The sequence below is a fragment of the Ochlerotatus camptorhynchus genome, unplaced genomic scaffold (genome assembly GCF_037179485.1).
Source record: "Ochlerotatus camptorhynchus isolate MF236.1 unplaced genomic scaffold, CSIRO-AGI_Acam_v1.1 ptg000043l, whole genome shotgun sequence".
Taxonomy (NCBI): domain Eukaryota; kingdom Metazoa; phylum Arthropoda; class Insecta; order Diptera; family Culicidae; genus Ochlerotatus; species Ochlerotatus camptorhynchus.
The window spans coordinates 171,452-243,540 of NW_027040534.1; the positions used below are offsets into that span (position 1 = coordinate 171,452).

The 72,089-nt window shown below is 40.2% G+C and overlaps 2 protein-coding genes and 1 pseudogene across 2 annotated transcripts; 1 reads left to right on the forward strand and 2 right to left on the reverse strand.

Annotated features, from left to right (window-relative positions):
* Positions 1-14,222: 14,222 nt before the first annotated feature.
* C1GalTA (Glycoprotein-N-acetylgalactosamine 3-beta-galactosyltransferase 1) lies at positions 14,223-46,591 on the reverse strand. The gene is made up of 7 exons (XM_065237579.1): positions 46,363-46,591; positions 23,363-24,226; positions 15,539-15,937; positions 15,340-15,478; positions 15,046-15,266; positions 14,830-14,987; positions 14,223-14,771 (listed from the first exon to the last, which is right to left on the reverse strand). The coding sequence occupies exons 2-7, from the start codon at positions 23,379-23,381 to the stop codon at positions 14,517-14,519; spliced, it is 1,191 nt and encodes a 396-aa protein (XP_065093651.1). The 5' UTR covers positions 23,382-24,226; positions 46,363-46,591; the 3' UTR covers positions 14,223-14,516.
* Positions 46,592-49,329: 2,738 nt separating this feature from the next.
* Etl1 lies at positions 49,330-70,584 on the forward strand. The gene is made up of 8 exons (XM_065237528.1): positions 49,330-49,773; positions 50,328-51,793; positions 51,859-51,999; positions 52,627-52,784; positions 69,240-69,387; positions 69,448-69,762; positions 69,831-70,014; positions 70,082-70,584. The coding sequence occupies exons 1-8, from the start codon at positions 49,701-49,703 to the stop codon at positions 70,213-70,215; spliced, it is 2,619 nt and encodes an 872-aa protein (XP_065093600.1). The 5' UTR covers positions 49,330-49,700; the 3' UTR covers positions 70,216-70,584.
* Positions 55,147-55,258, reverse strand: LOC135714318 (U4 spliceosomal RNA; annotated as a pseudogene).
* Positions 70,585-72,089: the final 1,505 nt, after the last annotated feature.

A 72,089-nucleotide genomic window follows, 5' to 3' on the forward strand; every position in this document is an offset into this window, starting at 1 on the left:
ATCCAATCTACGAAGTATATCATAACAGCGCTAACGCTAACGCTAACGCTAACGCTAGAATTGGTACTCAGTACGAAAACCAAGATCGACGGAAAACAAATCAAGGAAAAAAAACTTGTTGGAATGACAAAGGGGCTCTTCAAATGATGGGCATGTGGAGAATTTGTTTTCATAGTATTGGTTCATCTTCAATCGAATGATATGAAAAATAACAGCACTGATTAGAACAACAAAACTCCAAAGAACTGCAGTACTCATGTTTGAAAAATCACCTTTTTTATTCTGATTTTGTTTTCATTTTATGACAAGCTGCGTTTACTATGCAAAAAATAACTAGAACAACAAACTCCAAAGAACTGTTCATGTTTGAATGAAGGAAAAATCCATAAAAATTGCTCAAACTTTTTTTTTATGAAATTTCGCTCAAAAATTGGAAATCTTTTCTCAAGTATTCGACCAAACGGCATTCTGCCAAACGACCCATTCGGTCAAACGGCATTCGACCAAATTGCCGGACACCATCTTGGGAGTCCAAATTTTTCTTTTGAGTGATTGAATTATATTTAATGTTAGCCTGAGCTTTCCTGAAGTGATTCAACTAACTTTGAATGTAGATTCCACTTTCTTAGACCCCTTCCCCGTTCTTGTTAGATTCACATCCTTTGAAAAGTAGGCTGAGATTTTAAAGAATGAACCTTCGTGTGTTCCTACCTAATGGTACATTTTTTTTAAGCAAGCACAATTGTTGAGAAAACTGGGTTTACATTCTCAAAAGTACGTATGTTTATAGAAATTTAGGTTTCTTGATCAGGCAAGTTGGATTTTGGCTCCGTCCTTTGAAAAACAAGCTTGGATTTTATAGAATAGACCTTTGTGAGTTCATACGTGATGATAAATTTTTTGAAGCCAGGTTGGATTTCGATGCACAATTTTTAGAAAACTGCGTTTAAATTCTCAAAAGTGTGTATTTTTATAGAAATTAGGGTTTCTTGTTCAGCCAAGTTGAATTTCGATTCCTTGCTTTGAAAAATAGGTAAGGATTTTACAGAATTGCTGAATCCATTCGTATTTTCATAGAAATTTTCGGTTCTGCCAAATTGCATTTCGGCTCATATATTTGAATAATAAGCTTATATTTTATTGAATAGACCTTACTGAATCCGTACGTACAGGACGAATTGTTTAACATTCACAAAAGTACGTATTTTCATAGAAATTTTAATTTTCTGCTCTGCCGAACTAGATTTCGGCTCCTATCTTTGAAAAATAGGCTTGTATTTTATAAAATGGGCCTTGCTGAATCCAAACGTTCAACCTTCACCGGGTTTGTAACGCGAAAAGTATTTTTTTTTAGAAATTTAGTTTTTCTTTTCTGTTAAGTTGGATTTTGATACCGTCCTTTGAAAATTATGCCTGGATTTTATAGAAGGGACCTTCCTGAATTCATACGAGATGATTATTTTTTTAAGCACACACAAAGCCAGGTTTAAATTGAAAAAAGTACGTTTTTTTGTTATTATTTGGTTTTGGCGCCTTGCTGAATCCATACGTCTAGGTAAATTTTTTGAAGCACGCACAATTGTTGAGAAAACTGGGTTTAAATTCACAAAGTAGGTATTTTCATATCAATTTGGGGTTCCTGTTCTGCCATGTTGTATTTGAATAAGGAGGAAATATCAAAAACAGAACGTGTTTTAAAAAAGAACAATTACGTTTGTGGTATTCCACTTGATGCTTTACTCGGAATTTATCAAAATCCTAGAATCAGTTGTTTTGATCCTATTCATTCACATTATTACCAATGTTCTTGCTTGAAAGGATACAAAAACTTATGCGTGAAATGTCCTGTTGATAACCCGAGTGTTACACATAATAAAGTCAACATTTGTGACTCTTGTTATGCATTAGGGTCAAAAATCACAGATTCAAAGAAGTATAAAGCTAAAGCGAAGGCTAGGAAGAAGTAATGTAAACGTTTGAAATATACGGTTTTGATGTGATGTAAAACGAATTTGGAATGTTTTTTTTTATACGAATTCATGATTATGAGATTTTGGAGATCAAGATCATCAACATGTTAATATAAATCTCATCTCATTTTTTCAACAAAGCAGATGTATTGTAAAGCAATTCTGCTCAAAAAATTATATGATTATCTCTAAACGGTTGTTTTTGGACGCCTTTTTTCTTTATGGCAGATATGAGGTTTGAGTTGGGATTTTTCTATAACTAGAAAAAAACGGAAAATGAAAAATTCGAATTGAATGGACACCCTGAATATGGAAGAGAATAATGAATATTAAGAAGCTTGAACAAATCAAGCTCAACATTGCATTAGGTCCTAAGTAACATTGACAGATTCTTTGTCGACTGTCTCTTTGTATCCCCACGGCCATGTAAAGACATTCCTAGGTAATTTCAGCACATAGATCGATAAAAGAAGCTTTTATCCAGCATTTAATACGACAAACACAACAAGAACCGGTAATATGCTCAAATTTATTTATTACACCATCTTCGACTTAGTCGTACAGACTGAATAACTTATAATTAAACATAAACCTTATCTTTAATCCTATTACTAAACACATTTTTAGACAAATTCAAATCGAACTCATCGCTAACGTCATTGAATATTCGAAGACACGAGTCGAATGGATTATTATGGCCGTAGTTTGTCCTATGATAAGGAACCGCTAGGAGTGGCGAGTGGCGGAAGCGTCTGAGTGGAGCATTCAGTGGAATCTGTTCGAGAAGTGCACGACAATCGATGGATCCTTTGATGAGGTCAAAGACAAACAAGCGTTGCATGTTGACTCGCCTGGCAGAAAGAGGTTCGAGTTTAAACAGCTGGCATCGCTGCGCACCAACGGACAGTAGAGTGTTTTTAGAGCATATACATCGGTGAAGTCAGAAGCGTGTTACAAGTTCCCCGGTAGCGGTAGAGCAGAACTACCGTAGGGCCAACAAAACACAAACACTAATCGGCATTTGCTCCAACCAAAGCAAAAGAGTGTCGAATAACAGTTTAACATTTATTCATTCGCACCCATTCTCCCCCATTCCTACTCCTGATTCCTACTTCCTCGTCTTCCTCTCTCTATCCTTCGTACTTTTCCGGCAACCTTGTGCCTCCTATCATCTTTCCAACTATGTCAATTTTTCTTCTTATGAGTACTCACTTTGCCGGTCGGGTGCACCCTTACCGTCGCACAAACGCCGTCTCGATGATGCGGCTATTCGCACGTCTGTTCGGCTCCACACGCACAACACACCTGCGCTCCTGCCGTCGCTCTGGGTGGGGATTCACTCCTCAAAACACCGTCGATCATATCAACGTAAGTGCTCGCGGGTTCGTTTCCCTCCACGTTGGACGTCGCTTCCGTCGAGACCACTAGTTGCTAGCGGCGTGCCCCGTCGCTTCGATGTCGCAAGCACTCCGAGGAGAATAAACCTCGCCTGAGGGTTCCGCAGGTGATGCGGGCTTCGACACTGACCACGTGTCACGATCACGAGACAATCCGATCCAATGAGGTGCTGAAAGTATGGAACAAAAGCCTTCTTTTGAAGGCTTCGTCTTTCGATGCCACGATCCACCGCGGCCGGGCGCTGTCCGAGCGATCGGATCTCGTGCTGCTGATAGTCGTCAATTCTCCACGTGCACCTGTGGTTATGGTACTTTAATTATGGTTATTTTATGTACCGAAATTATGGTACCTCTTCTCGCTGCCGGTATGTACGCTTTGTGTGGCGAAAATCTTTTGATTGCCGCGCCGTTTCCAAGTGGGCCGTTTGCAGATCTCTTCGTTTCGGATCTTTTGAACACTGCCGCAATCTTCCGATATCCGTCGGATCGAAAGGCGGTCGTTTTGGCACCACTCACCGCCGAAATTGCAGCCCGCGCGCCGACGAAGAACAATTTTCACCACGCACTCTACTCGCACTCGCGACAACCAAAGAAACGAATATTTTCGGGTTCTTTTCCGACCCACGCTCTTTTGCGTGCTGTTTGCACGGGAATCTTTTCACTTCTGCCTTTCGCTGTGTTCGACGGATCCGGTACAGGCTGATGTGGATGTGTGTGTGCGTGCGGAAGCACAGTCAGCAGACTCAATACTGAATCATTATTCGTCAAAACAATTTGCGTTGCTCGTTCCTTGTCAAGCGATGTGACCTCTGCAGCATCTTTTGTTTATGCACGTTCGAATGTGTTTAAGCAGAAATTGTGTAAAATTACTCGTTTTTACCAAACACAGGAAAAAATTACAACCTAAATCTAAAACGTAACACAACTCTACCGTAGCGGAAGAATTTTTATGAATCGGTGATCAAACGATTCATAAAAAATTCAAAACTCATCCCTCAGGATGTTGGTCAGAGACTTCAACGGTCAACAAAACTCTTGAGCAGACCTCAAGTTACAAAATTCAACTAAATCGAAACATAAAACGTACGCAAGCCTCGGCTGCTTGCCAGATCTTAATCTCCCATCACTATCTGAACTGCCTAATCTAAATGCTTACAACCGCCAGCTGCTTCTGGCAGAACTACTTCGACCTTCCAAATCGTCTCTGACCTTGTCCTTGTCCAAGCTTCCACAAATCCGTGCCCACTACGGCGAACATTCAAACGGATTCTAGCCTATTGATATAGCAATAATAGGCTCAATCTCACACAAAACGAAAAGAAGCTTAGATATTAATGATTGGCTTAACATATTAATATTTACAAGGACTAAAATGGTTTGTATTGGTTTATGCGGTGCATCTGAGAAAAGTTGCATTTCCACGACTAAATCGTCATGAGCACAGAGTAAGGGGTTTTACCGCGCCCCGAATCGCGTTGCTTTGGGATGGAAATTTCATGACGATCCCCAGAGATTTTAACCTTTGGGAACGCATTCGAGTTAACTGGACACGCTTGAGGAAGTACGTGAGCACCAATCCAGTCTTGGATGTGTTGTGCCGGGTTTTGTGTTTTCTTGCTTGGTAGCTGGCGTAGCTCATAGCTCTGTTGTCAGTGGTTAGTGGTTGTAGTTGGTGATGAGCTGGTTTGTCCCGATCGGCGAACGGCTTGACCACTTGGTGTGTTTTGGTGTGAGGTCTCCTCTTCCTGGTTGGCAGTTGTTTTGCGGACATAGCTTAATGATATGCACAGTTTGTCACGTCTGGCAACGGCATGTCAGCGCGAAGCATAAACATGGTCAGTTTCTCTCGCCCTGACTAACGGCCTGCCCGGTTGGGCTTCTCCTTCCTCCGTATTGCTGTAACGACTTCGGTTGGCCGCGGAGCCTGGTGGTTTGCGCAGTTTGTCACGTCTGGCAACGGCATGTCAGCGCGAAGCTTGAACATGGTCAGTTTCTCTCGCCCTGACTAACGGCCTGCCCGGTTGGGCTTCTCCTTCCTCCGTCTTGCTGTAACGACTTCGGTTGGCCGCGGAGCCTGGTGGTTTGCGCAGTTTGTCACGTCTGGCAACGGCATGTCAGCGCGAAGCTTGAACATGGTCAGTTTCTCTCGCCCTGACTAACGGCCCGCCCGGTTGGGCTCCCTTCAGTCCGCGTCACCGAGACCCCCATCGGATGCATGCCAGACTGATGATACGCACCAACTCCCTGCAGTCCGTTTCCAGCCTGTCAGGGTACGATTTCTCCCGTATCGTGAACGGCTCGCGCGGTTGCGCTAAGATCCGTAGCATTGCACATCATCAAAGACTCATCAAATCGTGCTTATCAAGGTGGAGAGGTAGTTAATTACGTTTTTGCTCATCACACCTGACGGACGTTGTCCTTCCACCCGTTAGACGGTGTTTTCGAGGCTTTCGCTCTTCGTTGACAGGCATTGCCTGTGGACATAGCTGTTACAATCCGATTTAGTCGGCCTTGATATCCTTCGCATGGTACCTTCCTTTCTTGCCGCTCAAAACGTCCTCCAAAACGTACAAGTTCGTTCCCAGGATCTCCTTCACGACTGCTGGAACGAATTTCGGTTCGAGCTTGCTGTTTATTTGATCTGCCTTCGACGACAGCACGAATGATCGCCGCCAGACTAGGTCTCCCACCTTGAATGCGAATACTCTTGATCGAAGGTTGTACCGTTGCTTCGTCCTCTCGTGGTTGTTCTTGATACGCTGGATGATGAGCTGCTGTATTCGGCGAATCGCTGATAGACGCAAGTCCTGTGCCACCTTCGGATCCTCCGGCGTATTCAAGTCTTGCTGTGTGTAGAGATCCGTGTGTAGTAGTAGGTTCCTCCCGAAGTTTGCTTCATGCGGACTCACTCCTGTCGCCTCGTGCTTGGCCGAGTTAATCGCAGCGGTGATGGCCGATAAGTTCTCGTCCCATTCTCGATGATCTCCCTCCAACAACGACTGGATACAAGTGACTATGACGCGGTTCACTCGCTCCGCATTGTTGACTTGCGGGCAGTAGAATGCGGTTTTCATGGCTTATTTTGTGCCGTGCCAGCCATGATTTGAACAGCATCGACTCGAACTGCTTTCCGTTGTCGGACAGTATTATCCTTGGACGCGAGAACTTCAGGCAAATCTCCTTCTCCAGGAACTCCACCATCTTCTGCGAATCCGCCGTGCGCATCGGCTGGACGATCACGTACTTGCTGACCCAATCCACCACCACAAGTAGCACCGTGTTTCCTCGCTTGGAGCGTGTGAGCGGCCCGACGAAGTCCACCGATATCATCTCCCACGGAATTTTCGCCGGTTTCGGGTTACCCATCTGCGGCATCATTCTTGTACCCGGAGCCTTGCACGCCTTACACGTAGCACAGTTCTTCACGTAATCGTTGATTTCCTGTTGCATCCGCGGCCAGTAGTAGTGCGCCTGCAACTTGTGCCAAGTCTTGTAGAAGCCTAGATGAGCAGCGGCTGGTTCGTCGTGGAATCTGCGGATCAACTGTATTCTATCCTGCTTCGGAACAACCTGCTTCCACTTGTGGAACACTGCTCCTACTTCGTCCTTGCAGCGACAGTTCTTGAACAGGACATCATTCGCTATCCGAAAATCTGGAAACTGGTCACCGTCGTTCTTCACTTTTTCGATCAGCTTCGTGTACCATGGATCCTCTATCTTTTCTGCGGTAAACACTGCTTCCGCTACCGTCCTCGACAAAGCATCAGGAACTACGTTGATCGAGCCTTTTCGGTACCGGATCTTGAAATCGAACGCATTCAGCCTCAACAGCCATCTGCTCATCAGCGCTGTCGGATTCTTCATGGACTTCAGATAACTGAGCGCCACATGATCGCAAGCACGACGAACTTGACTCCTTCTACGTAGCCTCTGAACTTTTCGATCGCCCTGATCACCGCCAGGCATTCCCGCTCCGTGACCGAGTACTTTCTCTCCGATGCTGACAGCTTTTGCGAGAAGTAGCTGATGGGATGCTATGGCGAACGGCTTACCGTAGTCGGGCATCGCTAACACCGGGGCTGATACCAGGGCTGCCTTCAGCTTGAGGAATGCTTCTTCCGCTGCCGGAGTCCACCGGAACTTCGTCTTCGTTCTTGTTAGATCAGTCAGTGGAGTTGCGAGCTGCGAGAATCCTGCGATGAATCGCCGATACCAGTTACAGACACCCAGAAAGCGTTGTACTTCCTTCCTGGTCGAAGGTGTTGGGAACTGCACGATCGCTTCGATTTTTCCGTCGTCCACGCGCTATCCTTGTTCATCAATCACATAGCCGAGGTACTTCATCCGCTTCCTGCAGAACATTGACTTCTCCGACGATATCGTCAGATCCGCTTGCCGTAGTCGCCGAGCCACTTCTTCGAGCAGGGCGATGTGCTCTTCGAAGGTTTCTGAGCAGATGATGATGTCATCCAGGTAGTGAAAGACCTGCGGTTCCATGTCTGCGAAGATGTGCGTCATCAGCCGTGCCAAGGCTTGACTGGCCGTGCACAATCCAAAAGGCACCACCTTGAATTGAAAGTGGCCTCTGGATGGAACGGTGAACGCCGTTAGCGGCCTTGATTTTGAGTGAAGCGGAAGCTGCCAGAAAGCATCCTTGAGGTCTATCGACGAGATGAATTTACTGCTTCGGAGGTTGTTAGTTATCGATGCGATCTGCGGAATCGGATAACCCCCGTTCACCATGATCGAGTTGAGGTGACGGGCATCTAAGCAGACGCGGTACTGACCGGTCTTCTTCTTGACGGCTACTAATGGGTTGTTCCACGGCGAGAATTGAGCTTCTTCGATGACGTCCAGTGCAATCATCCGATCGATTTCTCGATTGACCTCCTGGAGAACGTACGGTGACATAGGGTAGTGCCGTTGCTTCCTTGGTGTGGCGTCTCCTACTTCGATTCGATGTTCGTACATGGTCGTGCGTCCCAGCTTGCCATCCTGCGCCTTCGGGAACTTCGCTATAGTTCTCTCTAAGTGCCTTCTCTGCTCTGCCGACAGCTCCTTCATCTCTTGGTCTTCACTCCGTTCCTCTTTGTTTTCTACTTCGACCGAGCAGCAAACAGCCTTAACTCCGAATTTGTCTGGGATTGATGGCACCATCAGAACTGGGAGAACTTCGTTTCGGTTGTTGTACACTATGGGGAGGTAGACGAATTCGCTGATACTATGCCGTGTTCCGTCCGCTGTCTTGATTCCTCCTTTCACGTTTCCTTTCTGCAACCCATAATCCTCTGCAAGCTGGGTTCGTTTACCGCCGAGCAGCGAGCAGTTGGCTCCGCTGTCTAGCAGTGCAGTTAACTCTTTTCCTAATACCGATATTACAGCGTGCGGTCGATTGTCACTTCCGGGGTTGATGATTATTGAGTTGAGGTTCTTGAACTCTGGGATTTCTGAGGGTTGTTTGAGAGTATGCGGAGAGCTGCTTCCCTCTATTGCATGTTCCCCGCCGTGTAGTTTACCGCATCTGAGCGGCAAGTGAAGCAACTGCGCAGCGAATATCCTTTCCGTCCACAGCGGTAGCAGAATAACACCGCCTGCGGCTTAGGACAGTCCATGAATCTGTGTCCTTCTTCGTCGCAGTTCCAGCAGATCATTACCAACCGTTGGTGGTTTGCCGCCGATTGTTGCTGATCACTTTGCTGCTCCACTCGATCTGATCGGTCTTGTTGTTGCGGTTCGCTCCTCCTGCGTGTTTCGCCGGTTGATTCCCCTGTCTGCTGCTGATTCCAACGCTGTGGTTGCCAACCCTGCGTGCTCTGCTGGTGGTCCACCTGTTGCTGCATTCGCGGTATTGGTTGTGGCGCGTTCTGCGGGCGTAGTTGTTGCTGAGCAGACGCCGATGGCATGCTGGTGTATTGTTGACGTGGTTGCTGCAGCTGATCAGGTCCCGAATGGTTAGATCTACCGCCAAATCGAGGCTGCCGCTGGTTTTGCGCTGCTTCGTTCGGCCTAGAGCTCTTCCTTTCGAAGTTCATTTTAAGAGCGTTCACTTGCTCAACGAGCTCATCGAGCTTGTACTGCCAGTTGTCTTCCTCCGGATCTGCTGACGCTTCTTCTTCCTGAATTCCTACGACTTCTACTGCGTGCACCCTGTTGAAGCGATGCGGATGTTGCTGTGGTATTTGCACTGGCCTGCTGCTGGCCGCAGGTGTCGCAAAGTTCGGCTCTAGTAGCGCATTATGTGGAATTGGGATGCGACGCTGCCTGTTCAATAGCATCCTCGTTTCGTCGTAGCTGGTACAAATCTCTACCATTTCTCGTAACGATCGAGGCCTTGCTGCTGTAACAATCGCTGCATAGTCCGCGTTCATATTCTTCTTCACTATGAAACACTTCTCTTCTTCCGGAACTGGCGGCTCTACGAACCGGAAAAGTGCAGAGATGTCCCGGTAATATTTTGCAAACGACTCGCCGGCTCCTTGGAATCGAAATGTTGCTTCCAGACGAAGAATTTGGGAGTATCCACTTGGCAGGAATTCTCTCCGTATCTCCCGTTTGAACGCATTCCATGTCGGTAGCAATTGCTGTGAAGTAGCTCTCGCATACCAGTCAAGAGAGTCCTCCTGTAACAGGTGCTTGATGGAGATCAGCAGTGTCTCGTCGGTCATGCCCTCTGACCTGGCGAACGTCTCAACGCGATCCAAGAAAATGTTGAGCGATGTTGTATCCTTTTCTCCTCTAAATTTGAATGGCCAATTATGTACCGCCTTCAGCATCCTTCTCTCGTCCTCCCGCCTTGCTGGAGCTGGTTGTCTTTCTTGGCGAAGCAGACGAGCCAGTAGCTCGTCACGAATCCTGTGGTGCTCTTCCCTGGCTTGCGCTTCTCGGGCTCGTGCATCCCTTGTTTGCGCTTCTCGTGCTTCTTCTTCTCGAGTTCGTGCTTCTCTATACTGCCGCTCCCTCGCTCGAGCTTCCCTTGCTTCTGTATCTCTGGCTCGCAGCTCTCTAGCTCGTGCCTCCCTAGTCTCGTATTCGTCATTGACGTCGTATGGTGGAGGTGGTGAACCATGACGACGATCCGGTGATAATCTTAGGCCGCTCCTGATGCTTCGACGATCTTCATGTGAGTTTGACAATAACAAACTTTGACCCCGTCCTCCTGAGAACGAAACCAGTCGTGGCGTCGATGACCCTGACGGTGGTAGTTCGTCCTGTTGTCCAGCGTGTTCCCCCGAATTCGCCGAATTGTTTCCTCCTCCAACAGCGCCTTGCTCTTGATCAATGGTCCTCCTTCTCGTACCGGTTGCGTTTGCCTGTTGGTTCACATTAACTTCACTTGGTTGTACACCATCACCACAGGATCTCAACACACTGACAACTTTATTGAACAACACATTCATGTGTACCGTTATCAACGTGTGAGTGTCTTTCAATTCCACCGGGGGATTAATTAAGCGTAACCGACTTCGATAGTGAGACAGTCGCGAACAAAGTTGACTGAGACCGTTTATGTCTCTTGTATTGACGGCTGTTTCGGTGAGCAAGTGAAATTGTTCAACTTGCTCTTGACAAACTTCAATATTAGCTTGAGCACTCATCACATGCTCAGAGCTAGTTGGCATGTTGTCTCTCGAGGACTCTTCTTGCAAGAGTGCCTTGAGGCGAAGCACCTTGCCTCGGTGCGTAGTGGGTCCCAAGTTGACAACATGACGTAGAGCCAACTCGTAATCTATTTCCTCATTACTCAATTGCGTATAATCCATCTCGAAATCTAGTGCGATAAGGCTAAAAACAAATAATCCTATCAAGGATACTCAAGCACAAACCAAAAACTCAATACACAAACCAAAAACTTCCGCTTACGGTAATTTAAATGTGGATTTTCAGTTGGGCGCCAGTGTTACAAGTTCCCCGGTAGCGGTAGAGCAGAACTACCGTAGGGCCAACAAAACACAAACACTAATCGGCATTTGCTCCAACCAAAGCAAAAGAGTGTCGAATAACAGTTTAACATTTATTCATTCGCACCCATTCTCCCCCATTCCTACTCCTGATTCCTACTTCCTCGTCTTCCTCTCTCTATCCTTCGTACTTTTCCGGCAACCTTGTGCCTCCTATCATCTTTCCAACTATGTCAATTTTTCTTCTTATGAGTACTCACTTTGCCGGTCAGGTGCACCCTTACCGTCACACAAACGCCGTCTCGATGATGCTGCTATTCGCTCGTCTGTTCGGCTCCACACGCACAACACACCTGCGCTCCTGCCGTCGCTCTGGGTGGGGATTCACTCCTCAAAACACCGTCGATCATATCAACGTAAGTGCTCGCGGGTTCGTTTCCCTCCACGTTGGACGTCGCTTCCGTCGAGACCACTAGTTGCTAGCGGCGTGCCCCGTCGCTTCGATGTCGCAAGCACTCCGAGGAGAATAAACCTCGCCTGAGGGTTCCGCAGGTGATGCGGGCTTCGACACTGACCACGTGTCACGATCACGAGACAATCCGATCCAATGAGGTGCTGAAAGTATGGAACAAAAGCCTTCTTTTGAAGGCTTCGTCTTTCGATGCCACGATCCACCGCGGCCGGGCGCTGTCCGAGCGATCGGATCTCGTGCTGCTGATAGTCGTCAATTCTCCACGTGCACCTGTGGTTATGGTACTTTAATTATGGTTATTTTATGTACCGAAATTATGGTACCTCTTCTCGCTGCCGGTATGTACGCTTTGTGTGGCGAAAATCTTTTGATTGCCGCGCCGTTTCCAAGTGGGCCGTTTGCAGATCTCTTCGTTTCGGATCTTTTGAACACTGCCGCAATCTTCCGATATCCGTCGGATCGAAAGGCGGTCGTTTTGGCACCACTCACCGCCGAAATTGCAGCCCGCGCGCCGACGAAGAACAATTTTCACCACGCACTCTACTCGCACTCGCGACAACCAAAGAAACGAATATTTTCGGGTTCTTTTCCGACCCACGCTCTTTTGCGTGCTGTTTGCACGGGAATCTTTTCACTTCTGCCTTTTGCTGTGTTCGACGGATCCGGTACAGGCTCATGTGGATGTGTGTGTGCGTGCGGAAGCACAGTCAGCAGACTCAATGCTGAATCATTATTCGTCAAAACAATTTGCGTTGCTCGTTCCTTGTCAAGCGATGTGACCTCTGCAGCATCTTTTGTTTATGCACGTTCGAATGTGTTTAAGCAGCAATTGTGTAAAATTACTCGTTTTTACCAAACACAGGAAAAAATTACAACCCAAATCTAAAACGTAACAAGCGTGTCGACGGATGAATCCTAATACCGAAAAAGCTTTGGCTGATATAATCCCTACATGATCGTTAAACCTCAGCTTTGAATCGATGGTGACTCCCAGATCGCAGATCGAATTTACCCGTTCGAGTGTCTCTGCGTCCATATAGTACTGATGGTGAGTTTGACAGATACAGCGAGTGAAAGATATTATCTTGCACTTCTTGCTGTTAACGCGCATGCCGTTGTCACCGCAACAGGTAAACATGACGTTTATATCCTCCTGCAAAGCGTCACAGTCTAAAGACGAGGCAATGATGCGATACACTTTGAGATCATCGGCAAAGGAAAGTTTGAATGATGAAAGTAGTATGCACAGGTCGTTAATAAAAATGTTAAAAATAAGAGGACCGAGAACGCTACCTTGCGGTACACCAGACATGATGTTGAATGAATGGGATCGTGCAGAGTTAACAACCACATAAGCATTTCGATTCGATAAGTACGACAAAAGCCACTCTGTTATCCAATCTGGGAATCCTATGTGCCTCATTTTATCAGTGACTAGAATGTGCGGTACAGTATCGAACGCTTTAGCAAAATCAATATACACCGCGTCTACTTGCGTTCTTGGTTCAATTTCACGAGACAGTTTGGTGACGTAACACATCAGATTTGTTGTTGTAGACCAATGTTTCATGAACCCGTGCTGGCACTCCGAGATAATCGAGGAAGAGGCATTATACAAGACCTTGTGGACCAACTTTTCCAAAACCTTGCAGCAAAGTTTAGACACCCCACGATAATTATCCACGCGATTACAGCTGCCAGATTTATGGATTGGTACTATCGATGCCGTTTTCCACGCAGTTGGAAAAGTCCTGTCCTGCAGCGAACGGTTGAACAATCGAGCGATTGGAGACTAGTTACTAGTGTGGACGAACATTTTTTCAATAACAGTGGACGAATGCCGTCTGTCTCAGGCCCTTTGTTCGTTTCTACATCGTTAAGAGATTTTTGAATTTCCTCTGAAGAAAACTGGAGAACAGAAAGCGTGATGTTATGTGCAGTAATATGGGCAAAGCTGTCATGTCGAAGTACAGGTGACACATTAGTGAACACACTCTCGAAGAACGTCGCAAACAGGTCAGCAGCTTCAGCGTTGGTGCAAGCATGAGTTCCGTCGTAATGAACGTTACATGGAATCCGGGTGGAAGATTTCTGTTTCCTAAAAAAATCCCAGAAAGAAGCAGGGTATTGTTTCACACAAGATTCAATTCCCGATACATAGTTTCTACATGACGAGAAAAGAAGTTCCTTGTACGACGTTTCCACTTCGCGGAGGTTAACTTTGTCTTAAATTATTAGCGAAAGAGAAAGTCGACGAAGAGAATCCGTCAATGTTACTTAGAACCTAATGTAATGTTCAGCTTGAAATGCTGACTATTTAATTCAAGATGGACAATCAAGAGACGCTCGGAAGTTATGGATCACTTGCGCTACCATGGGAATGAGAATGTTAAGCACCTACTGAGGCAACCACCATCCTGGGATATTAACTTCAACATGGACCGATGTCATCAATACTACAGTACAGTTCCTTTACTTCATAGAATTTCAACTCATTATGACGTCACTTTATTCCGAGATTCGTTAAACATAGTTCTACAAGGAATGAGTGGTACTATGTAGGATATTTACTTACTTTAAAAACTTTGGTATTTCTGCTTTACAGCAACTATTTAATATGGCGAATGAAGTTTAATTTCATAAATGCCTACAAATTATTACTTTGTACGGACTATAATAAAATTGCGGAATTCGCACAAACCCAAACACTCGACAGCACAAAAATTAATCACATACTTTGCCTAGCTAGTGTAGAACTTAGCTTGGTTTCGGGGTACAACTACTTTTCCAGCAAATTAGACTCCTGTTTCTCTTCACTCTGGCTATGTGCTTTTTCCTTAGAGGGTCGTTCGGTAGTTTTGCTGAGATCGTCCGAATGGACAATTTCCGCTAAGGAAACCTTATTCGGAAGGGGTTGTGAATGTCCTACAATGCCATATGGCCGAAGATGGTAGATCAGATAATCCAAAACGTACATCTGATTGGGCGAAACGTAGTGGAAGGAGATGGCATTATCCGAGCAGCAATCGAGTCCCTACGGGAATAAGATTGTGTTACCGATTTATCAATTCTAGGCGGAGCTTGTTACTTACTTCATCCGTTTTATAGTAGATGTATTTCCAGTACCAGAAATCTTTGTCTACATGATTTGGAATTAGGTGATGTTCGGGTACAAACGGGAAAAATCGTCCCCGTCCTAGAGAGTCTCTTGAGTCACCTGCCAGCACCTTTACCAATTCCATGCATTTGCCTGTACATTAAAATTGATTCGTTGTATCATTCATTGATTCAAAACAAAAACAACTTACCCATTTCAACATCTTCGGCGCCATCGTTGTCCTGTCGACAGTTTTTATTAGGAATGGCCTCTTCAACGAAGCGCTTTACTGCCGCTTTGCTGAGCACGTAACCAGCACCACCGGACATATAGCCCTGCTTCACAAATGGCTTGAATTTACACCCAAAGTACATTGGAAAGCTAGATGAGTATGGATACAGCATATATCTAAGATTTTCAAGCACGACGTATCTGAAAATAATAATTTGAAAAACAAAACTTGTCAACTTCAAAAAGGATCGCATTCCATAGCTGAACCACTCACGTGTCGTCATCAGCCTTAATAAACCAGTCGGCATCATCCAGATGATGCTGGTAGATGTATTTAAAAGCTTCTTTTGTTTTGGCCCACAAATTGTTACGGCCTTCTTTCACTGGCAAGGCTATACTGTTCAAAATTGGATCTAAAAATTAAATTATTTTATTTTTTTTTTGCACTTTTGTGGCACACAGATATTACTCACCGGTTGTCGAACTCATGAAAAGTAGTTTATTACAACGTGAGCCCCACGTGCGCTTGACATGTAATGCTTTTGCCTTATGATTACTAGGATTTGTCATGATCCAACAGAGCACTCGCACCTCCCGGAACAGTTGATTGGCCAGCGTCGAGTTCTCATGTGCATGAACTTCCTCGAGTGCCCCATGATTACCCACTTCCTCTTCGGGACCCTCAGCTCCCTTCAATTCATGACCCGTGTGTGGATCACTAACTATCGCGGGAGCTTCTCTAGAATGGTAGTACTCCGGAAGCCATGGGGTTCGACTAGTGCTGGAGGTGATCAATGTTGCAAACACAAACCCGAGTATGGTGCCCAAAATAAGCGTAACCAACGTTCGTGGATGGCCATGGCAGCGTCCTCCTGTAATTTATTTGAAAAAAAAAATTCGATATGATCTATCATTAACACCACAGCATTTGAATTATGAATACCCGAAGTGGAAGCTTCACCCATTCTCAAGCAATTAGTAATGCTAAGAGACAGATACACAATACGGTGCAAAATAATCGTTAGCAACGTAACGCTGGATCCACTTCAGTAGTATCTAGGCACTGAAAATCAATTACGACCCGACCCCTAGCAGGCATAAACAAAATGCGTAAACGGCAGAAAAATGATACCAGGCTGTGTTCTTTGCCAATGATGCATATTTAATCAAAGCATTTCGGAACAACGTTTACAAGCAAGTGAAATCAAGGGCACCAACAAAAATTGCAATGGCATCTGTTTTCCTACGTGCTGGCTGTGAAGTCATGTAGGGAAAAGTGGGTCAACATTCACCGTAAACTTTAGACCCAAACGCAATTAGAGTGACAGCGTAGCAGTAACAACATCGGAAAAGCCCGATTTGAGTAAGCGAAGTAAGTCCACTTGTCAGTAAAAAAAAAACTGCCACTCTACTAACGCCCACATTGCACAATGGACCAGGAATGCAAGCTAGCGGGACATAAATTATAACTCCAAAACGAAGCGTTTCCGTGATTTGGTGTCTTCATCAAAGTTGATAGTTAAACGAGAACCATCGATTGGCATTAAACGATACGGGTTTATTTCAATTTTACGCACATTTTCTTTTCAAAAATGTGTGTAAAATCGAGGCACAAAATAATTCGAAATTAAGATTTATAAAACCAATACAAACCATACAAAAATGAGTTTAAAAAAATTGAAAGCATGATCCGGATCCTGTAGGCTGTTACGTAGACAGTTTTTGAGAGGATTTCCCTCCGCCTGCGTAGACAATCGTCCATACATTTTTTTGAAAATGTGGATGGACCGTAGACAGAGGACGTTTCATCTATCAACAAACGATTTTTGTATCCATGATGAATGGCTATTCAATATGGAAATGTAAACAATCGAATTATAAATCTAATACAGCATTTGTAAGTCATCTTTTCCCTAAATTGTTGTCCTCTGAGCGCTGTATGTTTTACAGCCAATTTTCAAATAAATATCATCCTTTATTTGGACGAATCCAACCATAAGGCAATTATCCAAAATTCGAAAGCATATTGTTAACGGGCTCGAGCAATGCAATAATCATTCGAAGCATCGCAGATGTTTTCGTTCAGTGAAGGGAGGATATCGAGTAACGGAGTAATTCTGTATGTTCATAGGGCTGGGAGGAATATCGAGTAAGAGATAGTTGACTACACCCAACTGTTTTTTACGCAGTATATTTTTCGAATTTTCTTTTTCTGTGGTAAAGTTAGAAATTATTTGTAAGTACCTACTATATTTTAATTAGATTTTTTTTTCTGATTTTTTGGAACCAGTTTTTTTTTCCTCTGTTCGGGACATAACACTACTGCGACCAGTAATTTGATCTATTGTAGTGGAACCAGTTCAGGGCTGTTACAAGATTTTTAAACTTTGATCCGCGAAATCTACAATCCACAACTTCAAATGCTAATCCACGACAAATAAAACATGTTTTGATTGCTTAAAAACAGTCTTCAAGGCACAGAAAAGCACCTATGTGCATGCAAGCAGGCTTTTGAACTACATAAGCATTAACTGTGTTCACGCGTGCACTCCATCGAACGAACACACACATCAACGTGAGTACAATGTTTATTTTCGTACATCGTTTGCTTCAGCGTTTGAAAACATCGTTCGAACTCAAATGCAGCAACCAGGCGTTCACGATGGAAATAAGGTATTATGTTAAAAATATTTATAAATGGGAACCGGCCAGGCTCGAACTATGAACTTTGAGTGTATTAGACCTGCATGTACACCACTCGTCTATCATTACTCTGGAAGATGAGTAGGCTAAAGGCGTATAAGAAGCGGTCATCGATTTCGTCTGCTCTTTCTGTTGCAACATAGCAAGCCTCGATGTTTACACTTACGTCCAGGTACGAAGTATCACGTTCGATATGCAGCATATATTTTGTGAAGATTATTTGTATTACTACTGCATGGTATTTTCAAGCTTATTAACTGCTCTCAACTTAGTGTTCTTTGAAGCACTCCCACATTTTAATTGCAAGATACCTATTAGACTGATGCAAAATTTGAAATTTTCGCTCCACAGTGCTGAAACGGTCCTGCTTAGCCTCCCAAAATTTAAACTCATTTGGTTAGAAACTGACTTGGAACAAACTATTCGAAGTTTATATGGAAATTACTATAGGAAAACCAAACGTTTTGTTCATTGTCTTCTACCCATTTTCCATATTGCTTTTTCGAAAATTTCTAAAACTATTCTTAGGGGAAATTTTCTAAGCTACAACTTTGCCGAATATCGTTTTTCAGCCAAATGTAAAATTAAATTGTTATTAATTGTTTAAAAGATTGATAATCTTATGGCATGATCAAGCAGCTGTTCTGTAGGCAACACTGTATTCTGCAGTGTGACATAGTAGCCATGATATTTGTGCTCTATTATTCGCACCAGAAACACCAATGTTGCCTGATGAACAGTTGAATGAGCATAATCATAAGACATCAGTGAGTTGAATCATTAATAACTTTTGTTCCTTACATTTGATTGAAAAGTGGGTTTGAACAAAGTTGTAGCTGGGAAATTTTGCTACAATCACTGCTATCATTTTTAAAAGCATAGTGATGTGGTGAATTGTTAGATAGAAATCAACAAAAACATAAGTTTTCCGATAGTAATTCCCATATAAACTTGAAATTGTTTGTGCCAAGTCAGTTTCTTACTAAAGAAGTTCAAATTTTGGGAGGTTAAGCAGGACCCAATTTGGAACCTTTTAAGCACTGTGGAGCGAAAATTTCGAAGTTTGCATCAGTCTAATACCTATACCTGTGACATCTTATGCCCAAGGAAGTCGACAAATTATCCAACCCGAAAAATTAAAAAAAAAAAACAGGACGAGAATCGAGCCCAGCCGCCTTCAGCATGGACTTGCTTCGTAGCTGCGCCTTTACCGACTGACCTAAGAGGGTATTGTTTGTGCTCTTTGATAATGTGTTATCTTCAGTTAGTTTTGTTCATGGTAGTATAAATTCTGAGTATTTAGTGAAAATAATAAAACACCCTTTCACCATGAGATTCTATTGTAGCGATGTGATTATCTTTCACCCCAGCAGGCCTGGATTTCCAGTTTCCAGTTGGCGCCGCCGGGATGTGCTGAGGCATAACATCTCTGATCACACCTTCTTTCGGAAGGGAAGTAAAGCCGTTGGTCCCCGGTTCATGAGTTGATGGGTCTATAGTTAGGGCCAGGTTGGAGCTATCTCCCTGGCGTCGGTAGCTCAGCACGGAAAACAAGATCGACGGAAAAACAAATCAAGGGAAAAAATACGACATTCTATTGAATAAAAGCGGCCTAGCTTTTCTGAAACATTCTTTTAAAACATTTTAATTTGAAAAGCAAATTATCTTGAAAATGATTACCATTCAAATTTCAATAAAAAATTGGGTGCATAGAAGAAATTACCACGCAATAAAATTAATTTAATTTGGTTTTCATTTTTAAGAAAAATAATACTGAAAATAATTCTTCTTGTGAGTATTTCAAAACAATTTTAAGGAAAATGTTAAGGTAATTCCAAGGGAATTGAATTCTCAATTTCAAGGATAGTTCTAACAAAATTTCTATGGTAGGTTAGGTTTTTTTTTATTAGGAAGGCTTCAGCCTGGGGCTGGTTCGCCTCCAATTTCAAAGGTATTCTGATATGTATTCCAAGGATATTCCGGAGATTCCGGAAGAAAGTTCCAAGAAAATTATGGAACTATTTCAAAGAATTAATGGAACTTCTGACCAGAACGAAAAATTAGAATACTAAGTGCATGATGAGGAGAACTCCAAGTGATTTTTTTTTTCAGGAGTCTTTTTTCGGGGAATTGCTAGAATTAATAATAATATGAACTGCATTTCAGTGTTCTGCAGAAGATTTTCAAGAGTATTATGGAGGAAATTTGAAGAGAAGTAATTTTTTCCATAAAATATTTCGAGATCCTGGTCACAGATAAAGGAAAAATTGAAAATCTGAGGATTAGATTCTTTAAGATTTCATGCTTAAAAAAATAATACTATCCTGGATTTACATAAATCTTCGAGGTTCTGGTTGTTTTACTTTAAATTAATAATCCGGACATGAAGGGGGAGATTAGGTAGAACAGGTAGAAGGGAACGTGAGTAGTTTTCAAGATCCAAAACTAGCAAAATAATGTGCAATACCGAACTTTTAAATTTAAGGTTGCAAACTTAAAATTAATCAGATGGGTGAGACTTCATTCTTGTAATTCTGTATAAACTTCAACTTTTGATGGTTTTGATTGTAAAACTGATCACTTAAAACCGATTGTCATGTCTTGAAATCGTTTGTGAAAATAAAGTTGTTGTTTTACCAGAAAAAAAAATCATATTTATAAACGCAATTAGAACAAAGTTTTTTTAAGAATTGGTTGCAAAAAATATCTAACACGAAGCTTTAGTGTGATAATTTACTAGCTAGAGAAAGTTCTGAAGAGGGTAGATAGATAATGCTAGAGTACGACAGTATGAAAATTGAATAGAAGTTGAAAATGAGCGAAGGGCCATTAATGCGACAGTATTAGTCAAACACACACTTCTTTACCTAACTCATACAATGGATGAGGAGATTTGAAGTATTTCTACAAATCTACAAGTTGAAAATGAACGAAAAGCCATTAATGCATTTGTTAAGTTTGGACAGTTCACTTTAGCATCGATGATAAAAGGTCGAAGGATAAATGGTCGCAACCAGGCATGGAAAATCATTTACATTCATTTCGTGCTTTCTTACATTCATTTGCATCTAACTTTTTTCATCAGCCGAATTTTATAAAATGATTAATGAACGAAATGAATGTAAATGATTTTTCATGCCTGGTCACAAGGACAGAAGGTTGACAAAACGGAAGGTCAAAGGGGACTTGAAATCTAATGAACAAAAAGTCAAAATCTAAAACTTCACCCAATTGTTGGAATGAACGTTTTTCTAAGAATGGAATATTGAAAAGATAGTATTAATCATATTACTTCATTAAATATTAAGTAAAATTAGTGTTCTGACCAGGCATCTGAAAACCAAATGTTAATGCACGAATAGATTTCAAAGAAAGGAAAACAGTATAAAATCATATTTCACTTTTGATAATTATGCATATTGTTTACTTTTAAATTGAAGTTTTGAAAAAGACACAGGAGCTGCGAAATCTTATTTTGGACAAGTGGTTAGAAAATCCTAATCGTTCACAGAACACAATCGCGAATTTGGTCGGGGTGACGCAACAAACGGTGTCGAATATCATCAGCAAGTTTCTCCCTGGGCACTGGTAAAACCTTGAGGTAGTTGGATTAGGCTACCAGGTCCCATGACTGGTCTGAATTTTTACCTCATTGGAAAGATGCACACTAGTGTTACCAGATCAGTGGTAATGTGGACCAAAAATGCTTTTAAAGTAAGTGGGATTTGCTTTTTGTTCTGAACTAATTATTGATGGTTTGGAATGTATAGCTGCGTGGCGATTTTGCTTATATATTTCTAAAACAACATAGGGGAAATGTATGTAATGTCGGCCTAAGTGTCCCTAATTTGGGCCCATACATTAATTCAGCAATCGACTAAATTTTCAATAGCAACCAAAAATATCAATTAGTACCGTCCCAATGACGTGTTCATCTAGATAAAGTTGATCAATAGCAGATTTTTAGCGATGGGCCCAATGTTAGAGCCATTTCCCCTTCTTCGAAGGAAGGTGTCAAAGTTGATCGAATGTTGCCGAAGAAGCGATAGAGACCGTTGAAGAACCAAGGATGCTGGTGGAACGAAAGCACTAACAGCTTCAAAGTGCATGGGACGATATGTAGAAGCCGGTGTACCCTCAAGAATACCAACAACAACATTGTAATGCACATAGTCACAAATGTACACAACCAGGTAGTTTCTTATTAACTTTATTAATTGTATTGTATATATAATGTATTCAGCCAATTTAAGTTTCAGCTATTTATGTTCCGGCATCTTCCCTCCCCCCCCCTGACTTTTCTCCTAAGGCAGCTAATTCACGAATGGCGATTTGGGTGATTTGTCGAAATGTTGCCCTAGCGGTGGCGTTACTGGAGCTCGCCCTGTTACACATTCGTGAATTACACAGAACTTATTTAACCTGCTGTGATGCCAACCCCCTGTCTACTGGTATAGCATGGATGGTGCATAAACACACCAGAAACGCCAAAATGAAAATGAAAATGAAATATCATCAGCAAGTTTCTACAAACCAAAACGGTTCAAAATTTGAATCTTTTCTGCCCGAATTTCGAATTTTGAATCTACTCAAAGATAAGTGTCCAAAGTTTGAATCTTAGAAGTCACTTTTTTTCCGAAAAAAAAAACAATGATTTTCTTTTTATTTTTTGTTATATTTGGGTGAGAGGTAATCACGCTTACCACTACACCACCGGCGCCACTGAAAAAAATCTATGATATTTTCTTTAAAATATCATCTCAGATAGCTCAAATTAAAAAATACTTCAGTAATGTATCGAAGAAATTAAGCTAAATAATGTATTACCATAAATTATATGTCCGTTTACTGCAGCACATGTCTTAAGTGTCCGAAATATGAATCAGGACGGTACCCAAAAATCAGGTTTTCAGGTTCAAAAATTCATTACTCGATATTTTTGCGTTATTCATAGTTATTACATACTGTTGTTTTTGTCTCAGTGGATGGAAAACTAACACAACACTCATTAGCATGCTATCGATTGACGTTTGAGCGGTTTTTATGATGGTTAAGCTGAAATGATTGTTTGGCATTGTGAGTGCGTGAAAATGCATAAGAATCTCAAGTGCAGATTCACACACGAGTTTATTCTCTCAGGGAGACTCAATGAATGAGATTTGACAAAAAAAAAACAAAGCTCCATGATGGTAACAAAATTCAGGTTATTGATGATGTCTAAGATCAAGTCCTGAAACTTCCCTGTGATAAATTCAAAAAATACATTTCAAACGCCATTGGGCCGAATGAGTCATAGAGCTGAATTTTGCAAAGTGAGAGATTGAAAATAAACATTGCTTCAGAATTTTTTTTTTGCTTTTGATATTTGTCATGTTTTTGAGGCTGGGTATTATGCTAGCAAAGTGAATAAATGCAATGAAAACGCACAATAATGACAATAAAGGTCCACGCACATTGCATTCGTTAATGATACGTTGCGCCAAAATGATTGCTAAAACTATTGCCTAACAGTCCGATTTCTCGCAACATATCACCAATGGCTGCAATGTGCGTGGGCCTTAACATATCTACTGAAAACAAAAGACGCAACTTACCCAAATCCGTTATTTTCATGGCTAGAATTTTAGTACGAAATCCTGCTACTTGTGATGTACGTTAACGATGTTTAATATCGATTAGAATTATCAAAATACGACCAGACGCACCAGTTTGTGATTCCATTGATTCAAAACACGCTCTAATATCACTATTATCAGTAATTCTAATTTAAAAAGTTACACTTAACACTGCTGGTCAGATAAGCTTTTTCAAATGACTTTCTTCGCCACCAAGTTATGAGAAATTGCTACAGTTCCGCAGGATTACTCGACAATAACTAAGCTATCAACTTGCTTTGCCTTTAATTGAATCCCATATGCACGCGTCACGTGCATTAGTTCCCCTTCCATTATCGTCAAACGTTTTCCGGAAGTAAATTAGCGTACCGAACCCGACGACCCTACCCGCTTCCCGCGACTTTAGTTTCAGTTGTAACGCTATTATTTCTGCAAACGCGCTCATCAAAAATCAGTTTTCGCGGATTGTTCTACTTTTGTTTTGATTCATCCAGTATCAACGTAATAATGATCATCGCCATAGTTCGCCTGCGGTAGTATGATAGTGCAGTGATACGTCACGGATCGTTTACTAGAATTGTCTGTCACAATCGTCACAAAAGAACAGCCAAAAGAGAGCGATGGGGCTATATATTGAGAATTTCATACGGCGCAATCTGGCGCGATTCCGAGTGTTCTATATAGTTTTGTTGGTTTTGTTTACGGTGCCTCGAAAATTACACTAAAGGTTAGTTGACGAATAAATTATAGTGTCTAACTGAATTTGACGTGTTTATTTGGTCACTGGTGATGGTTAGTAACTGTTTTCCTTTGGTGTGTGTACTGTAGAATGCTGGCAATTACCTGTAATAGAAAGAAATTATTGTTCAGTCTAAGTTTATCAGAGTGATGGTTGTTTTTTGTAGTTTATTTTCTTGATTTGCTTATTTACACACTCAACCCTCCTACAACGGTATACTACAGCGGCGCCGGTGTTGTATTGGTAAGCGTGATTGCCTCTCACCCCGGGGCCTTGGTTCAATCCTCTAAGGCATAAAATAACCTGGTAGGTTCCAGGTGTGGAAGCATTGGTACTCAGTATGGATAACAAGATCAACGGAAAACATATCAAGGAAAAAAAAAGACATACTACTGGAAGTCAGTGACCAGGGACAAAATCAAGACTTTTCATTTTCATAAACGTATAGATATGTTTTGTTCAAATTTACTCTATGTAGGGGAATTTACGTATTCTCGTCAATCTAAGCAGCGTCTGCACTTCTACTAGCATTTTCTCAGCGTCACGCACATATATGATGTGTCTGTTTGTTTACATTCATCTGCTGCTTGCTTCTCTATCCATTCCAATCGACAGAATTTTTCAAAACGTTTTGAATGCGTTTTTACAACGCTCCAAACTTCTCAGGTGAGTGTGACTATTGTCGGCAGTCTCTTTTTCTTCGGCAACCTTCCCATTAGAACTGCGTGTTAACCAGCTGTTCTATTATCGGCAACTCGAAATCAACCTCATTTTGTAGTGCGTATGCTTTATTTGAAGAAAAATGTAGCATTACTGGATTGCTCGATCGTTCAAATATAATCAGATTGAAGCTGAAAGGCTAAACAATCGTTTGGACACATTCAGGGAAGTGCGTTGATGGGAAAACATAGTGAAATTAACGTTTAAATTTTGGTTGCCGAAAACAGTCAATGGGTGCCGAAGCCAACATTTACCCTACCATCGGATGGCGTAATATTCAAATAAACAAAGCAAACATTGCTTAGAAATAATTAGTGAAATTGATCTGAAAGGTCGCCATGACAGACCTCAAAGTCCTGTTTAATGAAGCGACCACTTCTCGGGTGTTCCAGAAGATCAGCTCGTGGTCATCTTAGTTTTATTATCAATCCACACGTTCACAACGATCCGTATTGATAAATTATATATTAAATAAATATTAAATATTATTAAATCGCAGCATCTTATATTCTGTGACAACTTCTGTGGAAGTTCCGGACCCTCCAGAAGTCAGGAGCCATTCAAGGTCCAGATTCAGTTCACAATCTTTTGTTTACATATTAACCACGAACCCTATTGATTAATGAAAAATACAACACTATAAGGTATGCTTCGTGGACTAGTCACTTCTACAGATGTTCAAAAATTTCCCGGATGGTTTAGATTATATTTACAATTGAAAATATACAGATTTTCCATAGAGTACATTGAAAGGATATAGTGGTAAACTTTCCATTAAGAGAAAGATTACCGTCCCGAGAATATATTTTTTCCGGCACGTTTTTATTTTTCGAAAAATATTGGGGAAAATTATCAAAAATCCAAAAAAATCATCTTTTTCTTAGATTCATGGGAAAATTTACATGTAAAAGTATTTTTTTATCGCATCTTTAAAAAAATGGACCCTCAGCAAAACCGAAAAGTCGATGTTTTGTGGTTTTTTGTGTCTAATTTTGTGCCGTGATTACTTATAAAAAATGTTTTTGCACGTGAATATTCTTTGAACAATTAGAAAAAATGTTTTTTTTTTTTTTATTTTATTCTGGAAATATTTTTCCAATATTTCTAGAAAAACCAAAACGTATTTTTTTTTGTTTTGAGCGGTAAACTTCCCCTTGAATAAAGAATCAAAAGCTTTTATTCCGCTTATAAATTAATAGCTCTCTCCATACACTAAAGTACATAGTTTTTATTGCCGAGATTGCCAGAAAAAATAATTATAATAAAACAACGCAGTGATTTTTACCTGGTGGTACTAGTCGACTAGCTCAGCATTTTATTTTGCTGGATCTCAGTGATGAATACGCCGAGATTCAGCCAACAGACGCAATTTTTACTGAGATCTCAGTTAAAACCAAAAAAATTGCTGAGATCTCAGTAAAAATAAATACCGAGCTATTCGACAGTGCCGGTTTTGTGTAGAAGTGAGCCAAAAGTTATCATGTGAAAACACAAGCTGACCACTAAGAATAACTCAGAGAGAGAATCACTCTTACTCGAAGGTATGGAGACATTTCTCAAAAGTGCAGGAACTCAGCGCTGGGTACCTACAGTTTTTTTTAGAAATTTCTCTTACCACTGAGCAGAAGTGACTCTCTCTCTCTCTCTCTCTCTCTCTCTCTCTCTCTCTCTCTCTCTCTCTCTCTTCTCTCTCTCTCTCTCTCTCTCTCTCTCCTCTCTCTCTCTCCTCTCTCTCTCTTCTCTCTCTCTCTCTTTTCTCTCTCTCTCTTTTCTCTCTCTCTCTTTTCTCTGTCTCTCTTTTCTCTGTCTCTCTTTCCTCTCTCTCTCTCTCTCTCTTTTCTCTCTCTCTTTTCTCTGTCTCTCTCTCTTTTCTCTCTCTCTCTTTTCTCTCTCTCTCTCTTTTCTCTCTCTCTCTCTTTTCTCTCTCTCTCTCTTTTCTCTCTCTCTCTCTCTTTTCTCTCTCTCTCTCTTTTCTCTCTCTCCCTCTCTTTCTCTCTCTCTCTCTCTGACTTATTCTCAGTTGCCGTTTGCAAATTAAAGAGGATTATCGGTCATCTGATTCACAGTCGGGCCCGATTGCCATAACTTATATGTATTGCGGGATGAAATAGGGAGTCTAAGCCTTCCACATGTCATGTAAAATTAAGGAATCCAAGAATTTTTCAATTCTTTTAGAATTTTCCCTAAAACATATCAACAAATGAAAAATATAAAAAAAAAACCTTTTGAGAAAAAATGATTACAACACTTTCTTTGGAATAAAAAAAAAGGTCGGGTAATTTTTTTAGAGTGCATATTTTTTTTAAATAGTCTCATTCATTATCTGAAATATTGCCGAAGACACCAAACAGATCGGGCTGGATTCAAATTGGCGATATGAAGATGCAAAATGGCCGACTATAAGGAAAGTTTCTGCAAATTTTCAACCAAATAAAAAAATAAAAAAAAATAAACAGATTTGCGAATTTGTATGAAATTGTTCAGACTGAAACAATGATCTTACACGCAGAAAAATTGATTTTTGTCAATTTTTCTGCGTACCATAAAAAAAATGGTTTTAGAATCAACAAACAGATTATTGACTCTACAACCGGTTTGTTGATTCAAAAATATTATTCTTGGAATTAACCGAATAGTATATCAGTTGCATTGAATTATGAAAAATAAAACGTATTTTGTCCGGATTGTTTCGAGTTCAACAGAGTGTCAGACCATGTATAACCGACATTGTAATGGATTAATGTAAGCTGTCAGTTTTAATTTCACCTCTACTGACAGCATGGCGCATCCTATGGGCAAAAAGTTGTTTACGTGAGTGGTGTTGAGTACTTGGCACTGATGAAGTCTGCAAGTAGTGGACGAAATACGCGTATCTGTCAAAAGATAAGCAATTATAACGGAATTTAAGGGAAATAAACCAACACACTCAAAGCTCTTCAAAAAGTTGTCATTCAAACAAATATGCATGAAGATTTGACCATTTAAAAAAACTGGAACTCGCTTAAATCGGTTTGCCTATTGCCGAGAAAAGCTGGGCAGTTACACTCACAGACACACACACACAAAACACATTATTTTTCCGATCTCGCAGGTAGAAAGATTTGAAAGGCTGAAATAAGTCACATAAAAGTTGCCTCAACAGTTTTGCAACATGCGTTTTGATAGGGTTGGACCTACGGGCCTCGGATCGAAAAGTGATATTAGGACTTAGATCTAATTTTGAGCCTACTAAACACAACCCGCGCGTGTAAACGAACATGACGTTCGTTTTTTTTTCTCGGAGTTTTTTTATGCTTATTTGGTTATATCCGGTTAACATTTTCGACGATTGGACACTTCAAATCGGTTGTACATAGGACGGGACTAGTTTATGTCGATCCCCATCAAGCAAACCGTCTTTGATTGGAACTACAATGCAACAATGGCACGGATGCTTTCTGTGGATTCATTTGGACTAACTTGGTGAGATCGTATCTGATTTTATCTATATAAACTAAATTTACATGATTCTCTTAAATTTGGCAAATTCTTAATGGCATTTTATCCACACATCCCATTTTTTTTGTGTATTTGAAATCATCATTGAACGCCAAATGTCTGCACATTTTTGAATATGTGGTGTAACATTACTGTAAATCATATATTTTAAAACATTATATAATATATTGGGTTAGGAAGCCCTAATAAAAAATAACCATAAACGAACGATAACCCAAATTATTGAACTATTCCACAAATGGTTTGGATGATACCCAGAACACGTCGTTAAGCAAATTAACCATACAATTTTTATTAGGGAGGGGCAGCCTAAGGGAATCAAAGGATTTGTTGACTGGACTAGGGTTCGTGGATTTGCCAGTCCCTTGTCACGTGATTACAGATGGACATCTGGTCGTTTTGTCTTCCAAAGGTCTTCAATGAAGCTGATTTACCCTGCTGCAACAAACCATCATGCAGAACTTTACAACCGGTAAAGTATCTGCAGACATTGGTAATCCGTGCACTGATGGTGGGTTCCATTCACATCACATCACATCACATCACATCACATCACATCACATCACATCACATCACATCACATCACATCACATCACTAGGCACAACCCGCCCTTTGCCTCTATTTTTCGAGAGGATTTTTTTCACAAAATGAAATGTATTTACTGCAGATGACTTCTAAATTTATTTACCTTTCCGTACGTACCGTAAGATTTGCTAAATATAAACAAATTGTTGAGATATTGTTAAAAATCTAACACTGCTTCTTGACCCCAAACTCGGCCTACGGATTCTATATTACGCCTTACACATTAAAACCCCATTCAAACGCCATTGAATTCATTTCGGCGTATCGGATGAAAATAAAAATAGATTCGGTCGGAGCGCTTCTTTTGTTTTTGAGAAAAAATGGGTGAAAACATTCATATCACGCGTTCTCATTGACTTCGTTCGATAGCTATTGAACTAAAGTATCGTAATAAACGCATAATTGACTTGTTAACTCTGAAACAATGGATTTATTTGATGTTTTCTGCTCGATAGGCACAATATGGGTGATAAGGCCGAAGTAGTGGCTACCCTATACCTCGTTTTACGAGAAAGACCAAAATGAGCACATATACACACGTGCCTGACATTTTTTGAACTAAACAGTCAAAATTGCCGGCATGTCAGCAGATCTCAACGGATTTTGGTGAAATATCTTTCAATCGATTAGGAATTGATTGTAGATTTAATTTGTGTAAAATTTGAGTAGGGTTAACTACCCCATTTTCGGCCTATTAAGCACAACCCGCACTTAGTCTTTCTTAATCTAGCGCAGTTAAGCACCAAACAGAATGTTATTATTACTGACGGCTTCCAAATTTATTAACCTTTCCGTACGTACCGTAAGAGTTGATATAGAGAAACAAATTGTTGAGATATTGTCAAAAGTCTAACACTGCTTCTTGACACCAAATTCGGCCTACGGATTCTAAACTCGGCCTAACGCATTGAAACGCCATTGAAACGCCAATGAATTCACTTCGGCCTATCGGATGAAGATAAAACATGATTCGGTCGGAACGCTTCTTTTGTTTTTGGGAATAATGGGTGCAAACCTTCATATCACGCGTTCTCCTTGACTTCGTTCGGTAGCTTATTTACTAAAGTTTCGTACAAATGCATAATTGACTTGTTAACTCTGAAAGCATGGATTTATTTGAAGTTTTCTGTTCGATAGGCCCCAAATGAGCGATTAGGCCGAAGTAGTCCTCTACCCTATAACCTTTTTTCAAATTTTGAAATAATATAAAACGTAACGAGATAAATAATTTTCCAAAATATTTTGAAATTAATTATACTCAATCTTAACACCGATTGAAAGTTGTTTCATCAAAATCCGTAGAAATGCAATCTAAACTCAAATTTGGTCGAAAAACGTTAACGTCAGGCACTTATGTGTCAAAACACCAATTCTTCAATATTATTTCAGGTGAACTTTAACTGTCTATTAAGGTAAGGTGAGATTTCTGTATTAAGGAGGCTTTCAGTCTGGGGCTAAAAACAGTCTATTATGTTTACCTAATACAGACTGCCAGAAGCACTTATAGTCGAAGCCAGTCACTGGAATAAAAATCACAGATTTCTCCATTAGCTTATACAGGTTAAATTCACTACTCCGTTCTACAAAGATGATAGCAACCGAAAAATGAACCACCTCACGTGATATTCCGAAAAGAACTGCACCTGATTTTGGGAATGGTTGACATGTTGAAAAATGAAAGTGATGCGTTCGAAATTGCACTTTCGATGGAGAAAGGATAAAAAAAAAACAAGAAATAATCTGGTCCGCACAATCACTCGATTTTCGGGTGTATTTAAATTGAACACATTCAATTTGGAAGATTCCATTCCTTGCCTTTTCCTTTCACTTAGTAACAGCTAGCCGACGAAGTGAAAATAAGTAAACAACAAAGTCCCGTACGTTATCGGCAAACCGGCTTGAGTGAAGCTGATGATGTCTGGTCAGCATTTTCTTTACCAATTGGAGAGCACTATTCGAGTAATGAAAGTCAAGGTTGTGCTTCCTTGTGGCACCGTTGCACAGTATCCGAAGTGAGACTATAGGAAGAGCTCCTAAAAAAACTATATAAATTGAAATGTTTAAAAAATGTAGGAATTCAAATGTTAACAACCTACTTTAATTAGTAACTGAGAAACGACTACATAGACAACTTAGATTGTCTACACCCCCACCCCCCTCCCATGCGTAGGGGCGTCTAGAATCCCAAAAACTGTCTACATAGTTTATGACGATAGAAGTGAATCTCAGACCATCATGTATTTTGCAATTTAAGCTGGAATCCTTAAAAGTGTGGCATCATCGTCTTCGTAACTTCTGCGCACTTATCCTTTTTAACCGAGGAATAAGTGTGCCAAAAATACCAAAACGATTGAACGGAAAAGCGCATTCGATAAGCGTTTCAACACTTCTTATCGCAATAATATGTTATGTGGATATTTTAAATTGAGCTGAATATGAAGATCTTCATTCCTTCCTTCATTGCCATCCATTGACGGCAATCGAATGTGCAGGAAGGCAGCTTCTACACCTGCGTAGGATATCGCACCCATTCAACACACATGGGCCGGGACCAACGGCTTTACTTCCCTTCCGACGTGACCAGAGATTTTTATGCCTCAGAAAAATCCCACCGACCTCGGCTGGGATTGAATCCAGACCCATTGTGAATATGTAGATAGCAGATATTATTGACTAGTGTATGGTAAAAATATAAGTTTAGAAAATAACACAATACACTACAAAATATTGGAAAAACGAACGGGGTTAGGCATCGCGCGAAATTATGTCACTTCACGGTCTACAGATTTATTATTTTGACTCAGTGAAAAATAGCTTCATGAAAATGAAAGAAAAAAAATAAAACTCAAAACTCACGTTGAAAGTATACAGAAGCAGAACCAGCCAAAGCAAGATAATACAAAAAATGGGTCACACTTGTGAAACACAGACTGCGAATATTATATTCTCCTTTCTCTTCAATACGTTCCCCGAAAACGGGGGAGTATAACTCATAAATAACACTATTAACTGAAGCGTAAATTTAAAGATTTTACTTAACTGAGTTGCAGAACACAAGAGTCTTTACTCCACTACACTCTTTGAAGAGTTAAATCTTTAAGCATTAATCGTAATCTATTCGCATCAGACGGTTAATCAATGGGGGGGGGGGATAATAATACACTTTTCGAGTGAATCCACCCCGTTGCACAGTGGGAATTGCTGGCTATTGGATAGCATTGGAAAATTTGCATTTCCTCCACTATTCTATTTTTTCTATCATTCTATATTATTGACCCGTTTAAATCCAAAATTTGAACGCCATATGAGAAAATTTTAATTTTTTGTGGCTTTTTAAAGTTGGTTACCTCGCATTTTTTCGACAAAAATTGCATTATTACTCAATCAACTGGTGGCTTAACGGTGGCTTGGATTGTAATGGCGTCTGAGAAAACGTTGTTTTAAAAAAATGCAGAACAAATTTGTTTAATTAAATTTTGTGCAATCTTACAAGAGTAGGCCTTATTCTTTATTTGATTAAAAAATAGCGATTTTTCCATAATAATAAAGCTTCAAAGTTATCAGGGTGTCTACTCAATCCAAGGAATCAAATTTCCTGAGTTTTTCAGGTTTTTCCAGGTGGGATGAAAAAAATTCCAGGTGCATACAAATTATACACATTATTATTTTATCGAACCCCCCTGTTTGCTGGTGTTCACACTGCTTGCACATGTCGAAAGAACTGTCAATTTAGATTTCAAAACAAAACTGTATCAGGAATCAAAAGTCATGAATTACCGGAAAATTGCTCTAGTTTCGGCAGACGTATTTGCTTTTATTATTAGAGAAGGTGAACTTTGTGGAGTAGGAAATGGTTGCTCAGGAGGAACACCGGCAGGGATTTGGCTCATCTTGTCCATCAAGAGCTGCGATATGAAGACGAAAATGGATTTCAAAACTTCGCCAGGATGTCGATATCAACTTTAGACAAGCTAGTGGGAAAAGTTCTCACTAGATATACATGATTCCTTAAGTTCTGAAAATGTCTGTTAACAACTCAATTCTGCAAGGTCTTCAAACCTTCTGACGTCCCTGAAGTTTTGTTTCTGTTCTCCGGTAAAATTTCCTTAAAAATCAACAATCTTTCCTGACAATCTGCAAATGTCTCGGTAGTTCTACAGATTTCTTTGAAGTTCTGTGTGTTCTTCAGAAGTTCAGCAAATTTTCCTAAAAACCTACAAAGTTCCTGAATCCCTGAAGATTTAAGATCCTTGAAGATCAACAATTATCTCTGATGTTCACAACATTTCTAATAATCTACAAACTTCTCGAAAGTTCTGTAATTTTCTCTGCAGATTTTCAGGATTCAATGAATATCTGCAAATATCTCTGAACATCTATACAATTTTCTAAAGAATTAAAAGATTATCTAGAAATTTTTGAACTTTCCGGAAATTTTAGGAAGTATTCTGAAATTTTCTAATTTTTCTGAAGCTGTGCAAATATCTCTAAAGATCAGCGAACTTACCTGAAGTTATGTGAATGTCCAAGAACCGCAGTAAAATTCTGAAAATGTATTTAAACATCTGCTAATTTTTGAGTAGATTTACGACCTACCCTCTGAACTTTTCTAAAGTTCCTATAATTTATTTCAAATTCTGTAAAGTTTTCTGAAGTACTGTATTTCTGCTCTAAAGATCTACGAACTGCCCTAAAGTTCAATAAATTTCACAGTAGATCTCAGAACTTTTCTAAAGTTATTTAAATTTCTTTGTGGATTCTTGATCTAAAGATCGGCGAACTTCCCCGAAGATCTGCGAGTTTTGCTGAGGTTTTGCAAATTTTTCTAAAAATGTACGAATTTTCTGACGTTCTACAGACTTCTCTTAAGGTCTACGGACTTCTCTGAAGTTCTTTAGATTTATCTATTTCCGACTTCCATGGAGTTCTGCAAAATATTGTACTTTTGTACTTCGCTGCGATTTGTTTTTGGAATTGAGGTGCTTTTCTGACATTTAACGAAGTTTTCTGAAGATCTCACATTTGTGTGAAACTTTCCGTCAAATTCCTGCAAATATCTTTAAAGTTCTGTAAAGTTGTCTTAAGCTCCGTAGCTCTATTCCCAAGATCTACAAAAAAAACTTGAGGCTCCATAAATTTCTCAGTAGATCTGCAAACTTCTCTGATGTTTTGTAAATTCCTCTAGGGTTACCCTGAAGATTTGAAAATTTCCATGAAGATTACCTAAAGTTGTCAAAATTTATTAGAAAATATTTATGCTTCTTTGAAGTTTTAAATGTCTCTCTCAAGATCTAAAAATTTTCCTGAAATCGTGTAAATATTTATTTTTTTAAATCCCTGAAGTTCTGCAATTTTTACTGAAGATCCATTAACATTTCTGAGATTGTTGTGATTTTTTCAGAAGTCCTGTGATTTTTTTCAAAGTTCTGTAGCTTTGTTCTGAAGATCTACGAACTTTTGTGATGTTGAATAATGTTTCGAGGATCTCTAAACTTCTGTGAAATACTTTATATTTCACTGTAGATTCTTGGACTTGTCTGAAGTTATGCGAATTTCCCAGAAAGATTTGTAAAATTTCGCTTAAAGTTTTACAAATTGATTTGAAATTATTTTTTCTTTGAACATTTATCTGAAGATCTACGACCTCTCTTGTGATTTTGTTTTTATGAATTTCTGTTATTAACTTTTAATTTGTTTGTAGTTCTGTTCTCAAGATCTACGAACTACCCTGAAGCTCAACAAATTTCTCAGTAGATCTCCGACCCTCTCTGAAGCTCAAAAAAAAAATTCTATGTTAGGTCTCAGACCTGCTGTCTGGCATGCTTATTCTTATACAATACATGCTTCGTATGCTTCCTTTTGACGGTTGCCAGTCTCTCTTTTTCGGCTGTTTCCTTTTTACGACGATTTTGATCCTCCACATACAAATCAGCGAAGAGCGAGCGTGACAAGACTCTCTGAATGAACTTGTCTCGTTCGCACACGTTGTCTTAGCTGTCAGATGCTTGTCAAGTTCAGTGTCCTTAAGAAACGTTTCGAGAAACTGAACGAAAAACTTCTTTTGAATTACGAATGAAGTGATAATTGGAAAATTCCCTGAGTGGAACCAAAATTCCCTGAATATTCCAGGTTTTTCCAGAAAAAAATAAAATTCCCTGTAAATTCCCGGTTTTCCAGGTTTTTCCAGGTAGTAGACACCCAGTTATGAATCCAAGGTTTGCCATGATTGACACCAGTTGCAAAAGGTAGGTTAAAATGTAAGGTTTCGAATGAGCATAGCCTGATCTTGCGCAGACTTGCGTGGTGGCATTCTACAATTTTAAAATTGAATCACGATCAGGAGATTGGTTGATTGCTCATTTTTAGTGCGTAATAACAGCTAATTTTGCCTTATCTATACATCATTCATCAACTATTTCCTGTTTTTAGGGGTCATACACTAATTACGTAATGGTTTATGGAAGCACAGAGAGTTCTAAGATTTTCTTACGTGCCACATTTTTTTTTCGGATTTGTTACAAAAAATGTGAAGACGGGGTTTGAAAATCATATAAAATGTATAACGCATTTAGTGTACGACCTCTTAGGCTAAGTTTATCTTTTTTTGCACCAAAACTGATCTGCAAAGGCCAGACTTATTCTTTGTGTTTTTCAACAAACAGAGAAAAGGCAGAGAGTCTTTAGTAAAAGGAATGATAAAAAGTGATCGACACTTTTTATCATACCACTTCATCTCCCTCCCAAATGAAGTAGCAGCAGCAGTAAGAAGATATCGGCATCAGTTTATCCATATATTTTACCAATACGTTTTATCGGTTTGAAGTTATTGTTATATCAGTTATAATAGAAATTAATTATGAAATCCAAATCAGCGATGAATACGGATAATGTAAATACACTCAAGTCGTTTTTTTACACGGGGGATACGTACCGTGTAAAAAACCGCGTTGTTTAAAAAAAACGTGTAAAAGAAAACCGCGTTATTTCAAAAAACTGTGTTAAAAAATACGTGTGTTTCACAAAACCGTGTGATAAATCCGTGTTTTTTTTTAAATTCATCATAACAAAAAACTGAGCAGTGTGCATGGAATTTTATTCGGTACTTGTAAGCCATGATCACCTATAACATATTCGTTCATGATAAAGTTCTTCTGGAGGTAAAGACCTTCCGAATGCTCGGTTTACATCATTTCGGAATTTTCTCTCATCTGTAAATCCTAACCATCTTGAAAGCAGCTATTCCCGTAGCTGAGTGATGAACAGTAAAACGTCGGAGGTACATACACATGTGTATGAATTCCAAATCTACGGGGTGCAAATGTGCATACCGTGGTGCATCCTAATTTCAATCAGTGCCTAACTCTATCCAAGCAAATTAAACATTGAATATCAAACCGATTTGTCACGTAACATTAGTAATTTAGTTTTACATATGCAGCAGTTCCAGGCAAAAACGGAAAAAATAAATAAATTTTTAAATCGACCCTCTCCGATTTGCATGAAACTTTGCGTAATTGTTTGTTATGGGCAATGATTCTCATTGGCACAATGTCATTTTGCTAAAAATTGGCGAAATACCGTCCTTGAAATTTTTCAAATAATTGTGTCAAGGGACCGGTATTTCTGATTGAAATGACGTCTGAGACAAAGAAATGAATAAAAATAATGTCTTTCTAAAAAAAACCCGGTGTTTTTTTAGTTATATTATGTAAAATTTATTAAAAAAATGTTAAAACCCGAATATTTAAAAATGTCCGTGTCCACTTTTTGAAAAAAAAAACAGAACAAAAATCTTATGAAAAATGCAAGCTTTTGGAATGTTTGTCGAACCACGTAACCAAAGTTAGCCGCTAATTGCAATTCACGAGCAAATTTTCATTATGTCGGAAGTAACAATCACACCGATCCGAGAAAAATAAAGTTTTGTTTTGATGACGGAAAAGTTATTCTAATTTTTAATTAAATACATTTAATCTCTTAGTGATAGCAATGTTTAACATATTAAGCAGGGTTTTAATCATACAAAGCAGATCGCTAGCGTTCATGCTAAAAATAGTGGGTTTTGAGTCAAAAGTTATTATACGACGTTTGGTGACCCCCTAAGGTTACTTAAGTCAAAGTGTTTTTACCAGGATATTCGGGGGAATTATCAATCACGTCTCCTTACGTGCAGCCCATTCATCATTTTAGGACCACCAAAATCATCTTAGCAATAAACAATTCGATTTATTCACTTAAATAATGAGAAAGCGAAACGACGAGGGCAAACATGCTTTTGATTATAAAAAAAAAAAAACAATATATGATCCATAACAAATTTAAAAACGCTACTTAAAAACACCCAAATGATCCATAAACCCCAGTGAAAATCCCTTAAAATTTGTGAATGATCCATAAAAAATATGAATATGATCTATATTTTCAGTAAAATTTAGCAACACAGTAGTAAAAATGTACCGCTAAATATCTAATGAATGAGCATTGAAATTGTAAGAATTACTCATACACATATTGCAAATGATCCATAAAACATTCAGCAATGAACCTTAAACTAATGAAAGTGATCCGTAGAAAATCAAGTTTGCGTTCTTAAAAATATAGGCATGATCCATATATTAAAGGGTGTCCACGATGAAATTGCCACACACAAAATTGATTCGCAAAATTCGAGTTTTCATCCGATTGCCATCAAATTTTCAGGGATTGAGAAATAACTATTAAACTTCATTTTACCATTTTACTCGTATTTTATTTACAGTCCATACGCAAATGCCCGCACCTTGGCCTTAACCCCGGCCATAAGATTCTGCACAACCTGTGAATCAACCGTTTTTTGCATGTAAACCCATACTTTCTTCAGTTCCTCGACTGTCTTCACTACCTTAGGTCGTTTAAGAAGGTGCTGCTTCATAATCGCCCAGTACTTCTCGATGGGGCGGAGCTCCGGAGTGTTGGGAGGGTTGAACATTTTCGGCACGAAATTGACCTTATTGTCCGCGTACCACTTCAGCACGTCCTTGGAGTAGTGGCATGAGGCCAAATCCGGCCAGAAGATTGTTGGGACGTTGTGGGCCTTCAGGAGAGGAAGCAGCCGCTTCTGGAGGCACTCTTTTATGTACACCTGTCCGTTCATCGTGTCCTGGGTCACGAAAGGTGCACTCCGCATCCCGCACGTGCAGATGGCTTGCCAAACCAGGATTTCTTCGCAAATCTTCTGAGTGCGGACATGCTCCGGAACGCTGAACTTATCCTTGGCCGTGAAAAACAGGTTGCCGGGGATCTGTTTGAAGTCGGCCTTCACATATGTTTCGTCGTCCATGATGCAGCATTCAACTTTCGTCAGCATGTTGAGGTACAACTTCCTGGCACGGGTTTTGGCGGACTTGTTCTGCTTCTCGTCGCGATTAGGGGCCTTTTGTACCTTGAACGTTCGAAGCCCAGCCTTAGTTTTGGCCTTCTGGACAAAACTTCGGCTTAGGTGCAGCTTCTTAGCCACATCCCTAACGGAGGCGTTCGGATTTCGATTGAAGGCCCCAACTACGCGGTTGTGATTTTTGGTGTTGTACGGAATACTTTTTCCTTCACTTCTGGGCTTCCGATCGGTGGTCAACCGTTCCTTGAACCGCTTAATCACTCGCGACACCGTGGAATTCGCGATTCCCAACGTTTTAGCGATGGAACGATGCGAGAGATCCTTGTTCTCGTGATGAATGCGCAAGATTTTATCACGCACGAGCTGTTCTTTCGACTCCATTTCCGCGAGTTTTGATCACAGGACTTTAAAACTTGCAGGATGTAAATAATGCACTATGAACTAAATCCACCCAAATTTTCATTAAATTCTACCCAACGGTTAAAAAATTAGAGCAATTTCATAGTGTGGCAATTTCATCGTGGACACCCTTTAGACATATTCTGTTCAAGTTTTGGACACTAACTTTTTGATTTTGTTCCATAAACAACTTAGATTTAATGACATACCCGTGTTTATTGAGTTAGAAGTGCGAAGCGACGGGTAAGCTTCAAAAAAAAGCTTCTATAATAATCTTTTTTAAAACTCTGAACACGATGCCCCTGGTCCAATGTGTAACGGCAAACTCGGAGTGATAAGAAGCATCATAGGGAATATTTTATAAGCTTTTTTTAGAGGCTTATTCTAGATGCTCGCCCATCGTTCCGCTCTTCGGACAAAAAAAACACGGGAAGAACAGTAAACCAGAGTAGCTACGCAGTAATGGGGCAATTTTCCAAGGTTAATGGATCAAATTTTTAAAAATAGTGTCCAAAACATGAACAATATATGTCTAATTTGGATCACTTTCGTTAGTTTAATACCCCGTTCACATTACAGCCTATATCACGTAATATAGGCTGTCTTGCAATGAGCGCTTTATAAACAGATAGCATTCCGCAAAATGATGTGTAGAGCTTTTGTAGGTTTTGTTGTTAGCTACAACAATTGCTCATAACTCAAATCTGTATCTCTTATGCATCACGAACTAGAGCTGGCAGAACTTGTTACTGTTTTTCAGTGAATGTAAATTACATTCACTGAAAAACAGTAGTGGCTTCTGTTCGCTCTGGTTCGTCATACATCAGAGATATGGATTTGACTTGTTAACAAAAGTTGTAGCTAATAACAAAACCTACAAAAACTATTTACATCATTTTGCGGAGTGCTGTTAATGAAAAAAGTTAGAGGCAAATGAATGTAAATGAATGCACGAAATGAATGCAAATGATTTTCCATGCCTGGGCATGGTTCCTCATCAACTAATGCTGAGAAATGTTGCTGAAGAAATCAAAGAGCTGTGATTTACAGATCGAGTAATCCATGTTTTGTATGGTAAATAGTGTTCTATACACACTCTATCCATTATATAGAGCCAATTTTTGAATTGTTTCCTCAATTTTCAGTTCATAAAAATTGCCGAAATATTGAAACAATTTTAAATTATACTTCCTTTTTAGGCGTCGAACTTGTGTTATATGCGTAGCATCCAGTATTTATTAAGAAATATTCACTATTCACAAGTTGTCAATTTTGCAATCCTAATCAAAAGATTGAGTAACACACAACATTTATAACAAGTTAGTTGTAGTGCTGAGATTTGTCATTGTCATTGACAGACTTTCGCGCGATATTGACAACATAGTTTTTCACATAGTCACGAAGACACCACTAGTCTAAAATGCAAGATTCATGAGATAATGACTTTTGACCGTCTTTTCACAGTTCTAGACCACTGTGCGTCCGGGGACGTCACATCCATTACCATCACCTCTACTTACAGGACCTCAACCGCTTCATCGTTTGGAGATACACTTATGGCGGTAAGCTCCAACTCGGATTAACTTTTAATACCGTCCCTGTTTGTATGATCTGAAAAATGTTTGCTCAGAATAATGTTGATTAACTCTGATGTCGACATCAAACCAGCCGGACATTCTTGATCGGGATTTAATCCGAGGATAATACCGGTTGGAGCTTACCACCATTACAGTCGCTACACCCAGTGGCGTTGCTTGCCAGGGGCGGGGGGGGGGCGGTTTTTCAAGCACTCAAGTGACGACGTCACTCTATTCAACATTCCATACTGCGAACAGATAGTATTTTGTCACTGCCAACAGCTGTTTCGTGTAAAAAGATAAACATTGCAATGAAATACGAACACCACTAAACATTTGCACATTTCACTAACATCAATAAGCCCTTTGGCCCAGACCTTGTATAAAGGACATTAGGGGTATTCACTAGGCGCATCGTAAACATATACACTAGCGTAAAAATACCAGTGTCCATTGGAGTGTAATGGAAGTTTACGCATTTACGAGGGTGTATACGTTTACGAGCCGCTTTGTGAATACCCCTATTGTATAACTATGACCGTCTATACGCATCACTCGCATCACCCGTGCAGGAACCGAAGTCGAACAGATCTTTTTGACGTTTAATAGTCTCTCTCTATCTAGCACACATGGACCCACGCATGGTTTATTTTCCCTTCCCCCACTAGTCCGTTTTCTTCTTGCTCGCACTTCTTCGATTCAGATGGTGCAGTAGTTTGCGCCGATTGAAGGTCTGAAAGCTCTATGCAAACACCGACGACGGCCGACTTCTCTTATGAGATCGTGTTTTGCCTTTGAGTTCGTTGTGAGAGTGGGAGAAAAAATCTTTGCGCAGGCAGAGGATAAGCAAGTTTGATTCCGTGCGGAAATATTGACGACAGTTCCGATGAAGCAGAGAAAAAGTGGGAGCCATTTTCATAAAAGATCAAACGTGAACAAGTAATAACAGCAATAATCCGGTAAGCTGAACAGAATAAAGTGGGATGTAAATTTATTTGGTTTTTCATGTGCCTGATCTTTTTTCCTCAAGGACACAATGCCGCGTGGAGAGCATAAAAACAAGCGATCGAGTGGTTTTCAACAACGCAAAGCAAAACGTGCTAAACTCGAAACAGAGAAAGCATTATCTGAATCGATATTGAGATTCATGAGCAAACCGGAATCAGCACCTTCAGCTACCCATTCGAGCGATGGTGCTCAGGAAGCTGATTCTGCAGCAGCAGCAGGAGCGTCACCAGCGTCGGTTTCAGGGACATTAGCAGCAGAAAACGAGGTTTGTGAAGGGACAGAGAAAAAAAATGAGAAACCAGACGGTTCTGATTCTGAAAGTGATGTAGAAAATGATGGCAATGAGAATCAAGCAGAACACTCTGTGGCTGATGATTCCAATTGCTTTTCTGATGTTTCCTATTGGAAATTACCTATGCCAGCTTACCTAAGAGTGAACATCATCAAGATGGGGAGTGCAACCTTCCAGAATAAGGATGGGCCATTTACTGTTTCATCCAGATCTGGGGAAGGCGTGAAAGGTAAGCAGCGCCAATTAACGAAAGAATGGTTCTATCTTGTGACGCCTGATGGTGACAGAGTCCTACGCACTTGGATGGTGTATTCACGTATAAGCCACAAACTGTTTTGTTTTTGCTGTAGGCTGTTTACTGTTCAAGCAACGGAAACAACCTCAAAATTTGTCACAGGTTTCGATAGCTGGTGGAAGCTTAACCCAAAAGTTCAATTCCATGAAAGATCCGGAGAGCACATTCGATGTCTGGAGAAGTGGAAAACGATGGCTACAAATCTCAAGTCTGGTTCAAATATCGATCAACATCTTATCGATCAGAGAGAGAAGGAATCTAAAAAATGGTATGATGTGCTACATCGCTTACTTGACATTACTTTGTTCCTGGCTAAGCAAAACATTGCTTTTCGGGGCCACAGGGAAGATGAGCTTTCCTCAAATAGGGGAAATTTTCTAGAGCTAGTAGAACTGATTTCTAGATATGACCCGGTTCTGAAGGAGCATTTGTTGCGGTTGAAGCATTGTGTCGATTTGCAAGTCCAGCCCCATGTTTCTTATCTCTCGCCGCAAACACAAAACGAGTTCATCGAGATGTTGGCAGGTCATGTTAAAGGGAGAATTCTCTCAGATATAAGATCATCGAAATATTATGGGATTATGTTCGATAGCACCCCAGATGCATCGCACGATGACCAAATGTCTGAAATTATCAGATATGTCAAGATTGAAGATGGGAAAGTCGAAGTAAAAGAATCATTTCTCGGTTTTTTTATTCTGAAAGGGAAAAAAGCCGTTGATTTGAGCAACGATATCCTTCATCAACTTGAAGGTAATGGATTGGACTTTATGAAGTGTCGTTCACAAAGTTATGACAACGCTATAACGATGTCAGGTACACATGGAGGAGTTCAGGCCTTGCTGAAGAAACAAAACAAAAAAGCGGTGTTCAACGGATGTGTAGATCACTCGTTAAACTTATGCGGCCAACACGCTTTTGCTGTGAACCCACAGTGTGTTACATTTTTTGGAACTGTCGAAGCCGTTTACTCGTTTTTTGCTGTTTCAACTCATCGATGGGACGTGCTGCTGCATCACACAGGTGTGGCGGTAAAAAGATTATCGCAAACCCGCTGGAGTGCGCATTATGAAGCGGTAAAACCAATTTACGCAAACTACGATGGGCTGATCGCTGCAATCGAAGCATTGTCTGATCCAGCTGAAAATTTGAATACCAGAGCAAGTGCACGAACCCTTCTGCCTGCGGTTTGTGACTTTACTTTTCTCTGTTATTTATACTTTTGGTGTGACGTCTTGCAAGAAGTTGATATTGCACAAAAGTACTTGCAAACGAAGGGATTGTCACTTGACAAGGTTTTGACTAAGCTAAAAGCACTCGAAATCTTTTTGACGGCTGAACGCAACAATCTTGTTGAAAACGCCATTGAGAAGGCTCTTTCCAAGTCAAAAGAGTATGGTATTGCTGTGGAGAGGAGAGTTCGTTTCAAGACAAGAAAGCCAGGTGGCCAACCGTCGAAACCCGGGCCTACGTTGGAAGAGGAAAACAGAACTGGTATGTTGGACTGCATCGATTGTTTTTATGATGAACTGCTGAAGCGATCAAAACCGGTGAAGGAGGTGGCGGACATTTTTGAAGCAATTCAAACTGAAAACTTGCTATCAGCGTCTGATTTAGAACAGAAAACGTCTGCTAATAAACTAACGACTTTCTACGACGAAGTGTCCGAAAGCGAACTGTTGTTGGAGATCCCAAGGTTTCGGAGACATCTGAAAGCAGCAGAAATAATTATGGATGATGCCAAACGATGGAGTGCACTGGATGTGCTACAGTTCATCGTCAAATGGGACTTCCAGGAAACACTTCCAAATCTCACGGTTGGTTTGAAGTTGTTTCTAACCGTGTGTATTTCCGTGGCGTCCTGTGAGCGAAGCTTTTCCAAGTTAAAGTTGATAAAAAGTTATTTACGAACAACTATGGCACAATCGCGCTTAACTGGGTTGGCTTTGTTGTCTATTGAATGCGAATACGCTAACTCCACTGACTTTGACGAAGTCATAAGACAATTTGCTGCAGTTAAGTCAAGACGTGTCAAGATTTGCTGATTTCTTGTTTTGTATTCAAATAAACGATGTTTTTGGCTTGGTAAACTAGATGTTTTATTTATGTTTTATTAAGGAAACAGTAATTTATGGTAAGTACTCATGTGCATATAAAACATGGGGTGACACCCACAAAATCCGAACCGGGTGTCACCAGGGTACGCTACGCCACTGGCTACACCAGCGTACGTACTGGTACTACTCTCTTTCTCATTTCGTTGCTGGTTTTCTTCTTCTTTCCGTTGTTGTACTGGCTGCTTCCGATCCTTCCGCTTGGGGCAGGGATTCATGCGATGCCCCTCCGTCTTACAAAGGAAACACAAATTTGTGTTCCCTTGATAACATCCCGAGCAGGAGAAAATAACTTATTAATACCTAATTCTGACTTGATATCAACATTTGGTATTGACCAGCATGACATAAAAGGTAAAATACCAAAGAATAATATCAAAAAGTTACAAGCAAAATACTTTGTTATTACCAATAATTGATATTTGGATACCAAAAGAATACCTGTGTGGTATTGCATTATCATAATTTGGTATTGGAATGGTAATGTAGGAACATTTTTTTTTTGGTATTTTACCTCATATGTGTAGCGGTGCCGGTGGTATAGTGGTAAGCGTGATTACCTCTCACGCCAGCAGGCCTGGGTTCAATACCAGTCGGCGCCGCCGGGATGTTCTGAGGCATAACAACTCTGATCACGCCTTCCTAGGGAAGTAAAAGCCGTTGGTCCCCGGTTCATGAGTTGATGGGTCGATAGGTATGGTCCAGGTGTTGGAGCTGCCTCCCTGGCGTCGGTAGCATTGGTGCTCAGCACGGAAAACAAGATCGACGGAAAAAAACCAAGGAAAAAAAACACCTTGTATGTCAGGCTTATCCATACCAATTTAAAGTATCAAGATATTCGTTCCTGCTCGGGTTTCGATTGAGTAAATGCAGCGAGTTGTTAATCTTTATTTTTACATTCATATATAGGGTAGAGAACTACTTCAGCCCAATCGCCTATTTTGGGCCTATCGAACTTCAAATAAATCCAAGATTTCAGAGTTAACAAGTCAATTATGCATTTGGTACGATACTTTAGTTAATAAGCTACGGAACGAAGTAAATGAGAACGCGTGATATGAAGGTTTGCACCCATTATTCCCAAAAACAAAAGAAGCGCTCCAACCGAATCATGTTTTATCTTCATCTGATAGGCCGAAGGGAATTCATTGGCGTTTCAATGCGTTAGACCGAGTTTAGAATCTGTAGGCCGAGTTTGGCGTCAAAAAGCAGTGTTAAACATTTGACAATATCTCAACGATTGGTTTCTCTTTATCAAATCTTACGGTACGTACGGAAAGGTAAGGCCTGCTGAGGTGAAAGGTAATCACGCTTATCACTACACCACCTTGCTTAACTTGCTTCATCTTCGTCGCATTTACAAGCTAATTGCTTATCGCATATTAGCTTATTGCAAGCTCTCAACTTAGTATTCTAGATGCACTCCCACAGTTATTAATTGAAAACATTCGATGCCTGTACCATTTATGCATAAGTATAAGTGGCAATTATCCTCGGCCCATACCAATTTAAAAAAAAAATGTGTATGGACAATTGCCTACGCATGGGGAGGGGGAGCAAGAATCCCAAAAACTGTCTACGTAGTCAATGAACAGCCCCTTACATGTTTCTGACTCACATATGAGCTCACATGTTGTTTGATTTATTGCTCATTTCCAAAATTTTGTTTCATTCCGCTTAATATTCCTCATGTTCCTTTCTTCTTTTCAAAAACACGACAAACCGTTAATATGTCTTCACGTAACCGCGTTCCATAGTTCCGTAAAATAGAATATAAACAAACTAAACACAGTCCGCTGCTGTCCCGTATTTCGATTCACATTATAATTACGACTGGGCCACTTATTGTTTAGTCGTCAGCACATGTCACACTGATCAAATTACCATTACAAAGGAGAAATGGAAATCGAGATGTGGTCTGCTTTAATCATATGGACATACATGCATTTATCACCAGTTCCGTTTCACATAAAGTTCTACGCTGAATTTGCCTCACATCGCAGCCTATCCTTCATTCTCTCTTGATGTTGATGCGTGGGCTGAATATTTATACTGACGAGAGAATATTATTTATTAAAATAGGCTACGTAAAAGTAGAAGTTAACGCTAGAAAAGAAACCCATTTATTAAACGATATTAAAATACAATTTCATGATTTACAGAATCAATCGAAAAGCACCGGAACATGGGGAGAAGTTTCAGTATTTCAGCCAGTTTATACTGATAAGACCTAATCTTAGATAAAGTTGCTTGACCAGTACAAGTATTTATTTCGTCTTTCGTAAATTTATACCCAAGATAGCGCAATCATAAATTTATATTAACACAAGTACAAAGGAAAAACATACACACGGTAATAATAGCAAAAATGTACTTACGCTCAGAGATCCTAAATCAGATTAATCCAACAAAATAGATTAGAACTAAAAGGAAGGCCTGGACCGATGGATCGACAGAAACGGCAAATGAAGCCGATTGTTCACTTTAATGACAGCATTTTACACTTGCTGTCAACTTCATCAATTCAGAACTTTACCAAATTTGGAGCTATGCTCAGAAAATCCAGACAAAATAGATTAAATTTCAACAAATTTGCACCCTGACAACTATTTTGTTGATTAATGAAACTTTGAATTCGGAATCACTCCTCCTTCGGCCGAGTCTTCGGCTTCAGTTTTTGGAAACAACTGTCAGTCTTCGGACCCGGGCTGGGTTCAGACTGCTGGTCGAATTTCAAAAGTTGTAGTAGAACATGGAAGCGCTGCCAGTTCACAAGGAAGTTTCTTTGCTAACAATGAATTACCCTCGGAATGACCAACATGGTTGATTTTCCCAACAGATGTCACCAGTAAAAAAAAAGTAATGGCGATTTATTGGCAAATCAAAGTTGGCACGCGTGGAGAATAGAAGAACTATGAAAGTGATGATGGTTTCAAAATTTTCCACGGGGAAGTATACGAGTGCAATCTTAAAATGCTTTTATTTTGTGAATGGAGCATTTTATTTAAATCTGGTTAGTGCTACGTTAGTAGAAAACTTCAGGACTACTCAATAGACATATAATACAGAAAACTTAATTTCTTTTCAGATTTTTAGGTGTAAACATAGATTTCCGCTTTTCTACCACTGTAGCAGTAACCAGATTTAAATAAAATGCTCCATTTTCAAAATAAAAGCATTTTAAGATTGCACTCGTATACTTCCCCGTGGAAAATTTTGAAACCATCATCACTTTCATAGTTCTTCTATTCTCCACGAGTGACAACTTTGATTTGCCCATTGTAAATGCAGAAATCCAGAAAATGTTAATATTCACAAAGTTAGAATCTGTTTGAAAAAAAAATAAAATGATACGTCAGTAATACCAACAATCAATACGAAACTAACGATTTTAAATTGGCTCACTACTTGACTACCCGCATAAACGCGAACCATAAATTGACCTTATCTAAAATGGTTAAAAATTGTTTATAATCCCTGCTAAACTTTAACTGAAATGGTTATGGAACTTTACATGAACGTTTAATGATAAAGTTTCAACCTTATGTATTATGGGTTTTTGGAACTGGACCTTACAAATAATGGGTTGTTAAGAACCATTACCATTCCAAATTCTTGTTTTCTCCATACATTTTCAGAAAGAGAACTATATAAGAACGTTTTTACTTATGATTTGTGAACATTAATGGTAATGGTTATGGTAGTCAGTAAGGTCCATTAATGGTTTTGTATTATCGCTCAACTTTACGTGGAATATATCATGAATTGGTAATCATTAAATTACAGGCAACCAATTCGCGATATATTCCACATAAAGTTGATCGATGTTACAAAACCATTCGTGGACCTTACTGACTACCATAACCATTACCATTAAAGTTCTCAAGCCATAAGTTTAAAGGTTCTAATATAGTTCTCTTTCCGAAAATGTATGGAGAAAACAAGAATTTGGAACGGTAATGGTTCTTAACAACCCATTATTTGTAAGGTCCAGTTCCAAAAAACCATAATACATAAGGTTGAAACTTTATCATTAAACGTTCATATAAAGTTCCATAACCATTTCAGTTAAAGTTTAGCAGGGATTATAAACAATTTTTAACCATTTTAGGTAAGGTCAATTTATGGTTCGCGTTTATGCGGGTAGCCTATTGGCACAAACGAAGTGACAGACGACTAACTGGCGAAGAAATCCATTTAAATAATGTGGTTCACTGTTATAGAATTTCCTTGGAAGCTTGTTCCATCATCCACCAGATGGGTTAGTTTTTTTGTTTTGATTTGAACAAAGTTGATTTTGTGTACAATGATTCTTTGACAGTGTGCAAAGAGTGCGTATCATTTTGTCATTTTTTTTATGCATTTCAGTTTTGAGTAGAGTGAAAGAGATAGAACCAAAACATTCTAGTACATTTGGTGAAAATGCTAGTTCAATCTAGTAGTAGTGTTGCCATGTGGTACAATCCAGTAGTAGTGGTGTTGCCATGTGGTACACTGAAAAATTGCAATAGCAGGTTAGTCACCAAAGTTTTCGAGCCGCTCCGTCTGTCACTTCGTTTGTGCACAAACGAAGTGACAGACGACTTACTGGCGAAGAAATCCATTTAAATAATGTGGTTCACTGTAATAGAATTTTCTTGGAAGCTTGTGCCATCATCCACCAGATGGGTTAGTGTTTTTGTTTTGATTTGAACAAAGTTGATTTTGTGTACAATGATTCTTTGACAGTGTGCAAAGAGTGCGTATCATTTTGTCATTTTTTTTATGCATTTCAGTTTTGAGTAGAGTGAAAGAGATAGAACCAAAATATTCTAGTACATTTGGTGAAAATGCTAGTAGTGATGCTAACATTTGATAACGGCACAAAAGCATTTGTAAACAAACTTTCTAAGGCCCTTTACACTTGAACAAAAGTACGCTCACGCAAACCAATACCACTTTCGGAAAGGTGATAGTTGCCTCTATCCGATGTTGTTGTTGGTTTGCGTGCCCTAATAACATTCGAATGGTTATTTTGCTTAACGACGTGTTTGGGATATAATCCAAACCATTTGTGGAAAAGTTTGACAATTTGGGTAATCGTTCGTTTATGGTATTTTTTTTATTAGGGTGGGCGTACTTTGGTTCGCGTGTAAAGGGCCTTAGAAATTTTGTTTACAAATGCTTTTGTGCCATTATCAAATGTTATGCCTGATATTATGTGAACGAGTTCCTGTACCTCTTTTCTATATTCGATCAACAAGTCGAAACCCCATTGTCGACCTGCAAGCTGTCAAATTTTTGACTTACTGTTCCATCATCTTCTTTAAGCATCGAGTTTGTTCGATCTGACTTTCACAGAATTCTACTCGCGAAGCATTTTCCATCCCATGGATGCTCCATGTTGCGAAATCGATTCGAATCCGGTATTTTTCCCGTAAAAAGTGTGTTGCGTGGTACTTAAAATACTATTAATCGAATAATCGTTTATGCCGTAACATTTCAGCAGTGTAATTCGTCGGAAATTGCTGAAAATTGGCGGTGAAATTTAGAGTTGAAATTTGCGTCAAATCTCGACGGGAAAACTGGTGTTCCTTCTCATTGCATCTTGGCGTCGTGTTCGTGTTTTTTCGTGGAAATATTCCATGATCTCTTGAAGTTTAGGCTTTGTGTTCTTTTTTTTTGCGTTTAAGTAAAAGTTTTATTTTTTATTGCTGGAAGTGATACCAGCAGTGGGATGTCCCTCCGTCAGTATCGTAAACCGACCCACAGCGCTGCCGATGGTGCAGTTCCTTCGAGTCCCAGTGCAGGTAAGAGGAGTAGCGGTTTCTGCCAGTGATGCGGCTCGTCCCTCATCTCTTCTACTTTCAAAGGGCCATTGGCCATCATTGCCTTCTTTCTCCAACCTTTCGCTCCAGCAGCTGTTTCAGTCGCTGTGTTTACAGTTTTTCGCTGTGCGTCATTTTCTGGGTATTCTATACGCGCTGTGCGACGTCTTTCGGTTTCAAAGTTAGATTCTTTAAAGTAAACAAAAAAAACAGTGGTCGCGTTTAGTAGTTCATGCAGTGCCAACATTTCAAAGGGGCGTAATTGCTTTTGTAAACAATGGCTTTAGACGTCGATTTCTCGCAAATTAAAACCCACCCCTCCAAATTACAAATGCTAGCTGATATAGGAAACATACCTCTGTATGCTGGTGTCATTCATTTTCATGAGTGAGCTTTCATTCGCGAGAAGTCGACGACTAAAGCCATTGTTTACAAATGCAATTACGCCCCTTTGAAATGTTGGCACTGCATGGTTGTTTTTGCAATTTTGAAAATTTTCAGTAGGTTGCAAAAAACCTTTTTTGTAATAATTTCAGGCGATTTAAAACTGGAGAAAGTGCCAGGACGGCAGCGTATACAAGCACTAGTGGACAGTGGAAGCGAAAGTGAATGCAATATTCCCACAAAGGTGCTGACGGACAAGGTGATTGCATCGCCAATTCCTATTCCGGCGGTTGGGGCAGTTTCAACCAGTGCCAGTCCAACAAGTCCGGTAAATGGTACTTCATCAGCTCCGGTGCTCACCGTCAGAGATAAGGAGCTCTGTCTGCAAAAAGTACGTGCCGAACGACCCGATGTGGACACGATGCTCGTTCAGGATACTCTTGTTCGGAATCAGTGGAGTGTGGAAAAGACATTGGAGGACTTGAAATCGCACACGACCACTAAGAAACGCACCTTTGAACCTTCGCCGGCTCAAAAAGCAAATAGCAGCGCTCAAAAACAGGTACATCCGGCGAAAAAGCGTCGTACCAATCAGGATGATGGAGGAAGTGACAGTGAGGATGAATCCGGAAGGCAAAAGGAAAAGGTTTTCGACAGCGATGACGATAGTGATGATGGTTGCAATTATGGCATGTCAAAGGACCGAAAGGGTGTTTTTGAATTCCTTAACAATGCCACGGTTAACGAGTTAATCACTGTGAAAACATTATCAACAAGGAAAGTGGATTTTCTCACTGAGCTCCGGCCGTTCAAAAGTTGGGACGAATTGGTAGATAAACTTAAATCTCACAAACATCTCCAAACAGACATTCTGAACCACACCCAAGAGTACATGGCCAGAAGAAACAATCTCGTGACCATCATGAACAAATGTAGGAAGATGTGTCAAAAGTTGGAAGCAGCTATTGCCACTGACGGTGGACGGGTTGCGCAACCGTCCAACATTCCGGACGGATTCAAACTCGCTGAGTACCAGTTGCTCGGCCTTAACTGGCTGTCCGTGATGCATCGTAACGATATGAATGCTATTCTGGCAGATGAGATGGGACTCGGCAAGACGATCCAAGTGATTGCCTTTCTAGCTTGGTTGAAGGAAAACGACCTTATCAAACATCCGCAGCTAATTGTGGTACCTTCGTCGACCCTGGATAACTGGGATAATGAGCTTAGAAAGTGGTGTCCGGAGTTAATTGTCATGAAATACTACGGAAGTCAGGAGGAACGCCGGATGATTCGAATCGATTGGGCCAAGAATGGCATTTCCGATGTGGATGTCGTCCTAACGACCTACCACATGATGGGTGCTTCGGGCGAGGAGAAGAAAATGTGGCGAGTCACACAATTTCAGTATGTGGTATTCGACGAAGCCCATATGCTGAAGAACATGACCTCGCAGCGGTACGAGAATTTGTTAAGAATTCGGGCGGATCGGCGCATTCTGATGACCGGCACGCCGCTTCAAAACAACCTTCTGGAATTGATGTCTCTTTTGTGCTTTGTTATGCCAAAACTATTTGGAGGAAAGGTGGAAGACATCAAGGCACTGTTCCAACGAATTGTAAGCTTTTCAAAGATGTCAGCATAAAAATTCCTTTATTAATTGAGAATCTTTTTAATTTAAAGAAATCAAAAGATAGTGGCGAGGATCAAACGACGTTTGAAAAGAACCAGATCGAGCGAGCGAAGCAAATTATGAAGCCGTTTATTTTACGGCGTCTGAAGAAAGACGTGCTGAGCTTTTTGCCCCCAAAGACGGAAACCATTGTAATTTTATATCGTTCTTGTATATAATGGCGGTAAACGCATACCTGTCCCATTTCGACAATTTTTAGGTTTTAATGCTTAACGCCGTAGTTTAATATGTACGTTTGGAATATCACGAGGAATATTACATAAACATGCTGTTTATTACAATTGAGGAGATTTGAAGGAAAGGGGTGTAAGTGACTTTGATCGATTCTCTTCATCGACTTTTTCTTTTGATAGCCACAGCTTTATGAACAGATTTTGCGCTATTTTTACCACATAAAGGAGGTTCTCATCTAGCATCCAGAATGGTACACGAATCAAGGAATGTGTTTGCAGCTGAATTATTAACGAAAGAGAAAGTCGATGAAGAGAATCGATCAAAGTCACTTACACCCCTTTCCTTCTAACCCCATCAATTCAAAAAAGTAAATCGACGTAGGGAATCGATCATCGCAGCTAGACCCTTATGATTTTGAAAGTTTGATTTATAAAGCAACCTAGTGTTTTTTAATTGTTCCAATGGGAAAAGTACCGGTCATTATTCAAGTGGAACAAATCGACTTTTTTTTTGTAGCATGGGACAGTTATGCGTCCACCAGCAGTATAGGGCAACACTAATGCATTTGACGTTTATTGTTGTAGATGAAAATACCCATGTTAGACTCGCAGAAGGAGAAATATCTGGACCTGATAAGTGAATATCAAAATGCGACGGGTGTGATGAAAAGCACAACCGTAATTAGCGGAATGTCCATTATGATGGAGATGCGAAAGCTGGCCAATCATCCGTTGCTTCTGAGGTGAGTACCAGTTGTTGTTTCGCACTACGGAAATCATTCCTTATTAATTTGATGAAGTCAATTAGGTATAATGCAACTTTCTTGAGATACAGTGATGTTCCGGTTTAGGCAACACGTTTTTAATGTCTTTCATTTGCTTATTCTCTGCACTTAGCAACCTTAAACTTTATGTTATATGTTTCATATACTTGCCCCGGATGCCGATCTTGTCCACTCCGGTGGCAGCGGTTGTTGGTTCTTTGCTTCTTTGGCTCTAGTATCTGCCAATCTAAGACAGCTGATGCAAACATTGAGAAATTATGCGCCGTCCACATAGATTTATGGCGCGCAGGGCCGGTAGCAGGTCACTTTTTTAGTGGCTTGGTCACTATTGTCAAGTATATTTGTTTATTTGTTTATTTCTTATGTTTGCATCAACACACTAGAAATAGTCCCAATGATGTGTTATAAAAAATACAGATTTTACAAACAAAAATAACAAGGAAAGCATTGTCTTAGTTACTAAAAATGTATAAGTCTAAACTGTTACACTTAGCTGGAGCGCCTTCGGTCAGCAAAAAAGGCAGATAATCTTCGGCGAAGCATATTCCGTGTCAAGTGGAAATCGAACATCGACGCTACTCGGTTGAACACTCGCTGCAAGCCATAAATAGCGCTCCCTAAGCTATAATTAGTTCGAAGAAGTGGAAGTCTCAGCATAAGACTGTTGCGTAGTGATCGAGGTTGAACATTAATGTTCACTTGTTGCAGAATTGCTTCGTAGTCCATTCTTCCTTGCAGAGTATCGGCGACGGTTAAGGCTCTGAAAACATCTCTTCGGATACGTAAGGGCTCGACATTGATCAATTGGCAGCGATTCTCGTAGCTTGGAAGACGAAGTGGCTATCTCCAAGGCAGCTTACGGAGTGCGAAGCGAAGAAAACGTCGTTGCACAGATTCAATTCGCTCGGCCCCATTATTGTAGTTTGGGCTCCAGACTGCAGAGCAGTATTCAAACGTAGATCGTACGAGAGAGCAATAGAGCGGTTTCAAGCAGTAAATGTCTGTGAAGTTCTTAGTAATCTTGAATACAAAGCCAAGAGTACACTTAGCTGGGTTGACCACCAGTCTGTTTAGACTACACCATTCAGCAAAGATTTCAATCTGATTTTGGAGAGAACGGCAGTCAGCGAGTGAGCGGATGCACAGAAAAACTTTCAGATCGTCTGCAAACGATAATCGTGGCCCTGTGAAACATGGTGAACGTCGTCGAAGTAAAGGAGAAATACCAATAGTCCCAGATGGCTACCCTGAGGTATACTGGACTTTGTGACAAGTACCCAAAGTGAGCTCCGTGAGGTATGAACGAAACCATCTCAAAAGATTTCCACCGATCCCTAGTCTATCAAGCTTAGCGATCGCAATTTCGTGGTTCAGCTTATCGAAGGCTGCCGTAAGATCTGTGTAGATAACGTCCGTTTGGGTCCGAGCAATCAAACTGTCTGTGATGTAAGACGTTAGGCACAGCAGGTTCGTAGTTGTGGAGCGCCCAGTTATGAATCCGTGTTGATCTATACTTAGATATTGCTTGCAATGCGCATTTAGGGACTCTATGACAACCAATTCAAAAAGTTTTGATACAGCACTCAGCGACGTGATTCCCCGGTAGTTGTTTACGTCGCGTTTGCTACCCTTTTTATGAACAGGAAACATATCCGCAGTCATCCAGCAAGACGGAATGATGCCGCTGGAAAGAGTGAGAGCTGGAATATGCGGCGCAGTGGATCTAAAAGACAAGTGATGTTCTTTTTAAGAATAATCGACGGAACACCTTCGGGTCCAGTCTTAGCTGAAATCTTAAGTTTAGATGCTGCTCTAGAAATCGTATCTGTAGTGACCAAAGGAACATTACTGGCCGCGGAAGTAATGAGATAAGCGGAGAATTGCTCGGCTTCAAACACACTAGCAAATTTGGCAGAGAACAGGTTGCAAATGCCTTGTTGATTGCCAGCAGTTTCACCATTAAAAATCATGGAAGAGGGTAAGCCGACTTCCCTGCGTTGCTCATTTACGAAGTTCCAGAAGGATTTCGGGTGTGATTTTAGCCGCCGTTGAATCCTCCTTTGATGGCGTTGAAAACAGAGACGACTTAACCGCTTATACTCGTGGTTGAGTCTGACATAGTAGCATTTCAGCGGCAGTGTGCGGAATCACAGGCAGTCACTATTTTCATCAAAAAGTTACTAAAGTCACTATTCCTTAAAATTTAGTCACTACAGTCACTTTTTTACGATCAATGAAGAATTTGACAATAAAAACTCAGAGTAAAGTCTGACAAGAAGAGTTGCGAACATATGGAAACGTTAACTGTTGACGGAATCTAATATTTTCATATCATAAATTTTCAGAGATTTCGAAAAAAGTTTTTTTTCAACTAGCAATAATCGCACCTCGGATGAACCTCATTGGTTACGATATCGCCACTGCGCAAAGCTTTCGAAAAAAGTTCTAAACCCAATATTCTGGCTATTTTACATTGAGATCTTGAAAGTTGTCCAAGTCTACACTGCAACATAAAGTTACGTAAAATTCACCTGAATACACTGAAACAAGGACCATAGTTAGGAATACTATTTTGCAGAAAAAACTTATTCTCAATATAACCACGCTTATTATCGTTAAATCTACTATGAATTCAGTATAGTTGACTATGAATGTTAACAAATTTACTATGATTCTGGAAAAACTACTATGCTTGCTCAAAATGCATAGTAATTTTGATAGAAATAATAATAAAATTAAATGAAATTGTTTTTTGCAAAAAACTATTGGTGAGGGTATTTAATTTAAACAAGCAATATAGTATTTTTACCATTGGATTTCGTTTCAATGTAGGTATTTTCCATCATACTTTTCATGTGAATATTACGTTTGAGTGATTCAAATAGAAATCAATTGATTTTCAACTAAATTTTATCGGACTTTTCGATGATCTTCAAATTGGCATCACTTAAAAGTTACGGGAATCAGCAAGTAAATGTTACTGGATTTTGTAGTAATCATAAAGTGAATTGGTGATAGACTTTAAGATTTATATTTCGATTTATTTGAGTCGTTAAATGATTGCATTCTTGGAAAATTCACTAACACTTACATTATTTAATAGTTGGCAGTGATGATCTCGAAATTGAAGTACATTAACCGTATAGTAGCCATTTTTGAATTACAAATACGACGAAAAAAAATTTCAACCTACGTGAATTTCACTTAACCTTTACCAGGATGACATGTGGACTGGACGAGTGAACCAATGGAATTCATTACCATGTCATTAAGTTTTATGTGTGGCACGTGAACCTTATTTGATTCCTATTTTGAAGAGGTTACCTTAATTTTCAGGTTAAATACCTTTCCCGTTGGTTCAATGTATAATTTCAAAAAATGGTCTACACTCAAAATAATCATCATATCAATGCTATGTGAAAATACACATAGATTTTTTCCATCGCATTTTTCACGTAAGACTTACGTGATTCTCATATGTGTAGGATCCAGTGGTGGAGGTCTTCAATATTTATTGAAAAAACACTTAATACGTCTGTTCGTCTTCAATTCTATATTTCAACTGACTCCCGTTTATAATTCACCCTCCATATTGCCTTCGTGCCCTCACCTTCTTACTCTTTTAATCTGTCTCTCGTAAACCATCTCTTTCCCTCTTTTTGGTCACAACCCTACATCCTTCTCCTACTCTCTACAAAAAAAAATAAAGAAAACAAAATGTAAAAAAATCAAGTATATCGTTTAGGCACTTTTTTTGTTCTGACAGGGCGACTCTCTCCGTCTGGCTGCTTCATTCGTTTCCGTGACAGGCAAGGCTTCTCGAGGTCAACTGCATCCTCCTTCTCACTTGTTAGGTACTTTTCCGTGGACATGTGTGGTGGCGTCTGCGAGGTTCCTTCTTCCGATGATTGCTGTTTCGAGGGTTGCTGGAGACCTGTAGAAGAATCAGAGGTGGTGGAAGATGATGGCCACTTTTTTAAGTGAGCAACTGGGCGCCGGTATTTCACTCCGTCTTCGTTAACAATGATTGTATCATTACCGGCTCGTTCAAGGACAGTAAACTTCTCCATTTTGAAGGTTGGTTCGAGCTTGCCAGATTCGTAACTCTTCATCATCACTATGTCACCGGTAATTATATCAGACTCTTTAGCGTGTCTACGATGATCTGCGTAAAGTTTGCCTTGCATTTTTTTCATCGCGTCGTTTTCTCGAATGTGTTCATCTCGGCTCCAATGCGGATCTGTCCGCAGTGATGGCAACAGATCCTTAACGGGGCGTCCAGTTAGCAGCTCCAGGGGGGCTTTCTCAGTAACCGAATGGGGAGTGGTGTTGTACATGTAAATGTACTCCTCGAGACTCTTCCTCCAATCTGTTTTAAGAGCTTTGGAAATCCGTAGCGCCTTCAAAATCCCTTGGTTCTGCCGTTCGACCAAGCCATTCATCTGAGGCCAATAAGGTATGGCATTCACCAACTTGATATTCCTGCTGACACAAAATAGAGAAAACTCTTCGCTGGAGAACGGTGGACCATTGTCCGATCGAATCGTCTCGGGATACGTGTGGTCTTTGAAAATCCGCTCAAGTGCTTCTATTGTCTTGCACGCAGTCGTGCTCCTCATTTCCACAACATGAAGATACCGACTGTAGTAATCCACTACAACTAAAAACGTAGCGAACTCTTTGGCTGACAGAAAGTCAATGGCGATATCTTGCCAAGCCCTTTCCGGCATTGTTTTGCGACTCATGGGTTCAGGTGGACCTAAGCTGCTAACAGCGGAACATCCCACACATTCCTTCACAGTACTGCAGACATCTCTATCCATGCATGGCCACCATAAGTAATGTCGTAAATTCCGACGCATTGCTACAATCCCGGGATGTCCACGGTGTGCAATCTCTAACGCTCGACGACGTAGCTTCAGTGGTAATACAATCCTGTCCTCACGTACCACGACACCATCAATCAATCCTAATTCTTTACTGAACGCCTGGTATCGAAAAAGATTTGATGGCCAATTCTGTGACTTCATAGCTTCAATAACTCCCGTAAGCGTCGAATCACGTACGGTCTCATTACGGATCTCATCAATTGTTATAGCCACCGGTGACTCCCCAATTGCACAGAGGAAGTGTTGGGTATTTTCATCAAACGGTGCATCTTTCTTGGTACACAAACGAGATAGAACATCTGATATGTTGCTCGTTCCCTGAATATACTTTATTTGAAAGTCGTAGGGCTGAAGGCGTAAAGCCCAGCTCTGCGCTCGTGAACAAGCTCGCCTTCCATCTCTGTACTTCCCTTCAAAGATGTATTCAAGCGTTTTATGATCCGTGAAGATCGTAAAACGAAGTCCAAATAAGTACAAGTAATACTTTTCTACCGCCCATACTACAGCTAGTGCCTCTCTCTGCGTCTGAGGATACATTCGTTCAGCATTTGTCAGACTTTTCGAGGCAAAGCTAATGATTCTGGGCCGCCCTGCTTCGTCACGTTGGATTAGCACCGCTCCCAAGCCTACTGGGGAGGCATCTACATAAAGCTCCGTCGTGTCTTTGGGATCAAAAAACCCCAATTTCCTTACTTTTGTAGTTAATTCCTGTCGAAGATCATCAAAAGCAGCTTGCTGACTTTCTCCAAAAGTTTCAACTTCTCCACGAATGAACTTTCGAAGGGGCTCGGTACGGGTGGACAGGTCTGGAATGAAGTGACCTACAAAATTCACAAGCCCTAAAAAGCTCCGAACTTCCTCTTTTGTCTCTGGCGTTCGGAAGTTTCGAATTGCCTCAATTTTCTCTTCTGAGGGACATATTCCCAGGGCACTCACTTTGAAGCCCAGTATTTCCAACTCTGTCACTCCAAACACGCACTTTTTCACATTCAGTTTCGCATTGTTACTTTCCAAGACGGACAGGACTTTCTGCAACCTGATGTCGTGTTCCTTGCGCGTGCTTCCGGCGATTACAACATCGTCTATGTAAACTACAACTCCGTCGATCCCAGCCAACATTTCCGTCATCACCCGTTGAAAAATTTCCGGGGCGCAGTTTATCCCGAACATGAGTCGCTTAAAACGCATCAACCCTTGGTTTGTCATGAACGTTGTTACTGAACGGGAATCCGGATGCAGCTCTATATGGTAATAAGCCGAGGTCATGTCCAGTCTTGAAAAATATGTTGCTCCACGAAGTTTGTTTAAGAAGGTGTCAATCACAGGGATCGGATAGTGCTCTCGTTGAATTGCCTCATTAGGGAACTTCATATTTACACAGAGCCGAACGTCATCTTTACCCTTGGGTACAACCACTAATGGTGAAATCCAATCAGGTGGGCTTTTAACCGGCTCAATGATATCCTGTTGGAGCATTTCCTGAATCTTCTGATCAACCTTATCTTTCATGGGTTCTGGAATCCTGAGATAAGCGATCTTCCTAAGTGGGATGGAGGGATCGACTGAGAGCTTCACCTGCACATTGGGGAACTTCGGGAAGGGGCTCACAGTTGCTTCTACTTGGTGGACATCTAAACCAACTTTTAGAACATTCAGCTCTTCAGCAGTTGTTTTACTCAATAATGACTTGTTGGCACCCTCTATCACGAAAAACTCCGCATAAGTAGTCGGTTTTGAGGGATTGACAGAAATTTTGGACTCAAGAATGGCTAGAACACGAAGCGGTTTCTCACTAGCGTATGAAGAGAATTGGCGGTTACAGCGGACGTTTCGCTTAAAGACTTCTACTTTGTTCCTCTGGAGTTCTGTCCAAACCTCCTCAGTAATGGTATTAATCGCAGCTCCAGAGTCAATGAGGAATTCAACGGGAAAACTGTTGATCATACACATTATGATTCCATTGTTGTGGGAGTATGAGGTCACCTAGTAAAACAATGTTTTATTGTTAATCTCTTTTGTTTTATTCCTGACAATTTCTGTTGCTGAGTTTACATACTGCATCAACTTAACTGGGATCCTACAAACCCTCATTGAAAATGTGAACAATCAATTTACCTGTTGAATATCTTCCGGCACTGGACGACGAGGTAGTTCTTCGTTCCAATCATCTCCCGATGTGATGATATTGGCTTCCTCCTTCGGTTTCTTCCAGGTCTCATGACGACCGAATCGCTTGTAGATTCCCGCCCGGCATTTCCTACCGAAGTGGCCTATTTTCCCGCAACTATTGCAGCGAGCCTTCCGGGCTGGGCAACTTTGATCCTCACTCGAATGACGGTACGAACCACAACGATTGCACTCGCTTCCCATTCTTCTCGGTCCCGACTGGAATGGCCGTCCTTTGGCTTTACCTCGGAATGCTGTTCTTGTACCCCACTCTTGCTTCACCGCCGCAACCACGGCTGGTTCTTCCTTCAATACCTTTGCTTTCTCCTTCTGCTTAAGGAGCATCTCTCTGTTCATAGCGTAGTTGGTGATCTCGTCAAGGTTGAGTGTACCTTCGAGCCCTTTGTCTCGGACCCGTTCATCAAACGCTGCCATGGTCACTTGCTGCAAAATCTCGATTTCTTCTCGATCTTGAAATTCGCAGCGTGCTGCCTGAGTACGCAACCTCAGTAAAAATCGACTGAATGGTTCAGATTCCGCTTGCTTGAGTGTACGGAATAATTCGAGTTCGATTCGAACATTACGCTTCCCGATGAAAAATTTACTCAGCCTCAAGACCGCATTGTCGTACTCAGGAATTTCTTTCGGTATCAAGGGTACCGGAACCGGTTCAGGGTATACCTCTTCTGGCACCGGGCGCAAATTGTAAAAAATGCGCTGCAATCCACGTCCTCCACGAGCTAGCAGCAATACTAGTTTCTCATGCTGGGACTCGATACGTTTCATCTCCAGAATAAGCTCGAAGGAACGGTACCATTCCTCCCATTCCCTTCTGAGGTCTGATGAATCGACTGCCTCGTTGAAGGGTTGCAGCGGCCAATCCATATCGTCCATGATTCTACAGAACCGAGAAAAAGATAAACACAATAGTTGCTATTACTTTTCCACATCGACCACATTATTGGTTTTCATAAACAAATGTTTATGTCCTTTTATGTTTCCCCACTGTCATTGGAACCATCGATTACTTTAAACATTCATATACATACGTTTTAGACAAGCTTTCTTAGGCCCCGTTGAATGTTTACTTGCACATACACTTTCCTAACATCAGCTAGTCTTTTCACTTCATATACTACGTTTAATCACGGGAGAGACAGCAAATTTTCTCACTATGTGATTTGCCAAGTATGAAAGCACCCTCTTAACTGGGTCATAAATAATTATCCCATAACAAACAAAAGCAACACATATGCATTTTGCAATTGAATTGCATATCTTACAGCTATCGCTTATAGCACATGTGTGTGGTTTTCGTGTTTTGTGAGAGTATAGGTAAAACATTGTTGGCAACAGAAAAATGACCGCTTAGCACCCCCGTGCGTTCAATTTAACAACTTTTCCGCTATGGCTCGAATGGACTCGTGGATGCTCCACGCTACGGTAAGAGTGCCAGTCTCAGGGTCTCAGTTTATTTTCTTAGACAGTGTGCTACACTCTCTGTGAGTGGACCCACTTGTTTCTTATGTGCTACAATTCTGACAAGATCGGACTCACATTTCCAATTGCTGACTGCGTTGAACGTATTGTCTTACTCGCTCAGCTTTCTGTTGCTGGACTCAGTTTACTACGACGTTCAAACGGACTCTCTCTCTCTCTGCTATGGTACTGCCGGGCTCGTGGATACTTCACGCTACGATAGGACTACCAGGCTCTTTTTTTTTGCTATAGCGTGCTACACTCTTTGAGAGTGGACTCTCACTCTATTCATCTTTCGTATTAAAATGCCTGTGAGATCGGACTCACACTTCCACTTGCTGACTGCGTTGAACGTTCGGTCTCACTCGCTCAGCGTTTCGTTACTGGACTCGGTTTGCTACGACGTTCGAACGGACTCTCTATCTCTCTCTCTCTCTCTCTCTCTCTCTGCTATGGTACTGCCGGGCTCGTGGTTGCTCCACACTACGACAAGTATCAGTCTCAATCCATTTATTTTTCCATCATTCCGCCGCTGCCAACTTTGCCTCTCCATGCTTCGTGCCGCGATGCCTATCTGCCGGGCTCACACCCGCTGGACAACTGCACGGAATGTTCGATCTCACTCGCTCAGCATTGCTGCTATTTCATTCAAAATACAAAACGAAAAATGGCCCCTGTCTTCAGTGGTCTGCGTCTGTTCAATTATTATCACGAGGCACACGGTACTACACTGTACAATGATGATCCTACACCCCAACTATCACTAGAACTCAAGCTCAGAACTCAGAACTCTCTTCACCTTAAGACCATCGCTTGTTTCCTTGATTACATTCAACCGACAGCATACGTACATTTCCACCAGACAATCAAGGCGGCCATATTGTTAATAAAAAAATCATTTCAAATTTCCATAACAGAAAAAAAAAATATTGTACTGACACTATTATCACAATTTCCCACTCAACTCAATATCCATTTCATCATTTGACCACGATTTTAGAGGAAAAACAAATTTCTAAGCACTTACATTTTTCACTCACCTATCGGCTGCGCCAATTGTAGGATCCAGTGGTGGAGGTCTTCAATATTTATTGAAAAAACACTTAATACGTCTGTTCGTCTTCAATTCTATATTTCAACTGACTCCCGTTTATAATTCACCCTCCATATTGCCTTCGTGCCCTCACCTTCTTACTCTTTTAATCTGTCTCTCGTAAACCATCTCTTTCCCTCTTTTTGGTCACAACCCTACAATATGGAGGCACTCAATTTAGCGAGCTTCAACCTCGCTGGATTATCACGTAGAAGTTACGTGATTCTTCCGATAAAACGCATGGTGATTCCAACTGATTATTTAATTCCGATTCGATTTAAATAAAATGTATTATTTATTTCTCAATAGACATAAATAGACAAAAAACACATTGGCATTAAACATATGATGAAATAAAATTCGACAGAGACAAGGATCGGGAACAGGAACACTAACAAAAATGCATCGGCTTTAACTTCCACTTGATTTAAAGTCCTTGTCGTCATACTAAGAAAGTAGAAGCGTATGTATCTGGGTAACGGTACAAACGGAAGCTTGACGTAGGACCGCTAGTGGACGGAACAAATATGTTGATAATTTAGTTCTTAACTCTTTACCCTGTCCAAGGATGAGGGGCTTGATGATGATTTGTCAAGTGTCGCTATGATTTTTTTTTGCCATTTGATAAAATTGTAGTTTTTCTCCAGTTCATTGATTTGAAAGGTTCATGCGAGTTAATTTCACGGAGCCGTAAATTGTAGTTTAATCATAATTTTAATAGGGGAATTTACGTATTCTCGTCAATCTAAGCAGCGTCTGCACTTCTACTAGCATTTTTTCAGCGTCACGCACATATATGATGTGTCTGTTTGTTTACATTCATCTGCTGCTTGCTTCTCTATCCATTCCAATCGACCGAATTTTTCAAAACGTTTTGAAAGCGTTTTTACAACGCTCCAAACTTCTCAGGTGAGTGTGACTATTGTCGGCAGCCTCTTTTTCTTCGGCAACCTTCCCGTTAGAACTGCGTGTTAACCAGCTGTTCTATTTTCGGCAACTCGAAATCAACCCCATTTTGTAGTGCGTATGCTTTATTTGAAGAAAAATGTAGCATTACTGGATTGCTCGATCGTTCAAATATAATTAGATTGAAGCTGAAAGGCTAAACAATCGTTTGGACACATTCAGGGAAGTGCGTTGATGGGAAAACATAGTGAAATTAACGTTTACATTTTGGTTGCCGAAAACAGTCAATGGGTGCCGAAGCCAACATTTACCCTATTAGCATAAAATAAAATAGTAATTTTAAATTCGCTTTTGTAATGCTAAGGTAAATAGTTTGCTTTGAGTGTAAAGTTAATTTATAAGAAAGTTCTAACAGTTTTTTTTTTGCACTTCGAAACTTGACGGGTCATACCTCTAACATAGTAGCAGTGACAGTGTCGCATGTCCTAACAACAACTGCCTGCGACTAGTGTTCGAGGGGCCGACAGGGCTGAATACGGGTCAATACTAACAATACTCTAACACTAACATGACCCCGAAACTAACGTTCATCCATTGTACTAATAGTTATAATGTAGTTGTACTTTCCTAATAACCCATCTATCACAGACAAACAGACATAACACTCGGTTGGACAGGTTGTTCATCGAATACGGTCGGTTCCCTTGCGTTTGACGTCTGCACACTAGCGCCATCTGTTAAGCGTACTATCCATCACATGATACTCAACAGATGGCGGTTGTGTTTTAGTGACTATGTTTTGTGGAGAAAAATATTAAATGTGTTATTTCTGTTTGTCTGTGCATCTATGTTTCTTTTTCGTTGTGTGTGTGTGTGTGTGTGTGTGTGTGTGTGTGTGTGTGTGTGTGTGTGTGTGTGTGTGAGGGGAGGGGGGGTTGGTTAATGTAACCAATACTAATACCTTTCTTTCTGTTCTTTTATTCGTTTTCTATATCCCTTCACCATCACCCCATATCCCATCATTTTGCCGAGAGATGACTTACTTGCATGGTGCATGCCCAAGTCGTACTACAGGATAATATGCTGAGCGTGGTTCTATCACAAATCGATAGAACTGAGGAATAATGAGGTAAATTCTACACAGTATTTTAAAGGAGCCAACTCTAAGCAGGTAATAATAGCAATTAATTATCAAACAACCATAAAAATGTAAGAATGAATTTATTTATTTTAAATACAGTAATGTTCCGATTTTGTCAGCCCCTCCGCGCTTCAGATTTCTTTCTTTCAATAATTTCACATAATCATAAATCTAAATTTTTCTCATTCGTCATTCGTTAAGAGGGATATTTAAAGCATACTTTGGTGCAATAGGTTCAAGAAGATTGCTGAAACAGGGCATGGGTTTTGTAGAACATTGGAAAACATTTTCAAAAAAAGGGGTTGACAAAATCGGGACATTACTGCATTCCATTTACATTTACATGATTTATCACATATTTCCGGAGAGCTTCGAGGTTGGAGCGTAGTTGCTTTTGTAGATGGGCACGTCATTTGTCGGTTTCTCGCGGATTGGGGCTCAGTCTGGAAAAACTAATAACACAAACAGGTAGAAGAATAGTTCCTCTATGATTTGTTATAGTTTGTTTGCAGGATTGTTCTTTTGTTCGCGGGAGGCCGACGATTGACGTGTTTGTTTGCAGGGGCGATTGCGCCCAGATCTCGGGGTTCTCCGGATTTATGGTCGTAATCTAATACACACAGTTGATCACAATACGAGCCTAAAAGCTGCAGTGACCTAGCGAGCACCATAGCTCGAGTCGTCTGAAAGTATTGTGTATCGCATGGAGAGCCCAACCGAGATTCTAGCCTATTAAGACTGCAATTGGTCAACTCTAAAAAAAAAAAAAATTTAGTTCTTAACTCTTTCCTTTTTTGAATTGGTGGCCCTGAAAAGGGGTGGTTGTTTTGACGTAGGACTACGTTTGTGATTTCTATATGGGGGTACACTTTGTGAAAACCGAAAATGGAACATGTAACCAAATTATGAAAGATTTTGAACGTTAATAACTCAGCTTCCCAAGGACCAATTTCAATAATGTTAACACCAATCGCTCAGAAATATTCCTACGCAATTTAAGGCTTTATCATTTCTCGAAGTGTCACTATTGAAAATTGCACAAATGCTTTGATAATTAAAATTATCACCGATTGCCTGCAAAATACGATTTCCCTAACACAGATTTCAAAGTTGAATTCTCCGGTCTCACCAAACGATGTTTATTCAATCACTGCGTGGTGAGTGGTGGTGTTCTTCAGTATGCAACAAAAGGCTTCCCGCAAGCAGCTAGCTATCAAGGCTAGCCTCAACCGCTGATCGGATTCAGTTCCAATCACCGTGTGTGGTGGTTTCCGGTCATCATGATGTCATCAGCAGCAGCAGTACTTTCGGTGCGTGGCGTTGAACATTGTCCTCCAGTACACAACGAAAGGCTGCCTACAAGCAGCAAGCTGCAGCCCACACGGACATCCATGGAAGGAGGAAGAAGGCGCACCGCTGTTGATCGGAATCAGTAGCTCTTCGTGAGTCGCTGTGGGCCATCTATGTCAAGTGCGTCATACTAAAGAGTATAAACAGAGAGAACCTTGCTCAAACTCATATTTCTACACAAAACACAAGCTCCTGCTGCAGATAACAAATAAGATTTATTATATAAGACCACATAGTCCTACGTCACCATTGCGTACAACCCCATGAAGTTTTTCAAATTGTGGCCAAACCAGTGCAAGTCGACCCGATGACGGCGGCCTAGTCATCCTGCCTATTGCAGAAAGCCTTTCCTCCGATCGATGTGGGTGTTTTCGTCGTCGTCGTCTTTGTATTGGTGCGATGCGTGCTGTTGCGCTCATACGTCGTCTCCGACGATTATCCGTCCGTTGTTCAAACGCAAATGACGAAGCAAACTTAGACTTTTTACTTTTGACTTTAAATGATCTATATTTCTTGAATTTGTGTGGTTTACATGTAAAACTTATCAAGTGACACAGATGCGTCTTTTTAACTTTAAATTTCAATTATTGTTAATTAGAGTTCCTAGTCCTATCAGACGACGAAGAAAACGATATGGCAAGCGTTTTTATTATCGCTGCTTTTCTCCTCCCTTCCTTTCATTGGTGAAAAGATGAGTGGTCAACCGAGTATTGAGCTCGCTCATGTGAGCATGCGAAATGTGTCGTGTGTTCGGTTTACGCTCTATCGTTGCGTCCATGTTTGGGATTTCTCGTTACATGTCTGAATTTTGATTTTGACGTAGGATTACGTCTTTCGGCAACATATTGGGGGTGCAATTTCAAAAAACCAAAATCGACCACATTACGAAAAGAGGTCAGGTTTTGACCACATATAACTCTGTCAATAGTATATGGATTTTAATTCTAAACAACCCAAACGATTTGAAATTTATCTACCTATCTACTAAAATGAACACTTTATTAATTTTCAATAGGTCACTGTGTGAATGTGACCCCCAGTATAGAAACTAAAGACGTAGTCCTACGTCAAAAGAAACAACTTAAATTAATCTCTATGTAAAATTTTAATTAATTATACTTGCAACTCGAAATTATCTCAGTAAAGACCAAACCAATCTGGATTTCAATGGCATGTATACTAGCGCCATATTGTATAGCACTATGAGTGAATAGCTCATTTATTTTTTTCAGACGTGAAAATCACTTAGGGTTTACGTGGAACGAATATAGAATCTGTGTATGTGTAATTCATGTAGACTTCACTAAAAAAATCTAACGATTTCGAAAGGAGTTTCGGTTCACATATGAGGGGGTTAGAAGGAAAGGGGTGTGAGTGACTTTGATCGATTCTCTTCAGCGACTTTCTCTTTTGATAGTCACAGCTTTATAAACAGATTTTGCGCTATTTCTGCCACATAGTTTGAAGGAGGTTCTCATATAGCATCCAGAATGGCACACGAATCAAGGAATGTGTTTGCAGCTGAATTATTAACGAAAGAGAAAGTCGATGAAGAGAATCGATCAAAGTCACTTACACCCCTTTCCTTCTAACCCCTCATATAAGTGGTATCATGTAGAGTTTACTAGGGCCACGTAAAATTGACAGTAAAGGAAAAAGAGATACCCTACGTGATTTTTCACGTAACAACAACGTTCAGGATTCAGGATCAGGATGTTAAGTCCTAGACACATTAAATTTTGTGGGAAAATTTTCCTTGTGCCATATTAATGAGATTTTTCCTTAAACAGCGATCTAGAAAAGTTGTCTAGATCACAGAGTTATGATTCTTTTTCTATGTTTGAGGTGTTACCTACAGAATATTCTATTCTTGGGAGGAATGGAGCAAATTAAAAAGACGACAGCGACTATAAAGAAGAGAAGGATCTTTTATTAATATATCCTCATGGGTAACTTATATCTATGTACATTTAATTCTACACTACTAAAATTTCAAAAAAAATTTTATGTTTCCCACGCATGAATTTTTGTGTTGGACACATAAAAGCCACATACTATTCATTTGACTCGTAAATTTCATGTATGCTTCTGTTTATGTTATCCACATGAAAATCATGTGGAAGTTCACATGGAAATTCGTCAATAAAAATGTGTGGAATTTTATTAGTGTAAGCTGCAGTTCTTCAGGTTGCTAAATGCATCGCTTCATATATATCCCAGATCTCCAAAAATTGCTGTCCTAAAATAGTGCTGTCTAAAATCGGTACTTTGAACATTTTCTCTGTGCCTCAATTTCGCGATCTAATAACAAATTCGTGATCTCTGCAGAGTGAGGAAATGGAGGTTAGAATTGGAACGTGCTGTTGCTTATTCGATTCATACTTATTTTTCGATAACAAATTTATGTGATCCTTATTTTTTTTTAAATTTTTTAAAGGCATGAAAAATACCGGAATAATTTATACTAATTTTTAAATTAGGCAAGCTAATCATTAAAAATTAAAGTTTCATTAATGATTATTCACATAAGATTTTTTAACGCATACGTGTCGTCAATGCATATATAAACATAGCATAAAAACTGTAGGCTATACAGTGCTCACACCATCAATGGTGCTGATTGAGGATTGAGGAGAGGATTGATCTTGTCCCGTCCTACCCTACACGCTCGCTTAGATGGAACCCTAATTAACAAATATCATAAATGTTAGAACTATTCCATAAATGGTTTGGATGATACCAAGAACACGTCGTTAAGCAAAATAATCATACACATTTTATTAGGGAAGCTTCAGGCACAAAATCTACAATGAATCAAAAACAAAGTGAAATTTCTGAAATATAAAGATTTGTGATGTCTAACATTCGTTCTTTAACTAATCATGTTTTTATTATTTCATGCGTGAAGTTAACGATTTACATAGAATTGATAGTTCCGTTGTAGTACGGCAGTGTGAAAATTGTACATTGAAAGTAGAAAGCGAGCAAAGGACAATTTTGAGGAAGGTACGAATCGGATTGAGCATTCTCTTCACCAAACCCACCCGTTGGCGAGGGTGGGGACGGGTGTTTGAGAGGAAAACAATAGCTGCAATTTCAAAACCACGAGCGACTCGAGTGTGAGTTGGTAAACTCTAAAAAAAGACGTGGTACATCAGAGCAACCATGGGCGGGAAAGAGTTGAGTACCTTTATTTGTCGTGTGGTTTTCATATTCATCTGGATTTTGGAACGATCGAGTCATGTAATTTAAAAACTAAATAGGTACCATACATTAGAACAACATTTGTCATCGGGGTTTATATTACTATAGTAAATAGTGATCAACTTCTCCTAAGAGTTTACGGTACCTACTTGTCTAAAAATGTTACAAACATATTTTTCTTTTAGATACTACTTTTCGGATGCCGAGGTACGAAAAATTGCCCGCAAGCTGGCCGGTGACTCGGACTGGAAAAACAAGAACATCGACGAAACGTTCCAGGACATTGCGTACCTGTCAGATTTTAAGTTGTTGCAACTGAAAGATAAGTATACTGTAAGTTGAAGTGCGTCATTTGCTTTCCAATATGATTGGCCGATACTTTCTATTTTGCAGAGCTTGTACGATCTGCACATACCCGATAAGCTGATAGTGGCTTCCGGTAAGTTCCGCCAATTGGACGAATTGCTGCCGAAATTGAAGAGCGAAGGCCACCGAGTATTGATCTTTAGCCAATTCGTAATGATGCTGGACATCATCGAAAAGTACCTGGACATCCGTAAATACCAATACCTACGATTGGACGGGCAGACGGCAGTCACCGATCGGCAGGAAATGATTGATCAGTACACGCAGGACCCGAATATTTTCATTTTTCTTCTCTCTACAAAAGCCGGAGGGCTGGGTATCAACCTGACGGCAGCCGATACGGTTAGTTTGGTGTTACAAAATCGCTCTCCATAAAAGGAATAAATTATATTTTTATTTGTAAATACCAGGTAATCGTCCATGACATTGATTTCAATCCGTACAACGATAAGCAAGCCGAAGACAGAAGCCACCGAATGGGTCAAACGAAGCCAGTAAATATTTATAAGCTGATTATGGAGGGTACGATTGAAGAAGAAATGCTCATGATTGCCCAAGATAAGTTGAAGCTCGAAAAGGATGTCACAGAAGAAGGTAAGTCTTTATTTACGTGATAAATTGTTGTTAACATCTTATAATTGTAATTCCCCCTCTTCAACAGGTGCAGACAAAAAGGAAAAGCACAAGTGTATGGTTCGGCTGCTAACGATGGCTCTCGGGATGGATGAGAACAAAGCGGAAACTATGCTCATGAATGAATCACCCAATAAGAACCAACAGGACGAAGACTTTTAAAGCCCGGCTTTTCTCGACTGTAAATTGGATTCGTTAGCTTCATACAATTCCACTCGCCTACCAATTGAAAGTGTTGTTACTTAAGTATTCATTTTCTTTTCTAAAAATCTTCGTCATCAAAGATTTATAAGATTTAGTTCTGGATATCAAACAGTTACTACACTGGATAAATTATTATACCAAAAGCTATGCACTGCAACAGTGGCTGATCGTTCAACTAGCGAACATGGATGTCGATTACCTGTATGTTTTATTGAGATTTGTTTTTCGTCCTGTTAATCATGACTTTTGTCAAGATTCAAATTCTGAGGCATATTTTCGTTTACGTTAGCCACTAAGTACCAGCATGAATGAATTATTTAATGTACCAAGCTGAACACAACAAAAATGAACAGTGATAAATAGCTACCCCGAATAGATTGAATGGTTATTATGTTAGTATCCGAAATATTGCTGTTGTATTGGAAACGTCACAATTCTCTTGAAAACACGCAAAGCTTTCGTCATTCGATTATAACCAATCTGCGACTCAGTGTAGAATTTCGTAGGACGGTGGGTCTTCAAAGGAGAAACTCTTATTTGATTCTGATCCTAAATATACCGTGCTGAAGCTGTAGGGTGCATGTGTGTCGCCTCAAAGATTGTGCGTTCTATGGGGGTTGTTCCGAAAGTCGAAGTGACAAAAGTCACTTCGACTCTCGGAATAACTCCCTATGTATTTCAAATCTTACATATTTATAGTACCGTAAACCACCATAATTCTGCGCACAGCCTAATTCCGCGCATTCGCAACAAAACGGAGGATTTGGGTAAATCAAATACATAATTGAGTCTTAATTCGTTAGGAGTTCCATTGTTTATGGTTTCAAAATGAGTGCTGCATAAATATAAACAATGATAAACATTTCGTTTTTTGTAAGGAAAACTTATTACAAATGAGCATCTTTACAGACGCCAGTGGCTATGCTAAAAATACGCGCAGCAAACAAAACAGCGTGATTCTTTTTGAAATATGTTACGCATCCTTTATGGACATGTCAGTTTAAAGTATTTGAACAATTATTTGAATTGAAACATGCATATAAAGTTAATTACAATAGAAAATCTTATGCGCGGAATAAGATTACTGTTTTTTTTTTTGCTTGACCCCAATTTCGTGGGTTGCATTTCAGAATGCCGTCACGGGAAAATCATTCCGTCCTTGCCTGTTCATAAACCACGTATAAAGTTTTTGTTTAGATTTTAGTTTAGTTTAGAAATTTCGCAGATTGGTTGCCCTACACTCTTCTAAACTTTATGCATAATTAATGTCCAGTCCTGAAATGAATTCTCTGTTTCTTAAGGGTAAAAGGGGCATAGTGAACAGGTGGGGCTAATGAGCATCCCGCATTCCAGTTCTAAGCTTTTAATTGTTCAAATCAAATTAATTGGTTGTAGGTTCAATATCACCATTGCAATGATTATTGACCAATTAGAGGAAGAAGAGCGTAGTGAGCTTCCTGTGCTTTAGCCTTGGATTTCTTATAATTTGAAACAAATTAATTGGTCAATAATGATTGCAATGGTGATATTGAACATACAACCAATCAATTTGATTTGTACAATAAGAAGTTTGGAACTGCACTGCGGCATGCTCATCAAGCCCCACCTGTTCACTATGACCCTCCTTCCCCTACTTGCTAATGGTTTGTATACATCTCCTAAAGACTTAATTGGCCATGCCATCTTTTTATCTTTTTGAAGACCCCTTAAGCATTGAACCATATTGTGTCATGAGAAAATTACGAATGAAGTAAGGGGGACTTTATCACGGCTTGTCTTACCTTGGAGGGTACCTAACCTCAGCAGTATCTTAAGCAAGGATGTTGAAAATA

Excerpts from the sequence above, each read along its gene's own strand:
- C1GalTA (XM_065237579.1), bottom strand. Across the intron at positions 15,479-15,538 it reads TTTCATGAGTTCGACAACCG|ATCCAATTTTGAACAGTATA; the intron begins GTGAGTAATATC and ends TTTAATTTTTAG. Across the intron at positions 15,267-15,339 it reads ATTAAGGCTGATGACGACAC|ATACGTCGTGCTTGAAAATC; the intron begins GTGAGTGGTTCA and ends TATTATTTTCAG.
- Etl1 (XM_065237528.1), top strand. The coding sequence starts at position 49,701 with ATGTCCCTCCGTCAGTATCGTAAACCGACCCACAGCGCTGCCGATGGT. Across the intron at positions 51,794-51,858 it reads AGGCACTGTTCCAACGAATT|AAATCAAAAGATAGTGGCGA; the intron begins GTAAGCTTTTCA and ends TTTAATTTAAAG. Across the intron at positions 52,785-69,239 it reads AATCATCCGTTGCTTCTGAG|ATACTACTTTTCGGATGCCG; the intron begins GTGAGTACCAGT and ends TTTTTCTTTTAG.